Genomic DNA, 72,089 nt, shown 5'->3' on the forward strand with positions numbered 1-72,089 from the left:
TGAAGTATCAACCTGAATTATATTTATTTTTAATGATGTTAGTTATTATAATGAACTTCCATCGAGTAAAACTTATCTTAATATTTTTAGAGTAGTTTGGGCTCTTTACTGTTTTTCATTTGATACAGTATTTGACATTTTGCCATAATAATAAATTCTCATAATATGTACATTTAAAAGTTTTATTTTCTTATTGTTTCCTTTTTGGATTTGCAGACAAAGAATGTATTTCAATCATCCGCATTCCCCCTTATGCATCTGGACTCTAGAATTGTTCAATTCGATATGAAAGAGAATATGCTTCTTGTCTCAACTCTGACGAGATGCTTCATCTGCGATACTATCAGAGAACAATACAGGCAGATTGGACAGAAGCTTCGTGATGGGCTATTTGGTGGATGCTTCTTTTACACGTGCAAGGAGGATATCCCAACTATGGAAATACCAGATAACACTCAAAGGAAAAAGAAAGCTTTTGATGCGGTTGAAGAGGGAGTTGCCATCGAAAACTGCGATAATCTCAATCATATCAAGGTTTTTTCTTCTCGCCCTGGGTCTAGATTTTGGGAGGTTCAAATCGACGGAACTGTTATTTGTACGCATCAGTTTAAGCAACTATTAGCTACTGCGCCTTCTAGTATCGTCACAAACAATGATTACGACGCCCAGAGCTTTGATTCATCAGTGGAAACAGATAATATGTATCCTGCGCAATCTCTCAATTTCACTAAAGTATTCATGTTGTTAAACAAGTTTATTTTTACAAATACAAAAGATGGCGTCTATATTTTTGATCCTAAGCATCCATCAGTGGTTCTGTGGAGTGACAAATATTCTGACATTGTAGATTGTAAGATCGTCGATGGATTAATTTATCTCTGGTTGGGAAATGGCAATATGGTGGCTTTATGTTTTAGTTCTGTTGAAAAGTTTTTACTAAAATGCTTCGTTAATCAGAAGTATAAACTTTGCGCTCAAGTGTGTTCGCTACATCTCTCTTCTCTGATGAGTACTATTGGGAAGTATAATAAGATCTACATGCTCGCCGGACTTGGAGAGAAATTAAACGATATGTCGGAACGCGATTTGACTGATAAAATAAGCCCATTTTTAGAGGAAATCAGTAAAATAAAGAAAAGTAGTGGACAGAAATTAAAGTCTGGTATTTTTGTCGTAGATAATAGTTATATGGCAAAAACAGCATCGCAAGATGAAGATGTTTTTGATGAATCTGATTCCCACAGCAAAACTAGCTCTGATGATACAGATTCTATGCTGTTTCAAATATCTCCCGATGCGCTTCAAGCTATCAAAGGATTTGGAAATTCCTTTTCTGACAAACTTAGTTTGGGAACAAAAAGTCTTAAAAAAACTTGGGATCACTTAGAAGATAAAATGAAGAAATTCGGTGCAGAAAATAATATTAACGAACCACTCGACGTTAGATCAAACAGACACGAGGAACCAGATATAACTTTAGAAAATCCAAGAAACGCTCTCTATGAATCGGAGGAAATAGTTCTCAAAAAGCACTCACACTCGAATAATACTTCTAATTCCTTCGAAAAAGAATCTTCACCTAAAGTGGATAAAATAACTCAAAGCATCTATCACCACGTGAAACTGAGCGAAATTAACAAAATAGATTTCAGTGAAACTATCTATTCTCTGCTATCCAATGAAACCTGTGATATTAAATATATTTATGATATTGTAAAAGATGTGGAAGAATTAATGATTATGTCCGGGGACTCTTTGGAATACTCAGCCTACCACTGTGGAAAGGTTTTCCTGCAGTACGTTAGCAAAACGCCCAACTTAGACGAAACAATAAACTTGGTGATTAAGAATGAAGTGGTTTGTTCATATTTTCTACAGGCTTTTATAAATATTAACTCGAATATGGATCGCTACCCAAGCTGTGAGTGTGGGTACCCCATCCCCAACTCTCACTCTAGTCAAACTCCGCTATTTTCCAAACTGATTGACATTTTTATAGAGAAACGCTGGAACTCGTCCCAATCTGATCAATGCTATGATATTTGTAAAAAAGTGCCTTACATGTGGAGAAAGATAATTTTCTTACGTAAGAATGAAGACTTGTTGAATATTTTACTTTTGATTCTGCAGATACTAGATGAAGATTTAATATATTCCTACTTACCCAAGTTCACCGTAGAGACTTGGGAAAAAGCGATTAAGCTCCTCAGCACACTGAGAAATAATGAGTGTCTCAACTGTGGAAGGAAATTTCAGTGCGCTGATCACACACTGCATGAAAGCAATCTCTTAAGTTGGGACGCCATTGGCTCTCTAATAATCAAATCCGTCGGATGTCAAAATGCACCACAAATATTGCAGTCCTGCGCGAACTTGATACCTATAGGCGAATTGACAATTAAATTCTACCACACTTGCATATTTGTAAAGCTTTTTGAAAAGTATGACAGCACAATAGTAACTAAACTTGTGGATACAATATATGAGGCTTACAACTTTGAAGATGCTGTTACAGAGGTATGTATAAGAAATTCTAATCTAGTCGTACACACAGTTTTGTTTAAGCTAATTTTACATTTTAGTGAGATGTTACACAGCCATAAGTTATACATTTTCACAGATTTGTATTCTGAGAACTTTAGAATTCAGAATAAAATCGACGCTGGAAAGGCAAGGCACTTTAAGCGACATTTTGCAAACTTTAAACGAGAGCCATTTAAAAATTTAAAAATCATTTTTTTTAAATATACCTCCATTCAGAACATTGTCTATAGACGGGGTAAATTGGGGTAAATGTGTATTCGCCTATTTATTGAAAATATTTTACAAGTCCTGTGTCTGTCTGTCGTTATTAAAACTGCGATTTCGCTTAAAGTAAATAGCCTTTCCAGCATTGATATAACCCTTCTCATGAAAATATACGCATTATGTACTACTAATGACTTTTTAAAATAATGTTTTTTGAACCCATCTTTCAAATAAAAAATCGTTTAAAAAAATGATTTATTCATTTTCATTTAGTGTACATTTTCAAACATTTTGCAGATTTTTTTGACACATTTAATGCGTTCTACATATTTATATTGTAAATTTACAATATATATAAAGGTGTTTCAGAATGTTTTTCGTTTTTGATACTTAAAAAAAAAAACAGAATTGGCTCAACCGCAGTTTTATTTACTGTTGAATTAAAGAGCCATTTTTTATTTTTTATTCATGAAAAACAACCGATTTTAAAAATGCACCATCCACTTCTTCACAATCATTTAGCCTGGCACTAAAATTTTAAATCACTCGCTGGAGCACCGCTCTTAGAATAGCGTTGATTTCTTCTTTGATTCTTTGCTTTAACACATTTCAGTTGGATGGTAGCGGGTTGAATACTTTACTTTTTAAGTAGCCCTATAGGAAAAATCAGCAGGCGTTCGTTAAATCTGGACTCCTTGGTGGCCAGTTGATGTCTCCTCGGCGACTTATTACTCTTCCAGGAAATAAATCGTGAAGAGCAACTATCGAGTCATTTGTGACGTGGGAAGTGGCTCCATCTTACTGTAAAAATGTTTGGCGATTGTAGCCAATATGGGTTTACATTTCTGGAGTCAGAAAATTCCAAATCATATGGCAATATCGATCGAAATTAACGGTCTGAGAGCGACCACGGCCATCCTCAAAGTACTGGCCGATAATTCCTTGACTTGACATGGCAACCCAAACGACAACCCCAACTAATGTAATTGTTTCTGATGCATTTCAAGCGGATTCTCGGAACCCCAATACCTGCAATTTTGTTTATTCACATGTCCATTTATGTGAAAATTGAATTCATCAGAGAACTATATGTTGATTCCACTCCATTGACACTCCTAAAACGATTTTTCATTGTCCTGCAGAATTTGACTCGTTTAGCTGGATCATCGGGCAATAACAATTTTGTATGGGTGAAAATGTAAATCTTTCTGAGTGAACTGTGGATTTATTCAAATTCAGAAATGCTGCGCATAATCGTAGTGACTGTTGTGGATCACCCATAACTGACTCGCGAACGCGGTTCTCTTGATGTCCTTTTGCGCTCAGTTGATTTGTCCGCCATTGTATTTCCAGTCTATTCAAACTTGCGCACCCAATGCTTGATTAAATTCGCACTTGGCACATTTCTCATGGACGTTAAATTAAAATGACTCCTCTAAAGACGACGGGCAACAGTGTAAGAATCGTCGTTTCTATAAAATGTACACACGCAAAATGCGCACTGCAATCCTGTGTAACGATCCATGACTGCTAAACTAAACAAGCCCGCCGAGCGTCTTGCGTCACTCCCCTCGCCCCGCTCCCTATGTTTTGCACGTAACAATCAAAACAAAAACAAAAAACATTCTGGACACCCTTTATTTTTTACTGTGCGTTTAAATGTTTGATAATCCTATGTTAATGTGTTAGTGCAAAACATACAAATTTCGTTTGTTTTAGTAGGCACACTAGAATTATTTATATGAAAACTTATTATGATGTTAAAAATTTGAATGGACTGTACTCAAATCCTATTTATTACGTTTTGTTTTTAATAAGAACATTAGTTATATACATATGTATGTATTTATTTTCAGCTTACAAAGCATCTCAAGAACTGCCTTCAAAATGAGTTAGTTCATACGGCTTTACCCCTTGTTGTTGCTTCGAAATCACCTAACTGGGGCCTTAAAATGACCCCGATTGCGCCTATAGATTCCGACATTGACATAAGTATCGGAAGCGAGATATTTAACCAGCCTGATTTACTCCGAAATCTCCTAGTCCCTAGTACCTCCACCCAAGCGAGGAAAGTCTCCAAGTATGAAATTGGAATGAACTTGGAACAGACGTTAGATTTTCTTGGTGACCTTTGCCCCAATAAGAACTGTCATCACTGTTGCTTGCCGTTGGAATCAAGAGTTCTGATTGCAGATGGCGGTCTATGGGTATTTTCCTGCGGACACACCTTCCACGGTGTATGTTTGACGGTACTGAAAATAAAATTATGTCCGCTTTGCTACAAAGGCAGGTAAACTGTAAAATTATAATTTTCTGGACTGGATCCGGAAAAAATAATAGATATTCCCACTGGTGAATTATACTAATAATTTATTTCGGAAAGTCTGTTTTGCCTGATTGGCTGGCTCAAAACTTTTCATTATTGTTTGCAGCCCATTATCTCATTTTAAACTTAATAGTGTATGTTTTTTTTTTCTTAAAAAAAATATTGGAAATTTAGAAATATTTTAGGTTTATGTTTAAAAAAGTAGTCTTTGGTACTGAAGCCTTCTGTGTCTTTATTTGCATCTTAGTAATTGTTGGTATCACCTTGCAAACTTGCAACCAGTGTAGGTGCTATTTTTATAGTCTGATTAACTTGAATCTAACTTTATGAATTCGACTCGGCTTTAGAAAATGAATGTCTTGAAACAGTAATATTGCATGCATGTATTAATAGACATAAATATGTAGTACATAATATTATAAGGTATTTACTACAACTAGGTAACTTCAAAATCACATTTTTTAAAATTAACCACTAAAACACATGTATCCTCCATGAATACAACAAATCAACAAGTTATGCATTCAAATCATCACAATATTATTTTAATGCATCATGACTTGTCTGTTTGCAGCATTCGTGGAGGAAAATAAAAAGACGTCTTTTAGCGGTTAACTCAAAAATCCTAATTTTGAAGTTATGCTGTTGTAGTAATTACCATATGATATGAGATCACAGGAAAAATGTATTGCCTTCTACACTCGTAGCATTGCTGTTTGTAATTTAAAAAAGAAATATCCAGCAAATAACATTCAATAAATCTGCTATTTAAAACACTTTAATTATTTTGAGAAATTAAACTTTATCCCTAAATTATGAAGTAACCCTTTTGGCAATTCTGTCAAATCTTTAATTGATTACAATTACCTTTGTTGAATACAAGATATTGTGTTTCAGGTATTTGTTTTCAGCATTTTTGCACCCTCCAAAACTTGTAAATAACTTAAGTTTACATTTAACTGCAATATTTTATTTGTGCAATAATTATTCAATTATGTATTTGTAGCAATAGTTTGGCAGTCCAAGTAAGTACAAAAAAAATGGTTATTTAATCTTGTATCTGATTGTGGTGTGCTTTGATATGTGCGAAACTTATCTATTACAGAAGGCGATTGATTATGAAGCATATTGTACTTCTAAGCGTTGATTTAATCAATTCACGCATCAAATTTTAATATAAGTAATTAGTCTACATAATTTGCTTTGCACATTTGAGTTTAGTTCCATTACTTTCTAGTATTTTATGCACAAAATATACAGAATGCTTAAATATACATAAATAAAATTAACAATTTATTAACATCCCACCGATTTAATGGCTATTTAAAAGTTATTTAGTAATTTTAAAATTGAATTTTCATTTATCCATTTATAATCCAATACATTGTATTTATTGTTTTGTATCTGCCTACTCATCGAAATATATTTTTCCAATGAGTTTATATTACTAAAAGTATGATTATTTCAAATACTGTACTCATTTTTTATCTAATTTTATTAGAACTTATAATTAGAAATCAAACACTGATTTGAGTCTACTGAACACTTTATTTTATTTTTACAAATATAAACATATAAAAATAAAAACTTCGTAGCAATTGTTTCGCCTTATTAGGGCATTTTCAAACGAATGGCCACGAAGTTTTTATATTTGTAAAAATAAAATAAAGTGTTCAGTAGACTCAAATCAGTGTTTGATTTCTAATTATAAGTTTAAATATGGAGTTCTACAAAATAAACACCAAATCAATCAATAATTTTATTAGGTTTATGTTAAATTACCTGAATCTTTCATAGTTGTAACTTTCTTATAAGATTGGTTTTGTTTGAATGACTTTTTATAAATACATTTATTTATCTCAGCTAGATATTCAAAGCACATAAAGCCATGTAAATGAGTCAGAAAATGGTACAAGATTTTGACCCAATTAATATTGTGTTGTGTAATACACAAATCGGGTGAAATCTGTGGTCAACAAATGCAGAAAAATTAGAACATGATCCGGTGCGCATAAAAAATGTGTGCACACATCCCCCGCCTGTGATACTGTTAACTGTCAACGCGTATTTGTTGTCGCTTGTGTTACTTTGTTTTTCCTCAGTTTTATTTATTTCACTTCACACCTGTCTTTTCTGGAAATACTGATCCCGATCTACACAACCCCTTTTTTTTTAGAAACCTGATATTGATTGTTGATCGCAGAATATAATTATTACGTGTCAGTAGTCCTGTTGTCGCAAAATTGATCGATTAGTCAACTCCGAAACTGCCCGTTACCTCTAATGGTGCCAAAAACATCTATGCGCTGCGTTTACTTACGCACAATATTTAATCCCAGAAACTGCTCCGTGTAAAACAACAAATAAAATGGCCCAAGATTTAGCACAAGAATTATTGTTTAAGGAACTGCACAAGATCTTATACCATTTTGTGTCCCATGTAATAGGAGCTTTAATGATATTATATATTTTTTAATGTCCATTAAACCTATAAAAGAACATTTAACACGGGGTATTAATAAACAAATATGTGTAAAATTAATCTGTTTTATAAATTATTGAATATTGCTTTTAATTCACTGTATTGCTCTAACGTAGTGTCCTATGTAGCATTAGGGCTGTAAAACTGTTTGGTATTTGTTATAAGTAATTTTAAATATCTATATTACAATAAGTGATATCCATGATATTATGTATCAAACTGATCATCTTGCCTTCATGTATATTAAAAGAGATAGCTGATACACTGAATTATAATGATTAGTTATTCTGATATATTTTTTTATTCTCTTTTTATGATTATTAATTATTATTCATATACAGTTTCTAACTATCTGTGAAGCAGCCGGGTATTTAGGGAGTTTTTTTTATACGTATATATTTATTTCTTCCATACTACTCCAGATAAGAATCTGCAGTGCGTATTTTCAACTGAAATTTGTTTAGAAGAAATGTGAAAACTATAACTTGAAAAAAATCCGTTTTAAATTGTTCAAGTGTCAATTATATTGACAACCAACATGTTCGTAGTTGTTATTTATTAGGTATATCAATGCCAGTTGGCATCACATCTCAAAATAATTCAAGTAGCGACTTCTGCTTTGTGGGAATGTGAAGAGGAAAATGAAATTACAGATCACATTTTCTTTAACTGTAGATTATTATTATTATATACACTAGCAGCTGTTGCATGTACCTCTGATGAACTGTGTTTTAAACATCGAAAATGTGAATAGAAGACATTTTAAATCTATGTCTTCATCCAGGCAGTTTTTGAACTCATTAACCGAGTGTGCACCATCCACTTTCTCGGGAAGACTATTCCATTGCTCCTCAACTCGGTTTGTCAGGAAGTTCTTCCTGAGGTTGGATTTTAATTTTTGTACATTATATTGCTCTGTTAAGGCTTTAGATGTTTCAATCAAGGCACCACACCGCCTTTAGCTCTTACAGTGAACTCAAACCAAAGCTCCCTTAAGCGCTCGTCATATTCCTTAGAAAGACCATCATTTTAGTTGCCCTTCTCTGGACTTTCTCCAGCAACTGTCATGTCATGTATGTCTTTCTTAAAATAGGAACTACGGATTAAGTAGGCATACTCCAGTAGTTATTACCAAATGACGACTTTTTATTGGATATTCTGTCTTTTCCACTTAGTGTTCAACATCTTCTTTTCTTGAACTATCCAAAGTTTAACAAATATGTCGACACGAAGTACATTTTAAGTTAGAATCAAAGTAAATTAAAGAATTAAAATTATTCGTTTTCAAAGAAATATATTTATTATTATTTTATTGTTCAACCCTGCTTCTGTGATTTGAAATCTGCTCGTTAAATATAATCAACATAGTTTAGTTTTTTTGTAAATAATTTGTGTAACAATAACATTGGTTTATTCTACGACATGTATCACTCGAATTCGGCTACTTTGCTGCCAAAAGAAAAAATATGTACATATTGACAGCAGAAAGGCAAAAATTCCTAAGCGACATGTAGCCAAATTTACAGAAGAGCCAATTAAAGTTTTTTTTTTGTTAATAAAAAATCTCAAATTTATTCTTTTTTTTAATTATGTAGGAATCATGCCAAAAAAATAAGTATATATGTGATTTTATTCGTAACATATATTTTTATAAAAAAACTTTGATTGGCTGTTCTGTAAAATTGCTACATGTCGCTTTAGAATTTTCACCTTTCATTTGTCGATAGGTATACATAATTTACATGTAATTAAGAGTAAGTACTTATTTATGATAAAAAAAATTTTTTTTAATTTATTTACTATTCAATTTGTATCACAATAGTTGTAATACAGTTTTTTTTGTAATTTTATTGAATTGTGTTATTCATTCTGCCAATAAATAGTATTTATACAATATAGATCTCTCGTATACCAAAAAAATATTAGCTCTCAACTATTTTATAATTATTGCTTTAGTTTTTAAACATTCTTTTTTATATCATTAAAGTTTAATTTATTATTATTTTTGGTGTTTAACGCCTTTGAAAAATACAGTGGAACCTCTATATTCTTCAATCATCTCTTCTTGGGAGTCCAGAGAATATAGAATATGAAGAATATATTTACATTTTTTCCCATGAAATTTGATGAATCTGTTTACAACTCCTAAAAATGGTACAAAAAAGAGTGAGTTAAAGTTTAAAGTCATTGTACTAAATATATATATATATATAGCGAAAGAAGTGAAAGAGGAGGAAGGTTAATGTTAAGAACAAAAGTGGCTATCAATTAAAACAAAACAGCCAATGGTAATTCCAGTTCTGATTATGGGGTCGCAGCGCCAGTGGCAGTGTTGGGAGTGACAACAAATATGTAAAATATCAACGAACATGAGGGAATAAAATTGTTGTCAAAATGTGACAATTTTAGAATATTAGGAATATGGGAATAGACAATATAGAGGTTCCACAGTACACATTTATTTTATCGTGCACTGTTTAAGCCAAACCATCATTAACGATCTATATTACATTTGAAAAATGTCCAGATTTGTTGTTACGTTTTTGTCCTATTTTTTATGGCTTTAGAAGCGGATTAGACAATTGTTAGTCTGAACTTTTTTATTATGGTATTCAGAACAATGATTTATCCAGTATTTTTCTAAATAGCGTCTTTACTTCCTATGTATTTTTCAGTAGCATACCGATTTACAAAATAATATTTTTGTCATTGGAAAATTAAAATAATAATATGTTATATACCTTATCACAAAGTAATTGTAAATTTCTCCTCTATATAGATTTTCTTTATATCAATTTGGTCCCGTATTACAAGACATGAGATTTACCAACATTCAACTATTTTTTTGTAAAGGAAACCGACAAAGGCAGCTTTAAGTTTATTTTAAATATTACAATGTAAAATTTAAGCTGACTAAATTGAAACAAATTTTTATTTGTAAAATCTCTAAAATAATAACCATATTAAATATAAAAATAATGCCCCCTTATTAAAAATGTTTAAGGGAGGGGGGAAAGCAAAAGAGAGAGAAAGAAAAACCCCCTTTTCCTCCCTTTATTTCATTTTCCATAATGAAAATGTCCTTTAATCCAATACTTGCCTCTTATTCCTTTTCCTAGACTCTGTCATATGGATGTGACGCCTTGACAATGAGCAGTCGTGTTCTCAACCTAGGGGGTATATTAATTTAATTATTTTACATCAAGTAAATACATAATTGAAACATTTAGCATGGAAGATCATAAAATTAATGCTTCAAATATCAATTTTATAATAAAAGAATTTAATTCATGTCTATTTTAATAGTGGGCCCAAATTGTTCATAACAAGCAAAAATAACATAACCACACAATCATTATAATGCATACAGTTAATATATTTAAAAGCTTATTGTTGAACAAATATAATTAATTATAATATAAATAATTACACTTAACAATGTACAAAGAGTTTTTAATTGTTTTGTTATTGTGTTGTTTTAGGTGTGTTTTATTTTTAATCTGTAACAAAGTATCTTATATGACTTTTTTAGCTTTTACTTAACAAGCACCAAATACTGTTATGTTGTAATAAATATTAGAAACATATATTATTTTTGTTTGTAGAAATGTAACTGAAATATCAGGGTATATATTCGTAAAGTCTTTTTTTACGTAACTTTGATATTTTAGAACTATGTATTAACAATGTAGCTATATTATTGAAAATATATTTTTTCAGTTTGTATCATGTTGTTTTATTTAACTTGTTTACTTCTTTTATCAATCTAAATTATACTACCAGTTCAACAAAATTCCTAGCAAAAAGAGACAGGTAATAAAAAACAATAGATAAGGTTAATAACAATAATTTCATTCAAAATAACATGACAAATAAAATAAAATGATTAAGGCGGTAAATTGGAACAACATATCTAGCCAGGAACCCTTGAGCAATGGCCTGATATTATGACGGCACAATACTCTCCTATAGCAAGAGTAATTGCCTCATAAACACAGATTTATTGATGTGAAAGATGTCAATCTCCAATGTGATCATGTTCAGCTGCCCGACTGCTCCTGCTGTTGGTGTGGTCAGAGGCAGGTTGGTTCTGGAAGCCGGGAGATAAAAGAGTATATGCTGACGCTGTCGGAGATATCCATCCGAAACATAAAAATTTATAGGTACACTCCAAAATGGCCGAGTTCTGAAATATATCACCATTCCTTTTAAGTTATAAACTGTTGGTCCCCAGTATGGCCAAGAGGAATGCAGTGGTGTAGAGCTATAGATTACAACAAATACTCTATGAGGTAATATCTCACCTCTTGTGAACTCCATATATCCAAAGGACTCTCAAGCCTGCTGTGGACTGCTACTGCTCTCAATTCAATAGCTGTGTATAATGTTCTAAATTTAATTATCCTTTTTGTAATCTTCGTATGTGTAGGTATTTTTTTATATCAACACCTAGAACAATAATAACCTTAATTTTCAACGTGATTCCATTCAATATGTTTTTTTTTGGGTCATACCGTGTGTGTTGGATTTGTTCCGACATTTCGGCTACCATTGCAGGAGCCATCTTCAGGGTAAACTGACTCAGTTAACCCAAAAAAGAGACATATTGTTCACATATTATATTTGTTGAAATTTATTGCAACAGGAAAGGATGTCGAGTCATTTACAGGGTTTATGACTTGTTATTGGCTGATTTTAATGGCCACATTACACACTGTGTAACATCCACCATTCTGCCGTGGAAATAAAATTGGAGGAAATCCAACACACACGGTATCCAAAAAAGAAACATATTGATAACATTGACCGTGAAAACCTTCGCACCTATTTGATTCCATTTGCTCACATTTAGGGTTATTCTAATTATTTACTGTCTTCCGCCAAAACATTATACATAGTTCAAATAAAAAAAACATTTTAGATACTTTTTGTGGATGTAGCGTAGCCATTTCATGGACCCATATGCACGTTCTGGAGTATCAAATATATTTTATTATTATACAATTACCACGTAATTTAAAAAGGAAATAATAAAAATGAAAGATTGTTTTATTATTATATAAGAAAATAGACAAGAGATACGAAGACTTTCTTTATGCATACGAGGGTTGTCCGTTTACTTTTTAGTTTTGCGCACAGGGACTAGAGGGCGCCATTAATCAAATGTCACTATTAAAAAGAAACTGAGCTTGAAAAACAATTAATTGTAGCGCCATTGCGATTAGGCGGTACCGCGTATCTAACATAACTATCTTACAGTTACAGTACAGTTATTCCAAATGTCTCATATGTATATAATTAATGTATTTTTTCTGTAATAGACAATTTATTAAAATAATGCACATCCAGAAGTGCTCATCAAAGATCAGCTGTCAGTTGATTAAATTTCCAATCTTCATTTTTCTCCAATGGTTAAAACTCTAAGAAAATCAAAGACAATATTTTTTACTGTCATGAACAGAAGTGCCCACGTACCTAAGTTGACCCTTACTTTCATAAAAAAAATGCATCTTCTTCAAGCTGTAATATAAGCATAAATTTAGTAACTAAATAACAAAGTAAAATTTAGCTTTACATAACCCAAGTAAAAAATATTTATTTGCATTGAAGGGAAACTTACGAGTTAGTGTTAGCAAACAAACTGTCAGGCTCAAAACACATCAAAAGGCAGACAACCATTATTAATACATTTTAGGGGTTTGTAACTTATATGCTACAGGAATTGTACAGAAATCTAATGGGGAAAAAATGCGTTCATTTTTAGAAAAAAATATTTTAAAGTGAACATAAGTTCTTATGTTTATTTATGTTTGACCCATAGAATTAAGAATAGTCCAGAAGGAGCGTAGACTCATATTTGAATACATCGAACTGTGTCCAATAATTCCCCCACTATGCCTCACTTTCGCCGCGCGCATTCGCGAAGTCACCGCGTAATGTTGCGCGATGGGAAAAAATATAATTATAACACAAATGTCAGGTAAAAAATAAGCAATCTGTTAATTTCTCTTAAATTTTATTGTGCACGCGGAAATATTGATTGACACAACAGAGTAGATAAATAAAGGGTCATATAATAAGAGTAATTAAATTAATGAACTTTAAACTTACAATATTAAAAAAAATATATTTTACATAAAACTGACATGTTTATATCATATATAATGTCGGTCAAATGTCCACGATAGAGTTGTTTAATCCGAGATTCAATTTTCATTAGTTCTCTCATTAGATGAGAAAAGTAGGGTAAAAAAAAGACTACCCTGGCAACACTAACGAAACGTTCATTTTGTTTCTTCGACAATCTGAAAGATGGAAAAATAATTAAATTTTTAAGTAATGCATTTGTTACATACACATTCATTTGCTAATTACACATGAAATGTGATTGCATCCCGTTTCTTTAAGATCCTAGCAGAATTTCTACACTTTAAAAGTCGGGTTGTGGTCCCGTGGCTAGTGTCTCGGACTCACAGACCAAAGGTCCGTGGTTCGAATCCCACTCTACCCCAACTTGATTCCATTTTCTAATAGTGAGTTATTTAGAACTCGTTGAGAATGGCCCTCAAAATTAAATATTTGGGTAAATTATAAGAACGCAAATATTTCTTTAAAAAAAAAAAAAAAGGACACAGCACGGCATAGTTGAATCAGGAGTTGCGTACTGAGCGACGTCTACAAAGAAACTAATGGGCAAAACGTAAACCTACTTATTTATGAGTAGTTGAGTCGCCTTCTGTTTATGTGCGTATGCGGTTTCTGGACTATTCTTAATTCTATGGTTTAACCATTAAATTTAGAGTGTACAATTACTACCCAATAGCACTCATCCTATATGAAGTGTAACAAAAATGAATGAACACCACTTCAGTGCCCTACGCACCTGGAAGCGAATGGGGAAACAATGATGATTATGAAATCTAGTAATGCCATTACTTGTAATGAAAGCCTTATTTTTTATTTCGAAAAACGTTTGTAAATAACTCTCAGTAAAGATGTCAGGTGTCAGTCATGCTAGTGGAGAGAGATAAATTGATTCTTATCACATCAACACCATTGCTTCACACTTTAACCTTACAATCGATAAATTATAATTCCTTTTCAATAATGTTTTATATAAAAAAACTAGACAAAGATGTTACCTATTCAAATTTTTCGTGTCAAGTTTAGTAAGCAGTTTTTTTTACTTTATCGACCTATTGCGTATTTTTATAACTAGACAACATTTTCTTATGATTATTTCGATCAAAATGGACCGATACGTATCTCAAGAGATATAATGAATTATTAAGGAATGTGGAAATCTAGACTTTAAAAGGGCTTACCGTATAAAAGACACAGTATTCCTTTACTAGCATAGGGCTGCCATAATAAACTGAAAACGCGTCAATAAACTATTTTAAACAATCTACAATACCTCGAATATGCGACCAATATAACAATATATTTACCGTGGTTGATATTTTTTGTGACAATGTATGTAAATTTAGGTCAAAATTTATAGAAATAAATTTTGAGAGAAGCAGATATTTAACTTTATTGTTATTATTATTTTATACATATTTTTTCATTTCGTTTCTTTTACATTTATTATATTGAACATAATTTAAATTATTGTATTCAGTGTAAACAATTTTTTTGGTGTGTGCATGAGTTTCTTACTCTAATATACAAAGAAATTGGCAATATATGTGTACATATTGTTTGTTTACCTAATAAAATAAATAAATGAATAAATAAATAATGTGTACAGGTGTTTCCTCATATGCACTGCATAACCGACATCTAAAAGTTTTGGAAAGGTTCATTCTAGCAAGGTGTTGTTTGTTCAATCTGCAGTGCCCTGTAGGAGCTTTATTGACAACTCTCACTTGATTTCATGTCAAATAATATTTTATGTTTTCAAGATAATGTCGGTCAAATGTCCACCACAGAGTTGTTTAATCCGAGATCCAATTTTCATTAATTCTCTCATTAGATGAGCAAAGTAGGATAAAAAAAAATACTACCCTGGCAACACTAACGAAATTTCCATTTTGTTTCTTCGACAATCTGACAGATGGAAAAATAATTAAATTTTTAAGTAATGCATTTGTTACATACACATTCATTTGCTGATTACACATGAAATGTGATTGCATCCTGTTTCTTTGATCCTAGCAGAATTTCTACACTTTAAAAGGACACAACACGGCATAGTTGAATTCAAATCAGGAGTTGCGTACTGAGCGACGTCTACAAAGAAACTAATGGGTCAAAACGTAAACCTACTTATTTATGAGTAGTTTAGTCGCCTTCTGTTTGATGTGCGTATGCGGTTTCTGGTCTATTCTTAATTCTATGGTCCCGGTGTACCGGGGCGTATGGTAGATCTATAACTAGCTCCATCTAAAAAATATAACAAATATAGCGTTGACCTCAAAAATTTGAAAAATGTCATAGAAATCAGAAATTTATACAGAGTTGAAAGTATGCATATTTTGAATTACCTACCTGAAACGAAACGAAACGTTTTGTGCCCTCCGAGACAAACGGCATGCATTACGTTACCGCGTAATACATACTTGTATGCAATGTTTGTTCGCAGCCGGCAGGCATAACATGACTTCCAAGTGACGAGACGCCAACCGCGAGCCTTTTTGTATGTACTCGTTCTTAAACCCGAAAATTATGAATGAAAACTTGTTTTATACGTTGATAATCGTACGTAAATATACGTAATTAGAATCGTAAAAATCTGCTCTTAACATTTAATATATTTTCAGCGTTATTCTCGATTTATAAAAATTCCCTATTCCCTATTAGGGAAAATTAGAAATCTATCGAGGTCGATCGAGAGATCGATATTATTTTTTTGAACTTGAGTTTTGACAGCTGTCATTGTCAGTTCGTTCGCTGTTTAGTTCCAGTAATTTTGTCATATTAGTGCGTTTTTGTGATTGTTTTCAAAGTTTATTTAGTTTTTTAATGGTTGCTGGTAAAGGAGTACTTCTCAGATAAGCCAAATCTATCTTTATTTTATTATGTTGGTCTTAATTTAAGGTTTTAAATTTCATACTACTAAAATTTTCAGTTTTAGTAGTAAATTGCAACAATAATATTGTTGCTTTTTTCTTTGTTTGATTTTTTAGTTTCGTAATATTTAATTTTCTGAAGAGAATCAAAATGCGTCGCAAGGGACCTCCTGACATCCCCTCTACATCTTCATCAAAGACTTTAATATACTCTTCTCCAATTTTACCAAATAAAGTAAGAAAACTTTGCAAAAATGATTATGTGAAAGATGCTTCAAATAATACTTTAAACATCTTAATCCCTATTTCTCAGTTACCTCCAACATCAAACTAACCTTCATCCTCAGATTTATTAGATATTATCATTAATAAATATACAGAGAGAGACGATGAACCTTTCTGTGTTTTTGTCCAAAAAATGTTCTTCCTAAGTCATTTTTCTCTTTAAATGTCATTGAACTTATATCGTTCCTCGTGCGGGAATAAAATCCATTTACCAAAACCGTGTGTTGGTACAATTCGTCGACTATTTAGCGACAATAATTCAAGTTATGATGTTGCGCCTTGAATCCGCAGCCTATATTATGCAGGTGATGTGCAGTTCTGTATGTAGGCACATAATAAATGAACACCGTATGGTCAACTATAGTTGTATTATTTATTGTAATGTGCAACTGTGTGACCAATATTCATTTACATTTCTAGTAATATTATAAGTTTTGTATGATTAGTTATTTTATGTTATGTATAATTTTTATGTGACAACATTTACAATAACAATATTATGTGGAAGCCTCTAATTGGACTTTATGATATGTATTTATGGTATAATTGATTCTTATAAATGTATAAATGTCTGTTGGCTTTCCAATGAAATAAAATAAAATAAAATAAAAAATAAAACAAACGCCTTCATATAATAATATATGAAAATCGTTTGGTGACACATGGGTATAAAGTTACAATATTTTGAGTTTGTCCAAATGTTTGTAGATAAAACACTGGATTTCACCCCCTAGGGAGTCATTGAGATTAACAAATTACAACAGGGATAGATAGCATTTTAGAGAAGGTAACAATTTGGACAGCATTTTGGCGTCCATTATTTTGTCAAGTACAACATGACAACTCGATGTATATTTTTTATTGAAATCTTTATCTAAAAAAGTTTTTATCTAAAAATCTTCCTGGAATTACATTCGCCCATGCGCTTTGTAGCCGCAAGACGTTTGTAAATCTAGCATCCGTGTGTAGACATCAATCTATCAAAAAAATATTTTATGTTTAAATTTCGTCAATTGGGTCTAGAATTACAACCGTCCATGATCTCTGTAGTCGCATGAAATTTTCATAATTAAAAACGAGTAACTAGAATCCCAACCGTCCATGCGCTAAGTAGCTGCAAGACGTGTTGGGATTCTTATTGGACAGTGCCTTTGAGGTGATATTCACAGAAATGGCGCTGTATATTGTAAATTATTCATTATGATATCACAATTCAATTCCAAGGTGGTTTATGAAATGCTTTGTTTTCGCTTTGGACATTTGACTCATGCACAAAAGGTTCCGGATTCGATTCCGGGTGAGAACACATGTTTTTTCTTTCTTTTCCTCACGCCTGGGTGTTTTATGGTGTAATTTACCACTGCTATTGGGTATCCTGGCCTGTGGTGAAGAAAAAAAACCTTCCAAGGCTAAATAAAACGATTTCTTTTACCCTTCGTAGACGTACTTAGGTACCCCATATTAACCCTTCCCGGGCCTAAGAGGGGTATCTAGGGTCTCCCAGACAGCATTTAAAATAAAAACTTTTGTTAATCATCAATTTATTTTTTTAAAAATTATAATCCAACCCATAATATTAAAAAGGTATCGAAATTATTAAAATATTTTTCAGACAATTTTTTTCAATAACAATTCACATTCGTTTTTGCTCTCCCCCGTGCAAACGTATAAAACGTCACAATTCATCGCTCTACAGTTTAATATTTATTGACATATTAGTCAGTTTTCCCTTGTGTTTTTTGTTATTTGGCGGCTTTTTACCAGCTATAACCACAAAAATCAGATTTTGTGCTTTACATTTTACTTACATTCCCCCTCCCAACTCCCCGCTGTGCCGCCTCGTTAACGCATAGCGAAAATTTAAATCAGCGCTGTTCGACTTGTCACAGAGAGAGCAGCGCGATAACATACGAGTATAGCATCCTCTCGCAACAGTATTTAATGATAAAATGTATGAATTTCGCAGAAAACTCAAAATGTTGCGAAACAGTTTTATAAACACTACCAGTCATATTTATAGCATTTTAGCTAGGGTTTTCCTGGTACCCCCTCAGTAACTCACGGATTTTTTCACGTTCAGGCTCGGAAAGGTTATATTATCTCTTGGAATAATGTAACAGAAGCAAAGTAATTTTAAAAGTCAAGGATGTATTAAAACGGATAGCAAAATGCATGTAATTATTATGTATTCACTTGTAATTCTTCTAGACTCGATTCCAACTCCCTAAGGGTAACCGTGATTTCCAATATTTAATATAATATGTCTTCATTATCTACTATCGATACATAAAATATGTTTATTGACTGTCCGAGCGATGACGTATCGATTGATAATCACAAACAATTAATATCTGCATATGACGATCAAGGATATATTCTGAATGTAAAGGATGATCAGTAGTGATGCGAAAAATCGATTTTATTTATTAACTGAAACGTAACATTTATATAACGAAATTTCGTACAACCAGTGTTTTTAAATTTACAAAACGAATAAAAAAAATATGACGTCGAAAAAGTAAAAAATATAAAAATAATCATCAATAAATAAAAATATTATCATAAAATAAATCAAAACGCCTTTGTTTTTAATAACTTTTTTTCTATCGACCGGTTTCAAAGCTATATAAGATTCTTTATCAAAGTTTACTTAACTAATGGATTCGCAAACCACATGGCAGAAAATAATCGTAATTTCAATAAAGACACTGGATTAAATGTTCTTCATGTTAAAAATAAAATATTAAAATTAGACGACTTGGAAATCTTATAAATTAAAAAAGCAATCCACAACAAAAAATAACTAAACAATGTTTCCTTTAGCCCCTTCCTGTCTAGTTTTAAAGATCGTATCCATCTCACTTTACCCTTCACAAAAAATATATATACAAACATGTAAATAGTTGAATGCTAACATAAAAATTTTACAATGTAAAGCCTTGTTACATGAATTCTTTTTTTCTTAAATGTTTTGTCTACATTTTCTTTTAAGCTCTGCTTAGGAATCTTATTAAAAATTTTAGAAATATCACGTACTACAAAAACACACAAAAATATATGAAATGGATTTAGAAAAATTAATTGTATTTTCAAAATCAATATGGATACGTGGAGAAATGTTTTCATAGATAAGTGTAAAAAAAATGTAATAAAAATGCGTTGCTAGAAAAAGGCGACGTGTTTGGCCTTGGTTGTTGTGACGTCAAGATTCGTGCTAATGTTCTAAACAAATTTCAATGGCCAGGAACAAATAAACACGAATCGTGACATATTAGGGGCGAGGCCAATGGAATGACAGTTTTTTCCGGAATTCATAATTACAAATTAAAAAAAAAAAATTCATGCCACTAATAATTAACAATTTTTTTTTTCTACTGAACAGTATTTTGTTAAAAAATGTAATAAAAAAAAGACATATTTCCCTATTGTATAATGAAGTGTTCTTTGGCCATACTTGTTTAAAAACAAGCCTTCACGTTGTGCTAGCTTTGTATTATGTATATGTATTTTTATTTTTTTTATAAACTTATTGCATAAAATAAGTACCTATACATATTTAATAACAGGGAATCTATATAAAACTAGTGAATAAAAAATGAAAACTGAGTGTTCTCTGTTTAGGATAATCTCTATCTAACATGGCTCAGCCTGTTCTAAGGTGGAGATTTTTTATCTTTTTAAGTATAAGTAGTTCTATACTAATAGAACAATAACAAAAAAACTAAAACTGCTTAGTTATAAATGCCTAGCTAATCAAATGTAAGAAATTAATAATCGTTATTATACAAATATAATGTGTATATATGTGCCAAGAATACATGTTACTTAAACATATATAATATATTTCATTTAAATTATTTATGTTTACTAGAGATGGAAATATGGACAAGGATATTGAAAGGAGGGTTAGTGCCGGTAACAGAGTTAATGGTGCCTTAAAGTCTGTCGTAGCAAATAAGTGTCTATCGCAAGAGGCTAAATTAGCAGTTCATAATGGAGTTCTGGTACCAACCCTAATGTATGGAAGCGAAGCATGGAGTTGGAAAAAAAGGGACGAAAGTAGACTGAATGCTGTTGAAATGCGATCCCTCAGGCGAATGTGCGGAAAAACAATGTATGATAGGTGCCCTAATATCGAAATTAGAGCAGAATGCAAGGCTGAGTTAAGCATTATCGACAAAATTAAGAAAGGTCTTTTGCGATGGTTCGGTCATGTGGAGCGAATGAATGATGAAAGAACGGCTAAAAAGATTTATGATGCGAATGTGTCTGGTTGTAGAAGTCGAGGAAGGCCGAGAAAGACATGGCATGATCAAGTACAACAAATTCTTGAAAGTGGTCATGTGAAAAGTCGGAATAATCGACGTGCGTGCATGAGAAGATGTATGAATGTGAAGGAAGCAAAGGAAGTGTGCCAGGACAGAGTGGTGTGGCGTTCTATCCTCTCTGCCTACCCCTCTGGGGAAATGGCGTGATGGTTAGTTAGTTAGTTAGTAAATTATTTATTGAAAATTCTTGATCGAATTCCATTGTAATGATGTAATAACTTATATTTACATATAAGTTATTAATTGGTCCAAAATAAATAAATAAGTGGAAGTGTACCAAGTATTTTTAAAATTAATAACTTATCAAAATCAATATATAATATAGTAAAATATATAATAAAAAAACTAATATAGTAAGTAATTTAAAACATAAAAATATAAATAATATGTGTACCAATTATATAAAGTACTACGTGTTTTGATTTACATATATTTTTCAAAAAAATCTCTCGCTACACTATTTATATGTGCAGTAATTTTTATTTTAAAATTTGTTTTACATTTTGAGTCTTTTGCATTAAATCATTAAATATTTTTGGAGCAATTACATTATATTTCTTTTTACTAAAGGCGGTTGATACAAATGGGACAGCACAGTTAATTTGTGTTGCTAAACGATATACCTTTGTTTGTAGGTACTGTCAAACCGATACCTATTTTGAAACAATTTTGAGACATAAAATAGCATTTGCGGACGACCTTTTAAAAAGTTAAGGCATCTTTTCCTTATTAATTCTAGCTGATCTGTTGATTATTTTTATAGCGGAGTTTTGTGTAAATTGATTTTTTAAATATTGGTTTTACAAGAAAGCCCCCAACTGGTAATACTATACCTAATAATTGATTCCGCTAATGATTGGTAAATAAGTCACAATGTTTTCATAGTAACAAAATTTTCTATTCTGATTTACAAAGAACATCCACCAAGAATTTTCACTAACTAACTTGAATGAACTTGATTCGGCTCTGTAAATCACCATTCCAGTCCATACAATGTTTATTTATGCAGATCCGTTAGTGAATAAGCTTTGCGGTATAATATTTATGAATAATCTAAATAAATCATGTGAATATACGAAAACCATTAAAGAAATAATGGGAAAAACCCAAATATTATGAAATATTTATTTCTTCTGCATGAATGAATTATTTATGGAAATTTTATACATTTTTAATTCTTTTTAGTCCATTTTTATTAACTCACATAAACAAGCAAGCATATATCATCACGAAAAAATAAGAAATAAAAATATGTATCTATGAAATGCGTATTTGCCAATACTACAATGCAAATTGATATAATAGTAAAAAATAAAAAACAAGTATAAGGTAATAAAAATAAACAAGTAAGTATTTTTTCAATTTATGGAATGTATATTACTAACATCATATTATGTACCTTCTATGTAGGTACAAATATATTTACAATATTTGAGTTTGTCCAAATGTTCATAGACAAAAGACTGGATTTCACCCCCTCGGGGGTCATTAAGATTAGATAAGATTAAAGGTTTCAGCTCTTTGACTTCACTAAAATCAACAGATGGAAGAATTGAAGAAATATGGATGTTCAAACATAGACAAAATGGTGAATGTTACACAGTGTGTAAAGTGGCCACTTAAACCAGCCAATGACAGGTCATAAGCCCTGTAAATGCCTTGACTTCCATATTCCCTTATTTAAGGTATTCTCCATCCCTGTTGTAATTTGTTGACAAATATATTTATTTATGCTTTATTAAGTTAGTTCATTACATCTTAAGAACTAATATAAACTTTTAATATTATTACAATTTTTTTATCAGAATTTCTCAATAACATATTTTTTTAAATTAATTTTAAATATTTAATTTTTTTCTATTTCCTTTATTTCTTCAGGTAACTCATTGTACAGCTTCAATCCCTTGTACAATGAGTTTTGAGATTCTGTTTTTTCCTCATTGGTAATCTTATCTTTTTTTTACTCCTTGATTATTTTATGTTTAAAAATTGCCACATTATATTTAATTTGTTGCTTTACTGTGAGCAAGCCAATTTCTTTGTGCATTCTGCAAATTCTACAAATACATGATATTTTTTTATAGCTTACCTGTAAATAAAATCACAATTCGCCGCTGATAGACGAAATCTAGTGACCATTTACATTACATTTACATTGAAAGTTGACGTATTAATTTTTAAAAAATCGTATACAAAAAAGAGTTAAATTACAAATGTCCTGCGGCTACAGAGTGCATGGACGCTTGGCATTTTAGACTATTTACGAAACTCAATTAAGAAATAATTTGATACTTGATGACATTTACACACGGAAGCAATATTAACTAACGTCTTGCGTGGATAAAGTGCATGGACGAATGGAATTCTATCAACTTGAAAATGGTTTCAATAAAAAATATGCATTGAGCAGAGTTGTAAGTTTATTAGGGCCGCGATTACAAATGCTATCTTCATCGGTACATATCGAGACGGTATGAACTAACATCGATATTTATGAACGAAAATGTGTACTTTTGTATGAAAATTCACAGTATCTTCATCGGTAACCTGTTATTGAGCATGTTTAGGAAAACAAATGTAAACATATTCTTGAAAACGAAATTTTACTTAGTAGATAAAATTTGAAATAAATTTTAACTTCCCATTGAAATACGGACCCAGGTTTTCTCGATAAAAAGTAAACAATAAACAAATATATAAATAAAGCAATGTTTAAAACATTTTTATTTTTCACTACTATTATTATTTATTTCGAGCTTTTAACTTTTACACACCTTAATTGATTCCCGAAAGAAAAGAAATAAAAGAAAAGGAAATAAAATATTTTTATTTTTACAAATTATTTATGGTTATTTTTTTGTAAAAAATGCCTCTTAAACTGATAATAAATCATGTTAGTAAATATCAGTATTTAACCACTTACCGACTTTTTATGTCTACCGGGTTCGAGCGTACCCGTCTCTTCGTCAGGACGCTCATTACACCATTATGCGAATACTAAAATACACTTTCTAATTCCCACCACACGCAGCATATCGCTGAATATTATTGACATACTTAAAGTGCATTTTCGGACATGGTGGTGTTTGCATCCCCTTTCGTAAATACGATGTATTCTACGGTGGTGGTAAAGGTGAAAGTGTATTGTAGTATTTGCATGTATGTGTGGTGAGTGTCCCGACAAAGAGACGGGTACCTCTTGAAACCGGTAGATATAAAAAGTCGAAAAGTGATTAATTACTAATACATATTTACTTACATTAATTAAAATGCTTGACTACGAGGTTAATGTTTTGACCATAAATAATATGATAATAAATCATTGAAGTTCGTATAACATATGTTATATGTTAACTGACAATATTGTGTTTATTCAATCAAGTTATATTTAATTTATTATTAAAAATTTCATCTTAATTTATGTACCTATCTAGGAAAAAATATCCTCTTACAAAAATATTCACACTTTTAAATTCAGTTTTTTTTAAAGTGAAATTAGAAATATTTGAGTTCTTATTATTTATTCAAATATTTATATTTTTAGACCATTTCCTAAATTTCGTAAATAACTTGTGCTGGAAAAATGGAAATCGAGTTGTGGTAGAGTGGAATTTGAACCTCGGACCTTTGGTCCGTGAGTCCACAATACTACCACGGTACCACAACCCGGTTTTAAATCAAAATATTCCGTGTTTAGCCAAATCATGTTTATATTTACACTCGTATTTATTTATTTATTCATTCAAATTACACTAGTTTAAATATTAATGAACTTATTAAGGCTTTTTAGGATATGCCCGTGTCAAGCCACAATAAATAACAATAAAAATACATAGTAAAATTAATTAGATTAAATTATAATGACATGTGATGCAATAGAATAACAATCTAGAAAAAAGGGTATAAGTAATAAATAATAAAATTCCAAAGAATACAATGCAAAAAAGATAATCAGAAATAATTTTTAAAATATATATTTTACAAATTAAGAATAACACATAATCAAATATACAAAATGATGGTATCATTAAAATCAACCAAATAACAGTAAAATATAGTAGTATTAAAAAAAACAAAATAAGAGTATCATTGAAATCAACAGAAAAATAATATATATAAAAACATAATTGAAATGATAATTGAGATGTGTTTTCTAGAAACTTACTCAATACTATACTATACAATAATAGTACGTACTAAATTAAATAATACAAAAATACATAATGTAAAAACATAAAAATACCAAGATATTTGAAATATTTAGTTAATCAATATATATATTATGTATATATTTAATCAAAACTTGCGTGTTGGTATTTTGAAAACCTATGAGAATAATTCAGAAGCGATTAAAATATAGCACTGATTACCAAACATCGAGTACAATAATATTATAAAGATTATGTTCTTAACAAAAGATAATTACAAATACGTGTCAACAAAACTTTCCCGTTCAATATCTCATATTGTAAGGAAGATATCCAATTAACCCTTTTCACCTGGCGGTAATTTTACTTAGGTACCATTAACATTATTTAGGCATGTATCTTACAGCGATGTCAATTATATGACGGTACTTGTAAAACAACGAACGTAATAATAGACACATCGATTTCTTTTGACTTCCAATAAATATTTTTTTGTTGTGGCAACACCGCGGCGGGAAAAATGAAAAAATGACGATTGCACACACCGTTGCCAACTCTATCAATTTTTCGGTAGGTCTACCGATTTTGGGAGCAATCTACCGAATTCGATGGTAATTCTACCGATTAAAAAAAATCTTGAACAATACGCTATTATGACATAGTAGTAGCCACCTCCTTCCCCCGCCACAACCCTTTTGAACTGTTTCTGATATGCAAAACTGTTTCGTAAAAAAACACATTTTTAGAGAAGCGCGGTACAATGTTAGCTACCCTCCCGAAAACAAACAACGAGAAACTGTTTCCTGAAATAAAACAACAACAAAAAAATAAAACAGTTTTTAGAGAAGCGCTGCATAACCGTAGTCACCCCCTATAAAAATGAAAAAATGTGAAACTGTTTTTTTTAATATCACTTAATGGCAGCGTAGCTTGTCACTAGTAACAGTTTTTCTTAATTTATGTGAATTTAACCTTACAGGAATATTTAAAAGGCTTTAAGGTAAAAGACGTCAATTGTTCAAGGAATAAAGAAAAAAAATATTTTTTTTTCTGGATGAACTTATCAATTATGTAACGTCTTTTTGAGAAGATCCAGTGTAGATTGGATTCGTTTCGGGGTTTCTGCTGCAGTTGCAGAAGCCATCTTCAGGGTAAAACTATTTGTTGCGTAAAAAAAACATAAAAAAATACTTAAGTACATAACGGACAAGCTTAATTTATGCCCGTCGTCTCTGGTTTCCGTTACTACTAAAACCGTCCCATTCATAAGCACTCTCCCCTACTTATTGAAAGCTCCCTTGACTCACCTGGATCCGTTCTAGAAGTCTTGTGGCCTCTTTAAAGATCTGATCACTGCCAAAACAAATTTTAAGCTTAAATAAACAAGTCGCTACTTAAAAAATGTTCATAGTTTATAAAAGATTCGCGTTATTAAGAATTTACATTTACTGCTTTCAATACCCGTATCACCGTGAATACACCTCAGCCTATATTGTCAATTTGTCCGTCACTATCAATCTAATTTTCCCCATTTTTTTACAATGATAGGGTACCTATATATGTTTATTTACTTCTTAGTAGAATGATCGGGCAAACCACAGCCGTCACAACCCTTCCACCGGCCATTTTATAAAAGTTCATACAGAGTAACATTTTCCCCACATTTTGCAATTCTAGACTCTCTTATTCAGACATCTATTAAAATTTGAAACCTATCGAGCCCAAGAGAAAACCGTATTCCATGGTGTAAAATGGCTAAAAAGTGCAGTGCTTAATTAATCCATTGTATTTCCAGAATCACCCTGTTCAAGAGAGAAACTTTCATCAACCTATTTGACACCAAGCATTATTCTAGTCGTGATCTATAAACCAACTTATCAACTTAATTTATTATTGTTATATTCTGTGGAAGAACGATAAGTTAACTGAATACAATAACAACAACAACAGCAACAACAACAAACCACAACGCCGTTTCCCCGTAGGGGTAGGAAGAGAGGAAAGAACATAAAACGCCACATAACTCAATCTTTGCATACAGATCTCGCTTCCTCTACATTCAAACATCTTATCATGCACGCGCGCTGATTATTCCAACTTGACATGCCTATCTTCAAGTATTTGTTAGATTTGGTCATGCCATGTTTTTCTCGGTCTTCCTCTATTTCTGCATCAATCAACATGCGCATTGTAAATACATTAGCATTTCTTTCGCTGTCCATTCGCTCTACGTGTCTAAACCAATGCAGAGCTCTTTTCTTGATTTTGTCGATAATGCCTATCTCAGCCTTACATAATGTACGGATCTTGATATTTGTGCATCTACCGTACATAGTTTCACCACAGATTTCCCCGAGAGATCGCATTTCGACAACATTCAGCCTACAGCCTAAAATAATATATTTGCATCCCTGCTTTTCCAAGTCCAAACTTCGCTCCTATACATCACGGTTGGAACCAGCACTCCATTGTGAACTACCAATTTAGTTTCTTGCGACATTCATTTGCCAGGGTTGATTTCCGTGCACCGGTTACTCTGTCTCAGTCATTCCATCCATAGGAAACAAACTTCCCAAATAACAAAAATTCCTCTACTTGTTTTACACAATTTTTTTTGTTTTGCAACAAATTCCTCTACATGTTTTACCTGAATGCAACTTCAAAACAAATATGTTCGATAAAACCTTGCATATAACAAAAACAAGGTACAAATTAATAACATGCGACTATAAAAATTAACTAATATATAAAACGACTAGAAAGAATGGGGTTGTTTTCACACTAGAATATTTCATAGTCCCTGGACTGGTACCTGAAGCGTAAGACTGATCATTTTACCTTCAAGTAACAAATATGATCAAGATACGCTGCGATTGGTGTACCAATGCAGTGCCCTATTCACCATTAGGTGCGGAAAGGGAATGATGATGAAGATGATAAAAAATAAAATAAAAAACAGTTAACCACAAAATACAAAGAAAAATAATTGAAATAAAGGTACTGCTTTAGAAGAAACGCGGTTTGACTTTTCTTCATACAACCGTATTCCTGTATTTTCTTCCTGAATTATGGCACTAAAACAGTATTTTTTTACACACTATAAATATTTACCATTGGCGTGTCTCTGTGGTTTTTTTGTTTTGTTGATAAATTGTTTTTTATGGGAGCTAGGGCCATCCAAAAACCCGTAAAAAGTGCTCAGTTTTATCCGCCGTCTTCGAATGCACGGTATACAAACATGATTTAAAATTTTGAAAAACAGAAAAGGTACTTAAACAAAAAAATGCATTCTGATACTTTTTCCATAAAAAAAACATAATCGATTTAACATATTACAACAGGGATGAAGAACATTTGAGAGAAGGTAATATAGAAGTCTAGGCATCTACAGATTTGGACAAACTCAAAATATTGTTGATGAATCCACCTGGTCCATGAAGAAGCATAGAAATTGAAAGAAAATCATTTTCCAGGCGTAGCCTAGTATGTAGGTGAAATAATTCAATTAGATGAATCTCACCAGCATAAATTAAGGTTTGAGCTCTTTCACTTCAAACATCAACACAGAGGAATATAGATGTTCAAATATGGGCAGAATGGTGAATGTTACACAGTGTGTAAAGTGGCCACTTAAACCAGCCAATGACAGGTCATCAGCCCTGTAGGTGCCTAGACTTCTATATTACCTTCTCTAAAATATTTTTCATCCCTGTTGTAATATGTTAATATTTACAGCTCCTCGGGAGTTGAATCCAGTCGTTATCTACGAAAATTTGGACAAACTCAAAAATATTGTTCTTAATACTAGTTAGTTTTTCGTTTTATCTCCTCACGTGATTGGCTGAGAGACTTCGTTGTGCTTTAATTAAAATCATGCAAAAATCATTATTCTAGTGCCATATCCATAGAGAAAATACGGGAATACGTGTTAATGAAGAAAAATTTGACCGCGTTTTACCCTGAGCCTTATAAAATTAAGACACTCATGCCCTACATGAATTAGTCATTGTTTAACCGCCAACCGGGTTTTGACGTGGCCTTGACATTTGATTCGAAACCAAAAAAAAAGAAAGAACTAATATAGCCCAGATCTTGTCTTTGGGTAGTTATTTTTTTTATCCTAGCCTTAATTTTATTTAGACTTATTGTATTTCATTTGTACCTGTATTTTTTTTAAATAATATGTTAATATTAACAGCTCCCCGGGGAGTTGAATCCAGTTCTTGTCTACAGAAAATTTAGACAATCTCAAAATATTGTTGCAAAATCGATTAATTTTTGGGGTGCGGAAAACGTGACAGCGAAACGTCGATTTTCTCGATTATATTTAGGCATAATCAGTCCGGGGTGTTGTTGTCTTTTTCGTACAGCATGGGGAAGGCATCTGCGAGAGAGTCACAGAAAAACAATGTTCGAATACCTATTCATCATAACTGTCTGGCATCGCAAGTTCTTTTCTACTACTACTACTACCATTACGCCATTTCCCCGTAGGGGTAGGCAGAGAGAATGTACCGCCACACACGTCTATCCTGGCATATATTCCTAGCTTCTACCACATTCATACATCTTGTCATACATGCCCTTCGGTTCTGTTTACCTTTGACATTACCAGACTTAAGATTTTTGTTTATCTGATCATGCCACGTCTTCATTGGTCGTCCTCGTCTCACGTTACCGTTCATTTTCGCAATATATACTTGTTTTACTTTTTTTTCGTCGTCCATTTGTTCTACATGACCAAACCATCTCAGAGACCCTTTCTTAATCTTATCAGTTAAACTTGACTCAGATTTACACTCTGGCCTGATTTCATCATTCATAACCCTGCCATTTATTGATTTCCCACACATTCGTCGAAGAGATAGCATTTCAACCACGTTCCCTCGGCTTTCGTCCTTCCTCTACCAGTTCCATGTTTCGCTTCCATACATAAGTGTTGGGACTAAATTTCCGTTTTGCACTGCCAGTTCAGCTTCGATTGACATATTTTTATTAGCAACTATTATGCTTAGTACGCCGTTCATTTTGTTGCCCGCATTCACTCTCCTTTCAACATATTTTTTTTTACTCTTCCATATCTTGAAAACATGCTTCCCCGATAAACAAATTTTTCTGCTTGTTCAAGACATTCGTTGTTTACATTTATTATTCAGTCAGTAACCTCACTCCCCTTTCAAATACCATAACTTTTGACTTACTTTCGTTCATCGCCAATTCGCTCTCCACGCATACATCATACATTCTAGAGACTATTTTTTGCAAATCCTATTTGCTGCTTGCTAACAGAACTGCATCATCTTTTGACTAAAACCATTAACAATGAAGTGCAAAAACTATTAGAATGGACAAACAAAAACTTCTTAACACTAAATGCCAAGAAATGCAATATAATACATTTCGAAACACAAAAGAAGAACCATAACATGAACATAAAAATAAACAACGAAACTCTTAAAGAACTAGAACATGTGACTTACCTAGGACTCACAATAGACAGACAATTAAAATGGACAAAACACATAGACGGACTCACTAAAGTAATGGCATCACTACATAGCCTCTTCTACAAAATTAAAGATTTCACACCAAGAAAGGAAAAAGTTATGATGTACAAAGCCTATGTCAAAAGTAAATTGAGTTACATGATCGCCTTCTGGGGAACTGGTAACAAGTCAAACATTACAAGAATACAAAGACAACAAAATAAAATTCTCAAACTAACATACAACCTACCCTACGTGACCTCTACGACTGAACTGTACAAAAAAACACACCAGTTTGACATAAACTACTTTACTAAAATTGAGACCTTAAAAATTGTGCACAAAATAACACTGGGAAACATACAAGAAGACGACATAATATTAGTCAAAAATGCTGACATACACAAATATAACACCAGACAACAACAACACTATCATATTGAAAAAGCAAAGACAAACACAGGACAGTCAAAAATACTACATAATGGACTTAAACACTACAACGACTTACCTTACTACTTGAAAACTTTTACTGGAGACAAATTTAAAATAAATCTGAAAAAGCACATGATGACTGAACTAACTAGACTAGACGAGACATAAAATGACTAGACAATATTAAATTTCTAATGTAACCCTAACGGGTTTTTAAAAATTGTAAATAAAAAAAAAAATATATTAAAAAAATTCCTCTTAAGGCTGTTAAATTTAATAATTAGTGGTAAGAAAGGGTTAAAGATCTGTACTTAGTATGATTATACATACATACACCAGCAAGATTGAAAACCTTTATTGCAAAATATAATTTCGAAATACCAACTTAAAGAATACGATGATGATATTATTTATGTAATGACTGGGCATCCAAACTATAAACTTATAAGATATAATTTGATTGACTTTTCATCTGAGTACAGGTGACCTTTAAACATTTACATAGAATGTGAATACTTACATAGATATAAATATACGTATTTTTGAAAGTAGGACGCGCTGCATTGTGGTTGAATATTGTATTTATCTTAATAAGAATGCATGTAGGATTTATGCATTTGATAATTAATTTGTAATGCTTCGATCAAAGTTTTGATAATACACGCAAGACCTCAAAGTAATAATGCGCCAAGCTATAGAGGATACAAACGTAGAAAAACCATTCTTTGACTATTAGGTATTAAGTTAGCTACAGTTCGCAGCAAAACAATGGGCCGTACTCAGGTCGAGAATTACCAAATGGATATTAATTTGCATTGTAAATACTTGTACCTGTGTATTTATTATTGCAGGGTTATTTCAATTAATTTTTCCATACATATTTTTTTTTAAATTTCTTATAAATAAATTTCATAAAAGGTAAATGTTTTAAAAAAAATTCTATACATATCTATTTGTACACATCTAGTAAATTTTATCACTGTAACTCTCCAAAAAAGAGACTAACTCTTGTGCTTGGAGAGTGACTTACACTGTTGTACTTGTTTATTTATTAGAGTTTATATAATTTTAAATACGAGTACATGAGAAAAAAAAAAGGATATAAAAAGTAAAAAGAACATAAAACAATAATACATTCATACTAATTAAAATTTAATGTAGTTTTTACACGTGGTCAAAAAATTTCTTTAGATTTACTTTAAATTTTGATATATTATTTTTAATAGTTTTTAGTTCATTGGGAAGATTATTATAATTTTTTACACCTTTGAAAACCAAGCTTTTTTGACCATGACTTGTGTGGAATATAGACATTTTAATATTATGTTGGTATCTGAGTGACTTATTCATCTCAAATTCTTTAATTTTTTCTTTTTTATAAATTTGTATAATATAATTTATTTTATCAAGCGTGTTATGAACGCCTATATTTATTTTATAAAACTGAAAATACATGTCTGTGTTTATTTTTTTATTCATTTATTCATTTTATTCACAATATACTTATGTTACATTTATTGAAACATAAATCCCAGCTCCGTGGAACCTAAGTCCGGTGTTGAGTTTTTTTTTTTATTCAAAAAATAAATATTTGCGTTCTTATGATTTACCCAAAAATTTCATTTTGAGGGCCATTTTCAACGAGTTGTAAATAACTCACTATTAGAAAATGGAATCAAATTGGGGTAGAGTGGGATTCGAACCACGTACCTTTGGTTTGTGAGTCCGAGACACTAGCCACGGGACCACAACCCGATTTCGAAGAGAAATAAACGTATTTGTTTATCAATTACCTTAAATCAAAACTATTACTCAATGGAAAAAAAGAAAAAAGAGGAAAAAGGAAAGGAGGAAAGATTAAAGAAGCGAAAGGAGATGTTTCTTCAGACGTGATTTAAACAGAGATAATGTAGTAACATCTTTGATGGTGGATGGGAAATGATTCCGCAGTCGAGCCGCATGGACACTATACGAATTAAAGAAGAAAGAAGAATTGTGTATGGGTTGAAATTTTTCACGCAGGTCTATAGGAGCGTTAGGACTATAAAGTACATTGAACAGAAGTGAGAGGCAGTGATAGTCTCTCCGCTGTCTAATTTCGAGCTATTTCAGTTGCCTACGATAATCAGAAATGTGGTGAAAAAAAATTATGAGTAATATGGACATATGACGAACGAACGAACGAACTTACGAAAAGAAATTGTCACAGAAAAAGCCTCCAGATACAGAATAAAAATGTACAAAATACAAACCTATGTTAATTATTATTAATTATCATATAAAATGTCATCTCATGTTACAGTCAGGCAGCTGATCATCTTTTACATCAGTGATTGCTATTGGAGAGTATTATGCCTTCATTATATCGAGTCATTGCTCAAAGGGTCCGGAGCCGCGATTATGAACGGCTATTTTCATCTGTATATACTAAAACGGTATAAACTAATATCGATATTTATGTACGAAGGTGTGTATATTTGTATGAAAATTTAAGATGTATTCGTCGGTAACGAATAATTAAACATGTATAGAAAAAAAAATTGTAAACATATTATATTTTTCATACAGAAAACTTAATTTTACTTTGTAAATAAAATTGAAGATAAATTGTAACTTCCCATCCGAATACGTACCCTGGCCTGATATTTTGTCCCAATTTAACGCCTGAAATATTTTGTTTTATTTGTTGTGTTATTTGGTCCAATAAAAAATAATTTGAATACTTTTCACACATAACTGGTGTAGGTACACGTTTTCTTATGGCATAGTAAAGACCCTGGAAATTTATATCAATTATATTTTATTCAATTCATGAACTCTAAATGTATAAGGCATAAAAAACATTTTCATTGTTAAATAATACGGTCAATGGCAAGTGGGTATATTAAACAGTCACGTCAACAAACCATATATCATAATTCTAAAATATTTAATTATTACTTTCTGATTTGTAATAACAACTTAATAAATTGTTAAAAACCAGTAGGATGCGGGCGTGAAGATTAATTTTAATTGATTTATTTTAGCTATTTTTTAAACAAAGATGAAGGACAATTATATTTTGGCCTGTCTAGATACCCTTGATAACTCTCTAGGGCAGTGTTTCCTAGCCTTCTTTATGCCATGCCCCCCCACCTTAGTCTTTTCAAAAGTCAGATGCCCCACCGGCATCTTTTTTAATTAAACAGCAGGTAAATTTTCAAATCATCTTGTAGTATGTTTGTAAACATATGAACCCCTAATGAAATTAAATGAAACCTATTCTAATGCATATATTATATTTGAAATTATTACAAAACATAAATTGAAAATGTAATTAAGTAGAATAAAATAAATAAGTGTTTGGTGTCATTTATAGACACGCCTTCCGCGCATTGACATACTTGTAACAATGTACTATCAAAATATCTCAATACAATTATACAGCTTGGGCCCGGTATCAAAACAACATCTACAGCTACATCCTGCACAGTTTCTGTGTTTTTAGATATTTATTGAAATTGTAACGGATTTCATTCTATTTTAAGTACAGCTTGGCGTATATTTCAATTTCGTACATCTCAGGCAATTTTTCGAACGACCGATAAGTATTCTTCTTTATATGTGGAATGCCGACGTGTCTCGTCTCTGAAGCGTGGTGCCCCACCTCTGAGGCGTTATGCCCCACCGCAACGGTGGGGCGTACGCCCCACCGTGGGAAACACTGCTCTAGGGGGTGAGATGCAGTTTTAAATTGAGAAAGGAGTATGGCATTTGCAGGGCATATGATATGGCGCTGGCTGGTTTAAGTGGCTATTTAACACGCTGTGTAAAATTCACAGTTCTGCCTATGTTTGAACATTTATATTTTTTCAATTGATTTAGAATTAAAGAGCTGAAACCTTCATTTACGCTGGTAAGATTTATCTGACTGAATTATTTCACCTAGATACTAGGCTAAGTTTACAAATATTTGGAAAGACTAAAAATATTGTTTATTAAAGCAACTGGTCCAAGCACAATATTTTTTTAATTTAGGCGTTGCGTAGTGTGTTGTGGGAGAAATTATTAAGTACTATGAATCTCACCAGCATGAATGAATCTTTTAAACGTTTTAAACAACAACAGATTTATTAATTTTAAAAAAATATATGGATGTTCAAACACCGGCAGAATGGTGAATATTGCAAATTGTGTGAAGTGGCCACAAGATAGTCAATAACATGTCATAAACAATGTGAAATGGATAGTTGTTTTCTATAGGTAGTGTGTTGAAAAGATGAAACTTCATGTACCAGTCCAGGAACTATGAAACATTCTGATGTGAAAACATCCTTTTAATTAAATATTTCGTATCGACCAAGTCGGGAATCGAACCCGAGACCTCTTGCTTGGTAGGCAAACGCGCTGACCATTACACCACGAGGCTGACATTTTAAAAATATTATGAACGCTATCTTCTTCAGTTCATATCGAGACTGTATTTTATTATTATTGATTTTTTTGCACCACAACAGGCCAGGAGGCCCAATTACAGTGGCGAATTACATCACAGAACACCCGGGCTTGAGAAAAGTCACATTTAATTCTTGTGTTCTCACCATCTTATAATTGTGTATAAAATTATAAGATTCAGTCTAATTCCTTAGAAAATGTCTATGTACTTGTAATTTTCTCAAACTGAACGGTTTGGGTAGGTAGGAAGAAATTGCCTTAAGGAAAAATGCCTGTCCTTACATGTATATATTTAAATTTTTACAAATTTAAAAAAAATATATATTTAACAAATATAATTTTACATTTTAACAGTTTTTAAATTTCAAAAATTATATTTTTACTAAAACTAAAATCCCACCAAGCCACTTTCTGTAGCTTGTTGGTGGAGATTATATTTATGCTAACTTATGTTATAGTATCTTCATTTATAAAGACCATGAACAACAGATATTATTAACAGCCGGAAAGATCAGAATATACATGTTCTCGTATATAGAAATAATAATAATAATATTTTGAGTTTGTCCAAATTTTTGTAGACAAGGACTGGATTACACAGTGTGTAAAGTGGCCACTTAAACCAGCCATTGACAGGTCATAAGCCCTGTAGATGTATATACTTCTATATAACCTTCTCTTAAATGTTCTTCATCTCTGTTGTAATATGTTTATATAAGCAGCTCCCCAGGGAGTTGAATCCAGTCCTTGTCTACAAAAATTTGGACAAACTCAAAATATTGTTGATAATTTACCTGGTCCATGAAGAAGTATAGAAATTGAAAAAATAATATTTTCAGGCGTTGCCTAGTATGTAGGTGAAATAATTCAATTAGATGAATCTCACCCGCATAAATAAAGGTTTTAGCTCTTTAACTTCACAAACATCAACAGATGAAAGAATTGAAGGAATATAGATGTTCCAATATAGGCAGAATGGTGAATGTTACACAGTGTGTAAAGTGGCCACTTAAACCAGCCATTGACAGGTCATAAGCCCTGTAGATGTCTATACTTCTATATTACCTTCTCTTAAATGTTCTTCATCTCTGTTGTAATATGTTTATATAAGCAGCTCCCCAGGGAGTTGAATCCAGTCCTTGTCTACAAAAATTTGGGCAAACTCAAAATATTGTTGATAATTTACCTGGTCCATGAAGAAGTATAGAAATTGAAAAAATAATATTTTCAGGCGTTGCCTAGTATGTAGGTGAAATAATTCAATTAGATGAATCTCACCCGCATAAATAAAGGTTTTAGCTCTTTAACTTCACAAACATCAACAGATGAAAGAATTGAAGGAATATAGATGTTCCAATATAGGCAGAATGGTGAATGTTACACAGTGTGTAAAGTGGCCACTTAAACCAGCCATTGACAGGTCATAAGCCCTGTAGATGGCTATACTTCTATATTACCTTCTCTTAAATGTTCTTCATCTCTGTTGTAATATGTTAATAATAATAATATTTATTTTTTTAAATACATGAAAATGCATGATAAATTAAAATTTTTACACATTAGCTACTATTCATCTATAAACTTTTGATCAAGTAGCCACTCTCTTATTTTGCTTTTTTTACATTGTGAGTTAAATTTAAGTTCTTTCGGCAATAAATTAAAAATGCTAGGTACTAAATATTACCATACTTATTACAAAATTTTTGTACTACCAAACCATCATTATACGTGAAGCGTGTATCATGGTTATGTTTGAGAGGATTTTTGAATGTATTACTATTAAATTGTTCTAAAATGATGCAAAGCCACAGTAATCCTCGAATAGGTAGAGTTTTAAGTGTTTTGTACAGGAGAACATTATCTTTTCTTTGCTCGTAAATCTCTTCGTAAAGTTCGTATATATAAAGTGTTAAAATAAATAAATATTTAAACCATCAAAGTTTGGTGGTTAACCATAAACACTATTTTGAATGTAAAATTCCATTTTTTATAGCCAAAACCTTCAGTTGAACATTTGAACGGATTATACTCTTGAATGCTGAAGATTAATATGAAATAAATTTCTTAAAAGGCGTCGAACAAATGTCAAATTTTTAATTTAAATTACTTTTCGGTCAAATGTATTATAAGACTCGACCATTCCAAATGATAAATTGCTATTTCATGTCCTTTGACAGAAAAATATTACTAATTTATTTTCAACCGTAAGATTAGATTTCACAATATCAAAATTTATCGCTGTTTTGTCCGAACTGAGCTGTGGTCCCGTGGATAGTGTCGCGGACTCGCGAATCAGAGGTTCGAAGCACGCGCGACCCAACATGATTTCTATTTTCCAATTAGGTCTTTACACCTTTTATTCATTTTTTTTTAAACAAACAAAAAATTACGTACCATTCACCATTGAATCGAGAATTATTAATAGGAATCATTCTTAGTTCCGTAAGACGTCGAATAAATTGTCTACAATCAATGGTTTGAACTTCTTTTTTTTTCTTCTTTTCCACATCCGCTCCTAAGTGGAGCATGTGGACATTACCAGTTGCTTCCAGGAAAACCCATCGCCAGCCAGTACTTTCGCCTCCTTCCACGTCAATCCAGCGCCCGTTAATTCCGCCGAATAAAGTCGAAAGATCGTCATCGACTGCTTTCCAGGACAGCGTGAGCCCGCAGGTTTAAAGAAGAAGCAACTTGGGTTTAGGTTCTCCTGGGGTATGCGCAGCACTTGTCCAAGCCAGGTCTACCATCGCATCCTTAAGATACTCGTTATAGGAGGCTGCTGCGTCCGTTATCGGACTCGAATGTTAGTTATAAAATCGAACCACCTTATAACTGATTTTTTCCTCGGGCACTTTCAAAACTTAGAAGTTTGGCTCAGAAAAGGGCTGCAGAAAATAGAAACCAATGGAGGACGAGATACAGGACTTTCCGGCAAACCAACCCCCAAGATTGAGACTACGAAAAAGACCCGAGAGTAGCTATTAAGTCAAAAACACTCGTTCACGGTTCTGATTTTATTTCACACAGAATAGTATTATTAATCCACCCGGACACCGAACAAACTCATCTAACATAGCTAAAATATGAACTGGCAATACCAAGTAAATCTTTTGATACGGTATTAAATAAGTGAATTATATAATATAATATTTTATTGTTAGAAGGGGCCATCTTTGAAATCTTTGTAAAATACAATAATTATTGTTCACATAATTTAAATTCAATCTTTGAATTGTTATTTTACAACATACACGTAACCAAATGATCTATTGTCAATTACAAACAATAAATATTTTATTATTTGTTTGCCCTTTAAGACCTGAATGTATACCTGTGAATTTAAAATATTATATGTTCTGTGTCGACGTACAATAATCAAATAGAAGCCAATGAATATAAATATTTCTGCCACAACATTTTACTCTCCAGAAATAAGAAGACCGTTGAGCTTCAGAGGAGAATCGGTTTGGGTGGGCAGCATATGGAAATCTGAAGAAGTTCTTCGACAGCAACATTCGCAAAAGTCTGAAACGCAGAATGAATGACCAATGTGTACGAGTATTTCCAGTATTGAAATATGGAGCAGAAACATTTACACTCACCAAATTGACTATAAGGAAGCTCCAAGCAGCACAGAGAAATCATGAAAGAGTCATGCTACATATAAAACTCTCTAAATGCCATGGAAATGCCATGGAAATGCCATGCTTGCATCGTCATTTCCGGGACATGTTGCCAGATCAAAAGACCAAAGATGGACTAAAGGGGAAGTTGAGTGGAGACCCCCTCACGATAGTCAGATGATACAAAGAGAATTGCTGGTGATTGGATGCAGAAAGCGCGAGACAGGGACATATGGGGGAGTATGGAAGAGGCTTATGTTCAACAGTGGACAGGGATGACTGTGTGATGATGATGATGTACGTATAGGAGAAAGGTTTACAAAATGACAGATTTTTTAAAACCTAAAAGTAAGGTTCAATAAAAAGTACATGAAAAAAATAAGGTTTGTTAATATTAATATATATTAATATTATTATTATTGTGTCTCTTAATATTTTAATGTTGTGGTATAAATGAAAAACTATTAACTTCCGTTAGAAAAATATTCAAATTATTATTCTACAGAAGAATATATCGTATGTCATTTTATTTACCCGGAGAGGCAAATTTTTTTTCAATGTTTTTATTCTTATATACAGAAATTTATGAGTATTTACCTATTCCAAAAGTGCTTACATGTTGAGAAATAGTGTAAATTTAGAACAATAGATTTTTTTAATAATAGATTTTTTTAACAATAGATCATAACATAGGTAAAATCTTATCAAAAAATAAGGATGATAAATTGAGTCATCCGGGAATTTATAAATTAAATTGTGTAAATTACCTAAATTCCAAACTTCACGTTAATTCAGATTTCAATCAAAGAACATAAAAAATGTCTCAACAATAATAACTTCTAAGGATTCCCATGTCATCTTATATCCGAAAACCGATAATTTTAATCAAGAAACTGGTGTTGAAATTTTACATATTATAAAACTGTCCTTTGTTCAGACAATCTAGAAAGATTATAAATAAATAAAGCCATTAACCTAAAACTCCCCATCTTAAATAATCAATTAAATTTAACTTCGAGTCCTCTTTTAAAAATATTCCCGTTGTGATTCTATTATCCTCTTTCTCTCTCCTTTCATTCTTCTGTTTCTTTCGTATAATATTTCATAATGTAAATAACAACCTGAATAATTTGAAGTTAGTTAAGTCCTGAAGATAAAGAAGTAACATCAAAATCGAAACCGAAAAAACGATAAAAAAAAAATTGGAATTATTTTTTTATTTAAACTAGGACATTCTGCATGAGCGCAGTTTTCACACTTCGTATATTTCAACCAGGTTTTTTCTGGCCTAGATCTCGCATACAACTCATTACAATAAATGCATAAGCAGAAAAGTTGAGTTCATTGATTAACTTAAAACTAAAGTAAAGTGAGTTTTTCAAGCAACATTTATTGGTGAAACTACATTTTAATTACAATCAATTTTATTCTGGAATTCTTCTTCATCGATTGAAATAAAACATGTTAATAAATGTAGATTGAAACAATAAGGTTAATTATATGAAATCAGTAAAGGTAATTTTAAAATGATACATTTTACATCATGCACACATGTCGCACTATTACTGAGAATCAATAAATAATTAATTTTATCACCTTGAAAATAAGTCTGATCTTTACGATATGGCAAAAATAACGTCATTGTGAAGTAACATTCTAACCTAAAAATCTATACGCGATTCACTTATTTTTAAAAATGTTGTAAAATATGTCACTTTGTGTGAATTTCTCACCTTATCATATATAATACTTGTATCTTACGTTAAGATATATTAGAGGATAAAACACGGGAGTCCACATTTTGCCGTTTTGAAGTTAAAAATGCGGAAATTATGAGATAAGCTATTTTATGTGTGAATAAAACACCGAAGTCAACTTACGTCATACAAATGATTTTTTTAGTTGAAAAAAAACTGATATCCACATTGTTTTAACATAAAAAAAACAGGTGTCCTAGATACGCTATTTTAATATGTACTTTTACTTTAAAAAAAATTATTATTCTACACTAAAGTTCTTTATAGATTTAATTTATCTCATTTGGTGTTTTGGCCATCGCACAATCACATTTCTGAACATTTCGTTCAATGTGAATCCCCTGGTTTATCTTTTAAGGTACGAATATATTAGAGGCATGCAGTACTTTATATAATTGGTACGCATATTATTTATATTTTTATGTATTTATTTATTTATTTATTTATTCATATTTCATTGCTTTATATTTGTTTTATTATATATTATACTATATTATTTATGTTTAAGTAACATATATTTTGGCACATATATATACTTTATATATTTATAATAACGATTTTTAATTTCTTACATTTGATTAACTAGGCATTTCTAATTAAGTAATTTTAGTTTTTCTTTTTTATGTTATTGTTTTATTAGTATAGGACTACTTATGCTCTAAAGATAGAAAATCTTCATATTAGAACAGGCTGTGTCATGTTAGATGGAGACTATCATAAACAGAGAAGACTCAGTTTTCATTTTACATTAATTGGTTTTATAAAGATTCCCTGTTATTAAGTATGTATATTATTTTTTTGCAATAAATTTATAAACAAATAAATAAAAAATACTAGGAAAGGGTTGAAAATATCAATTTATAAATATCAATTTCAAAGAGGGCTCGAAACTTGCGTATCGGCATGATAAAATGTAGTCGTGGACAGAAAATACTATATTTTTTTTTGCATCGCATCATTTGTAGCGACAAAGAGCTAAAATGATGCGATGCAAAAAATAAAAATTAAAAGACGAAAAAATTAGAAATGTTATTTTTTCGCTCGTATATTCAATACTTTTTAAAAGTTTTAATAGCATCTAAGTCATCTTTATTATCATCCCATGTCCGCTCTCTAGTTGAAGCATATAGTGTCCACAAAGAGCTTCTAGGCATCTCTGTCCGGTTCGCGTCCCGTGGTTCTGGCATAAATTGCCGACGAACTGTCAGCGGTGGACGTCCGAGACGTCGAGAACCTGATGCTTTGTAAAGTGGATAAGCGTGATTAAGGCTCTCAGGAGGCATCCGCAGTATATGACCCAGCCAACCGTATCGCCTCCGCTTAATGACAATTGTTGATGGAGTTTGCTGCGTCCGTTTTCTTATTACTTAATTCCTTACAAACTCAAACCACCGCACGCCCAAGACTGTTCTTTAACATATTTTATTAAAACTCAGTATTTTGCTGTTATGGGCCCTAGCGAGGTGCCGCGATTCGCATCCGTAGAGGAGGAAAGGTGATACGCAGGCGTTATATAGGCGACATTTTATTTTCACTGAGTAAATATCAGATCTCCAGACAGCCTTCATACTGTTGAATGTGGCTCCCGCTATTTCTAGCTGCACTCCCTTTTCTTTTTTGAAGCTGCCATTTTATATCGAAATACTTCATTTTAGTTGCCTGATGATAGAAGAAATATATTTGAAGACATCTTGAATACATGCAATAATTAGAATGGACGATAAAAACCCCGTAAAAATAAAATTTAAATCTCTCTGTACCACAAGGATGACGAAGACGAGAAAGGCCCAAAATGTGATGGGTGGACTGCATCACTGCAGATGCGACAACGTTGGAAGTGAGGAACTGGAGACGAGGGGCAGCAGACCGGCAAGAGTGAAGGAGACTCCCGGATTCAGCCAAGGCCCCCCGAGCTGTCGAGCTTATGTCGATGATGAGTATATGAAAAAAAAATGTGTCAAACTGTATTTGTTGCCGTTCAAATTTTGCAGTTTGTCCATTTAATTTTTCTTTAAATGGAATGACTTATAACTTACATGGAGGTGGCAGCGATTCGAGTTCCACCCACGCCCTACCGAATTAATGTACTTTATTAAATATTATTTAAGTAAGGACGTTGTATTGAAATCATATTTATTATCGAATTTCGGCATCATTGATCTCGATAAAAAAAGTTGCTGTAATAAACCATCTCTATTCTTCCTCTTACTTTTTTTACAGACTCTTTGACAAGTTTGACGAATCTTTCGACAGCTCTCATATTGATGTACGGTTGTGAGATATGGTGCTTTACCAAAGGAGATTAAAAAAAAAAGACTAGAAGCCTTTGAGATTTGATGCTACAGAAAAATATTAGGAATTTCTTGGAGAGACCACATCACTAATGACGAGGTTCTCAGCAGAATCGTAAAAGAGAGGCACCTATCAAAACTGTCTCAGAGAGGCGAGCCCAATAGATCGGCCACATTATACACCATGACGGTCTCCTGCATGACATAATAGAGGGAATGGCTGAGGGGACAAATAACAGAGGGCGCCCCTGACGTAAGTATTTGGAGCAAGTTTGCGAGGATTTAAACTGCGCCTCATATGCCGAGGCTGCAGAGAATAGAGACCAATGAAGGACGAGATGCAGGACTTTGCTGCAAACCAATCCCAAGGATTGAAACTGCGAAGAAAAAGAAGAGTATGGCACAGGAAATTAAAAAAAAATATTGATAGAGTTTCATCTTAAAAATCTAATAAAACAGCTTATATTTTGTCCAATCCATCAGTTCCCGTAATACAAAACATGCACTATCCTGGATTCAAACTAAAGATATGAACTCTTTTTTTCTATTATTTATTTTGTTGCCCTTTAATTTTTGTGTTTTTTTAAAATATTTTTTATTTCCTTTTTTAATTACTGTAAAAAAATACCATATTATCTTTTTAGAATAATTAATTTTTTCTTTCTTATGTTACATAAAAATATTATAACTGTCCATTATTTATTATAGGAGAAAAAATTTATTAAAATTTTCTTGTATACCCACAAACTGGCTATGTAATTATGCTTTATTTTTTAATAATCTGTTTTATCACTTATGTTTATTGTAAAAAAACAAAAAATTAGAAAAAAATATTTTTTTTTTAAATACGTGGCAATTTATTGGGGGAATTGTAAAAGTTCTAACCGACTTCCCCTTTCAGATTTTAAGATCTAGCCTCAAGTACTACTAATACTATCAGTTAAGTGGCCACTAAAACTAGCCAATGACAGATCATAAGCCCTGTAAATGACTTCCATATTCCATTCTCATTTTTTCCCTCTCTCTCTCGCATTAAATTTCAAACTTAATAACTCCCTACGGAGTGAAATCCAGTCTTGTCTAAAAGTATTTGGACATACTCAAGGTATATAGTAGCAAGAAAAAAATACCTGTCATTTCATTGACTAGTTTAAGTGATCACTTAACACTGTGCATTCACCATTTGGCCTATATTTATACATCAATATGTCATCAATTCTCTTTTTTATATTTTGCGTTGTAATAAATCTGAAATCTTCATTTACGTGGGTGAAAATTTATCGTAACGGAGACGAAAAATATTTTTGTGAAGGGATATGGAAGTCTAGGTATGTACAGAGCTTATGACCTATCATTGGCTGGTTTAAGTATCCACTTTACACACTGTAACATTTACCATTCTGCCTATGTTTAAACATCTACATTTCCTCAACTTTTTCATCTGTCAACCTTTATTTATAAAATTACTAAAATGGAGAAAGGCTCTTGTGATGCAAGTAAATACAGTTTTTGATGAATGATAATATTTGACAAAGGCTCTCCATATAATTTTGCTAAACTCATAGTGAAAAGGGAAGCGAAAGAAGCAGAGTTAAAATCGCGATACATAAAACTGAACATTTTAAAAGAGTCATTCGTTTTTTGACGTAAAAACATTGCTTTTTTGTATGAGTGAAGCCGATAGAAAAACCCACGGTCTTTAACACGGTTTCGGATATGTGGAGGAATGTACTTTCACTGTTAAAATCTTCAATGTATTTTTGACTCTGTATTTACGTGCATTTATTATTCAATTTTTCAATCGAGATGCGCAATATTTGACAGGTAAGTTTTTTCGTTCAATTAGAATCTATTTGTTTGCTACAAAACACGCTTCTCCAAAAATTTAGTTGGTCAAGAGCATTGGTGCTGTCCGAAACTTGCATTATGTAATGTTTATTCTCACTTAGAAATTCTCGCATAAGTGGGTAGCAAATTAATTGCCTACTTTTACCCAACCAAGGTTGGTAGGATAAAAGGAAATATTGGATAATGTACTGTTAATAATTGAATAGGTCGAGTCAAAACATGCAATCGAGAGAAAAATGGAAGAATGAGTTTTATAATGTTACCGTTTCGCAATTAAAAGGCTTGAATAAAAATCTGATCTCTCCAAGGATGTTTAAATGAACGGTATGTAGTACTGATTAATTATTCGAATAAAAATAAAACTTAGTTATTAGTGTATGTATTTAAGAAAAATGTTTGCAATTGGTTGCTGCACATCGATAGGGACGAAGTTGTCAATCTTTTTTTAATTCTAGATTAGCGGAATTTGACTAATCTGCATTCCTTCCATACTTTTACTTTTATTTGCTTTTTATATATCTTGATATTTTTTCATTATGTATTTTTATGTTATTAAATTTAGTACTTACTGTTATTTGGCATATTTTTTAATACTTTCATTTCTTACTATAGTATAGAGTGAGTTTCTTAAAACCATATCTCAATTACCATTCCAATTCTGTTTTTTTTATTAATTTCAATCACACTGTTTTTTTATATATTTGATTATGTATGAATCTACATTTGTATTTTTTAGATTAGATAAGGTTTATTTATTTATGACAAAATACATCGTTTTTAACTTTACATATCACATTACATAACATATTTTATTTGTACGAAATATTCCCAACCAGCAAAAGTGCTGGTATGAAGGGATATAATATATTATGGCACTTATATTTTAATATCTTATTATTATTATTATTGTCTTTTTTGAAATTGTATTATTTATTATTTATACTTTGTTTTTCTAGAGTGTTATTCTTTTGCATCACATGTCATTATAATTTAATTTAATTAATTTGACTTTTTTTATTTATTGTTAATTATTATGGCTTGACACGGGCACAGCCTAAAAAGCTTTAATAAGTTCATTAATATTTAAACGAGTGCAATTTTGAATAAATGAATCAAGTATTACACGATTTTATTCTTTCACAAGAATATTTAGCACATAAAACATAAAAATAGATTGATTGCAACAGTGGTAGGACATCACTTATAGCATTAAATATTCCTAAAAAGCATCCAACAAAAAAGACCTAACTCCGTTTTACGTTTCTCTTGTAAAGACAGATTAGGAGAGTTATCTCTTTCAATAAAACAATAATTACCGTATTTTGCGTACGATTAATCGGACCATACCCCAAAATGTATCCAATCAATTTTTACAGTAAAAAAGTACGTCTTATGGTCCGAAAAATACGGTACCCCTTTGCAATCAGAGTAACCATGCCATTTTTCTTAGAAAACGATCTTGGACAGACTCCATATAGTCAATATGTCATTATTCTAGATGGGAATGAACTAGTGAGATGTTAATTTTATTATGTTTAATATTTTTTTCGTTTACATGCTAGCGAAAATAGCATAACTTATTTGATTCTATTGCTAAATGAAAAATAGTGTTTCAAAAGTTTTGCCGCATCCGAAATTTAGTAAACGATTAAAAAACAGAATTTTAAACGACAGATCTTGTACTGAACACAATACATTTTTTTGCAATGAGCAATACGTAATTAATAGGTACACGCACAGTATTTAATATGTCATTAAAAAAAATGATTTCTTGCAACCATTTTTCCGATTTTTACAAAATGTCCTTATGCTCGCGCATAAACATACATCCATTATGGTTCACATGAGTCCCCACATTCTAGTAAGTTGTGGTCCTGTGGCTAGTGTCTCGGACTCACGGACCGAAGGTCCGTGGTTCGAATCCCACTCTACCCCAACTCGATTCCATTTTCTAATAGTGAGCTATTTACAACTCGTTGAAAATGGCCCTCAAAATTAAATATTTGGGTAAATCATAAGAACGCAAATATTTCTTTTTAAAAAAAAAAAAAAAACGACGCGCGACGAATCCAACCACTTTTTATGCGAATTTATATGAAGTCAAAAATGTTGTTTGGTTTTTGTTCGAAATCCAAATCTTCTAGTTTTGAATATCTTCTATCTTGATGTTAGGTAGGTACAATAAGGATGGGTCAAGGGAAGGATGGGAAAGAAAGGTAATCGGCCAGGAATAGTATCGATAAATGCTGTTATTTACTTAACAGAGTTTAGATATTTTCTCATCTGCACTGCAGAACCTACATACATCTAGAAGTTTTGGAAAGGTTCACTCTAGCAAGGTATTTGTTCAACCTGCAGTGCCCTGGGCGGGCTCCAGTAATAACCCTCACTTGATTTCGGCTGAGCTTTATTAGGTCGAAGGCAAACCTTTGCAAGGACGTACCCCAGATAGCAGTGAAACTTGGTACAAACTTGATTTAAGATTGATGGAAGGTTGAAAAGGAAAATTTGACGCGACAAGTTTTTTTAAAAGTTGCTGGAATATTGTTATGACAAATTTGAAGAGACAAGTTTTTACAAAACTTGCTGGAATCTTGTTATGTCAAGAATGGTATTTCAGAATCCGAAAGTCATATGGTGATGATCAACACATTGCCATATACATAAAAATATGGAGATAATCCATTTTTTATTATTTTTTTATTCAAACTGTTATATATTATCCCAGGACTTTTCTGCAAGACCGGTTTTTTTTCGGCACCACAACAGGCCGTGAGGCCCAATTACAGTGGTGAATTACAGCACAGTACGCCCAGCCTTAAGAAAATCACATTTAATTTTTGAGTTCTCACCAGGAATCGAACCCAGAACCTTCCATGTGTGAGCCAAATATCTTAACTACTACACCACGGAGGCCGCCAAATTAAATTAGTGCATGACAAATATCTAAAAAAATGGTTAATTCCAAACAATATTCAGATTGGCAATACTATCAAAGTCATAGAAAAATGATATATTTCACCGTTTTTGTCCGTGGGTTTCATGTCATTTTTAATTACGCATTTATCATTGGACGTTTTTAAAACTTTTAACATTGTCGAAGTGTTAATACTCAGTTTAAAGGATAAACTTTTGATATGCCACTGAGGAAAAAAACATTACAAATGTGTTTTTGTTGCACTGTCACTCGACAAAACCGTCTTGTCAAAAGCTCTTTAAAAGTAAGTATGATATGAATATCTCATCCACTGCACAATGCTTACAATAGTTTAAACTGATTAATTATTAAATATCACAAACATTAAACTATTATTGAATTGAATTGATTGAATTATGTTTTATTTACAGAAAAAAAAGGCTGTTGATAATATATCGATATAATAAACCAATACTTTAACCCCCGAGGCTCTCATACTTCACAAAAGTCAACAAATGGAAGAGTTGAGGAAATGAAGATGTTTAAACATAGGCAGAACGCTTAATGTTACTCAGTTTGTAAAGTGGCCACTTCAACCAGCCAATGACAGTACATAAGCCCAGTAAATACCTAGACTTCCATATGTCCTTCCCAAAATGTTTTCCCTTTGCTGCAATAAATTTTGATTTGAATATCGGATACTTTTTACCATGAGAAATCCCGCTAGTCAAAAAGCTAGTAAGTCATAAAACAGTTTTATTTATTTGTTTCAGAGTTGAGGGATAAAAGAATGCACCGGACTCTGATATCCAGTCAATTGACATGAATTATTTGTCATCACATCATCTGACATCACATCATCTGACATCACATCGTCTGACTTTCTTGGCAAAAATAAACCGTAATTTTTATTATTTATTCAAAATAAATATCCTGAGTAATAAAAACAAGATATTTTATTTAATATTAATATTTTTAAGAAACTTCGTGTTTTTTGTTTTTTTTGGTTTGTGTTTTTTTTTGTTTCGTTTTTTTTGTTTTTATCCTTTTTTTGTTTTTTTTCTCTATTTTTTTGTTTTTTTTTGTATTTTTTGTTTTTGTTTTTTTCTGCTAAATAAATCCAAACATCATGCGAGTTTGTTGGATGATAACTAGGAAGTTTGCTTTAAACTTGCCTCAAGTTTACAGAGTTGCAATCTCAAACTTGGGTCAAACTTGAACTCTTGATACTTCAAACTTGATACAAGCTTGAGGCAAGTTTAAATTGCTATCTGGGATGGTACACAGATATGATTAATATTTTTAAAAAACGCAAAAGGTACCGATACAGAAAATTTCATTCTGATAACCTTCAACAAAAAAACAAAATCAATCCAGTTTTGAGGTAAGGAAATCGGGAATGCGAGACGTCAATTTTATCGATTTTAGTAAGGCATAATCAGTCAGACGTGCAGTTGTTTTGTTTGTGTTTTTCGCATAGTATCGGGAAGGCACCTGTGAGAGAGTTATGACGAACTGAAACTCGCCATAATAACCCATAAAAGGTACTTGCGTTTTTTAATATGGTCATGTTTTGTTTTTTGCATTTGAGGGTAGCAGTATGCTGACGCATTCGTTCAATTAGTTAAAATGAGGATATAAAAACAAGGATACTGTTACAAAAATAAATATTAGTTTGAATGACAGAGGAAGGATATTTCAATCAATAATAAATCTATTAACTTTTCATCTTTATTAAGGAAGCGTCACGAATTGGCATTTATTAGCACCTAGATTTTGATTGACATCATTACTTGCATTAATAAATATCATCATTATTATGAAATATTTTACAGTTTGAATTGGAGAGTCGAAACAACCTACAGTTCAATGGCTGTGTAATAGGGTGGAGCATTTTTATATGGAAATATTTAAGTATAGATTGGGGAAAAAGTAATTTCGTATTTCACGCCCTTTTTTTTCAACTATGTATATCTCGTTTATTATTGATTATATTGGATCATACAATACGGCTTTGTAAAGTTGTAAGTGTTTACTACAAACTTTTTATTTAAAGTATTCCGCTTGGTCCGTTCAGTCATGAACTATCGTGCGTCAAGTATGGAGGTCTCAAAGGAAGAAATTCACCATATTTTACATTTTTAACCATCTGAAAGGGGAAAACGCGTCGAAAGCGACCATTTTTTTTTTCGATGTATACGGGGCCAATATTATTTCGGTTCGTGCTGCACAACAGTGGTTTGAGCGATTCCGTTCTGGTGTAGTGGAGTTGAATGATGCACCACGCTCTGGCAGGCCTGTGGTCGAAAATGTCGATAAAATCATGGAAAATATCGAGATAGACCGTTATGTTAGCAGTTGTAGCATCGTCTAGGAGCTGAATATTGATTGTAAAACCATTTTGAACCATTTTCAGAAGGCTGGATAAAAAAAAGCTCGATGTTAGGGTGTCACACGAGCTGACGCAAAAAAACCTAATGGACCGAATTTTCATCTGCGAATCGCTGCTGAATCGCAACAAAATCGACTCTTTTCTGAAACGGATGGTGACTGGTAATGAAAAGTGGGTAACTTGCGACAATGTCAAGTGACAGAGATCGTGGTCGAAAGCCAACGAAGCGGCCCAGACCATGGCCAAGCCAGGACTGACGGCCAAGAAGGTGTTGCTGTGTGTTTAGTGGGATTTTAAAAAAATAAAAAAATAAATTATTTTTTTATTAAATTGAAAACATATTATACATAATTTTATATAATATTCCCAAGGAGTTTAAAAAAAAAAACTCATTTAGGGACATACAGATAACAATATTTATTTAAAGGCGTTTTTATATTTTAAACTATAACATTATTTACAAAAGCAGAATAAAAATTATGATATACTACAAATTAAAAAGGGTATGAAAAAGATTTAAAAATAACAAAATAAACATTATACAATCTGGGAAAGAAAAATTGAAAAATATAAAAAGTTTAAAAATTACATGTATGTTTATACAAACTGAACTAGTACAAAATAAAAAAAAAATAATAAATTAACAAAATATACGCACACCCAATACAGGTTAAAAAATATCAAAAACGTATTAAAATTACGTATACAAGCTAAAAAAGAATAAAAAAACACAAATAACATTTCAATAGTATTAAAAATTACATATACGAGCAAAAACGGTAAAATATTAAAAGTTATATGTTCAAGATGCGCATTCCCTGGATAAAATAATTATTATTCAAGGTATTTATTCAAAGTACTTCTGGAAAAAACCATTCTTCAATTCGCACATCCTGTTTCTATATTTTGAAATTGGTACTTTAAATATTTGTGGCAATTTATAAAATTCCTTGAAACCTATGTATTGTAAAGATCTAGTACCAAACTTCGTAGACTTCACAGATCCAATCCAAAAATCGGGTTGTGGTCCTGTGGCTAGTGTCTCGGACACACGGACCAAAGGTCCGTGGTTCGAATCCCACTCTACCCCAACTCGATTCCATTTTCTAATAGTGAGTTATTTACAACTCGTTGAAAATGGCCCTCAAAATTAAATATTTGGGTAAATCATAAGAACGCAAATATTTCTTTTTAAAAAAAAAAAAAAAATATAAATATTATTTTTTGATCGAGTACTGTACTGATGGATGTCTCTAATGAAAGTGGGCTTTATGTTACTGTGCATGAAATACTCTACTGTAAGCTGCTTTCCTATGACCAAACGCTCAATTCTGCCCTCTACTGTGAACAGCTAAACCGTTGGCCAGCATTGGTGAATAGGAGAGGAGTCGTGTTTCATCGGGACAACGCCAGGCCGCACACATTTTTGATGACGCGCCAGAAGCTCAGGGAGCTTGAATGGGAAGTTCTTATACATCCACCCTACAGTCCGGACTTAGCACCAAGTTACTTACATGTTCCTGTCTATGGCCAACGCGCTTGGGGGTACAAATTTGGCCTCAATTGAAGCCTGTGAAAATTAGTTTTTCGAAATTTTTGCCGATTGGGACAAGGGCTTCTACGAAAGGGGCGTTATGAAGTTGAATTCTCGTTAGCAACAAGTTATCAAACATAACGAAGGATATTTGACTTAAATCGGATGATTGTAACAGTTTTTATAAAGCATTGAAATAAAGAGAAAAATACGAAATTACTTTTCCCCTACCAATATACTAATTCTAAAAATAGTTGGTACGTTGTTCGGATTGAGAAAATGACACTATTCCCGTGTTAATGTAGTGTATTGTGCACGTCAAAAAAAATAGAACGAAGATTTCAAAAATTCAATTTCATTCAATTCAATTTATCCAATACGTTTATGTATGTACGGCTTGCCTACCACATACCGCATCTGAGGACTTGAGTCTCCTTGGCGGTGCCCACATGCAAGGAAAAATTGCTCGTTGCCAAACGAGAAAAGCTATCCAAAGGAGCTCTCTGTAATCTGGTAGCCTTCTCATCTTTGTGCTGAAAAAATAATAATCCATTGATTGATAAAAAGAGGGAAGTGAATTCTTCACTGACTGGGATTAAATTGACTAGACATGACAAAACTTTTTAAAAGCCTTGAAACTCTTCTTGGAAGCGATCTGTATATCCGACAGCTCGGCCATGGACAGTGGCAAGAAGCTTTATTTGTAATCATAGAGAGGGGGAAAGGGACAAGATCACATGATGTGTTCAAAAGATTGATTAAGATGTCCGCAGCAGCACAAAAGAGAATCAATTAAAAACAAATATTTTTTCACCAATACAATAACCATAAGAGAGTATCACCTTAACTCATACGGTCCCCAAATTATTGAGCCATTCTTAAGTGTATTCCTTCTGAGTAATAACTTCGTTTACGAGTACTGTGTAATGCTCGCCATTCTACTAATCATTTATTTTCCTTTATACTAAACGAAATTGTGACCTTTTCACAATTTCGTTTGATAAAAACTAATACAACAATTGTGATTCATCAGACCGATAAACATTAGATACTAAATACCTCCTAATCGCACAAAAAATAACCCAGAGGTCATGGCATTGACATTAACAATTTTCTGCTCGTTATTTTGTACTAAGACTCAAACAACATTTATTAAATAAGCGTTGGTAAATTTACATACATAAACATGATGCTGAGTTTATTCATATAAATTTCTCAATTATTCACGCAAATCTCTTCAATCATTGTAATATAATTAGATACCCATATATCAAATCGGCAATTAACTTTCTAAGTTTATTTATATACATATTTGAAATGATATATTTAGGTCTTTTTGAACAGCCCGAATATTTCAGTTTTAAGGGCGCAAATAGGCAAACAAGCTCTTCTCCGGGCGTATCTAATGGCATATAGTAAAGTACTTAATCAATTATTCGAAAATGTGTATGTATGATTAAAAGGAAATTAGCAACACAATGCAAGCATTATCATTGTAGTTGAATAATGATAGGTAAACACAATGCTATTTTTTCATTTTTATTTTTAATTTATTATCTTTTTGTTTTGTTTTTTTTAACGATGCAACATTAAACGGAATTCGGAATGTTTTTGGGAAGTAGGGTGGTTGGATGAGTAATCAATAACGACATCCGTGTAAGCTGGTTTTTGGAAAATGTTAAAATCTATTTGATTATTGATGTTCCTTAATGTCAAATCTAGAACATTTAATTTATTGTCTTTTCGGACTTCTAAGATGAATTCAATTCTGTCATTGAAAATCTTAGATTACAATAATCATTTATTAATCATTAAAATAAATCCCAATTTGGACCTAATTTTTCAATCAGTTTTAAAAAAAAAACAATATTTTTATTATATCATCATCATTCCCTGGCCGACGATGCATAGGGCACTGCATTGTATATGCATTAACATTTCACCGCTTAAATTCATATTTATGGTTGTTTTCTTTTGTGTATGAAAAAAACAATAGATCAAAAAACTGTACTACAGTGGTGAATTATACATGCACAGAACTTCCCGGTTAAAAAAGTCACATTTTATTATTTCGAACGCACTGGAAATTAAACTCGGAACATCAAGCCGCCTAATATTGAAATTAAACACAATATGCGCTTACAGATTGATGTGCTGATAATATGTCTTAATAACGTGTTTATTTTGTAATATAATTGTAAATTTGATTTATATATTTCAACGCGGATCTAGAAACAACATAATGATTGGACGAAACATTAAAAAATGACGGCCTTGTAAAAAAACGCATTAATATTATTTATAAAAATATGCATATTTTCAAAAAACGTCTTCACGGAAATTAATAAAAACGGTAATTTGAAGAATTCTCAATATTTTTTTGTCAATCTAATACATTACGAATGCCAGAATGCAAGTCAGATTGAGGTAGTTAGGTGCTTTTTTTAAATATTTTTTTATTTGTTATCAAACTATGCCAAAATTAAAAAAATATATATTTATGTTTTTCGTTTTATCAGCGTTATGCCAAAATTAAAAAATATATATTTGTGTTTTTCGTTTTATCAGCGTTATGAGTCGGCCTCGTGGTGTAATAGTCAGCATGTTTGCTTACCATGCGAGAGGTCTCTGGTTCCATTCCCGACATGTTTGAAATAAAATATTTATTTAAAAGGGTGTTTTCACACTAGAATATTTCATAGTCCCTGGACTGGTACCTGAAGCGTAAGACTGATAACCTTTTTTTAAAAATAAATAATTGCGTTCTTATGATTTACCCAAATATTTCAATTCAAGGGCCATTTTTAACGAGTTGTAAATAACTCACAATTAGAAAATCGAATCAATTTGGGGTGAAGTGGGATTCGAACCACGGAACTTTGGTCCGTGAGTCCGAGATACTAGCCACAGGACCACAACCCGATTTACCTTACCTTCATGTGACAAAATTGATCGAGATATGCTGCGATTGGTGTACCAATCTAGTGCCCTATGCACTATTAGGTGTGGAAAGGGAATAATAATGATGATGAAGATGATTTTCGAAAGTTTTGTGATTTTTTAAATTACTTCCAGCGTGACGTTACAAGTTCTCGTCGGAGAGTTCTGCTGATTAGAGAATTGGCTTCCTGAAAACCGGAAATCCATCACAACACACAATTATCGGTTTATCCAAGTGATCTTGTAACGAAGATCAAAGTAGTTCGTTTTTATTAAAATAATTTTTGGTATTGTTTTTACATTTACGATAAAGTTTACCGTACAATTTTTATTTTTACCGCGTGAATGAAAATAGTTTTTTGACTTATTTCCAGTAGCACTGAACTTCCTTATTCAACAAAAAAAAAAAATTAAAAAAATTATATATATATGGTAGTGAAGAAATTCAGTGGTTTTATTATTTGTTAATAGACCATCAAACTTCGACAAAAAAATGTTTTTGTTTTTATCTCTCTCCGATGGCGCTACAGCCCATATCAAGCTTTGGCCTCCTGCAACTTTCGTCTCCAACTCTGCGCTCACCCACCGTCTTCCAATTTGCCACCTGGAGAAATTGCGCTGCATCCTTTCTCACTTCATCCTTTCATGTCCTGGGTCTTCTCATGGATCTCCTTCCACCCGGGTGTCCGCTCATTCACCTTTTAGGGAAACGTGGATTAGGCATTCGCTGTACATGTCCGACCCATCATAATCTTACCAAATTCATATGTGTCGAGATGCTTGGGGCCTGGTATATATTATACAGTTCTTCGTTTTTTATTTTCCCTCACTGGTCCACAGATTCTTCGGAGTACTTTTCGTTCAAGTGTCCAGCATTTCAGCCATCTTCAATGTCAGTGTTAGCACTTCTCACCCATATGCCAATACAGTACGTATAATTGTTTTGTATACGGTAATTTTGGTTTTTCTGTGGACGTTACGTGATTTGAACACTAGCAGCAAAGAAAAGTATGTTTTGTTGGATGCTGTGATTTTCTTTCTGATTTCTGCTGGATCCCCATTGTTCTCTGTTTTACTGGAGTCCAGGTTAGTGAATTGCTTGACCACTTCGAAGGAGTAATTATCTTTGTATTGGTTTTTTGTTTTTATGTATCGTATTATTTAACAGAACTACGATCTTTTTATTTACTCTGCCCGTGACTTCACAAGTTCTCGTCAGAGAGTTCTGCTAATTAGTGAGTTGGTATCCGGGAAACCGAAATTCCATCACAACACTATCATTGGTTGATTCGAAAGAACTTGTGGAGTAATTTAAAGTAGTTTTTTTTTCATCTAGAAATACTGCCATATTTTATTTTTACCGCGTATAAGAAAATTTTTTCGACACATCCTACGTACAACTATGTAACTGAAAAAAGCAAATTTTACAGGAGAGCGTTTTAAAGATTAAAAAAAAAATCAACTCTTGATATTTCGCTGTTCTTACGTAGTAAAGCCGTGAAATTTGGCATAAAGCTCTTAATTGAGCTATTTAATAAGATAAAAAATAAATGTTTTTTCTGAGATCACTAGTTTTTGTTTTCTCACACATACACACTTATACTTTGCTATGTAACCTGTCATCAATACTGTAAGTTGCTGAAACAGGCTTATTCAATGGTATTAATTGAGATGTTTCACAAGTATCTGCCTAGTTACATAGTTTTACTCTGTACTTCATTTGATATTTTTCCCTTAAATGTTCACTTACACAGCTTTTACCAAAAATCGTAATTAAATACGGTCTTGTATTTACAATATTTGAGTTTGTCCAAATGTCTGTAGACAAAAGACTTGATTTCACCCCCTCGGGAGTCATTAAGATTAACAAATCACAACAGGTATGAAGAATACCCTCACATTACATACATTAATATTGTTAATTTTAATCAAATTTTTCTACTGAAATTTGTATTACTGCGAAAATCGCTTTACTGAAATTTTATCGGCTACCTTTGGTTTAAAATCTTCTCCTTATATTGTTTTTTCAAATTTTAAATATTACTTGCCATACCTGTTATTCTTTCTTTTTTCTCTGCTGCATTGACATGTTTTTATACTTTTAAACTACTTTTAATTACTACTTATATTGTATATGTATATGAAATCAATATATTGCTGCTTTTACTATGTGTCATTAATTTTAAAGATGTTTTTTAAATTGACATAAATTTATTTTCTTATTTAAAGATTCTTCTCATCGTTTCTTTGAATCCCTTAAAATATTTATGTGTATATTTATGTTTTCCCTTTTTAAAACATGTTATTATTTTATTTTATTTTTACATCTAAGCATGTTTTTCATTCTTCATTTTAATTCTTTACTTTTAATGACTTTTACAAATTTTCTTCATTTTTTTACTTTGATTTAAATTTTTAAACAACTTCTATTTATGTTAATTTTCCTTTTCTTTTTTGTACTTTAATTAATAACCTTACATATAATTACTTTATAATATGGAAACTTCACTGGTCCAATAGATTTAAGTCTAACTGTGTAAAATATAAAACTATGTACCTCCACTGTATGTTTCCTAAATAAAAGAAAATAAAAATGAAAATTCCTTAAATAAGAGAATATGGAAGTCTAGGCATTTACAGGGCTTATGAACTGCCATTGGCTGGTTTAATTTTGGTTAATTATTTTGGTCTTATATTTGTTTATGTATCGCTGTCACAACATTAATATTAGATCATTTTCATTATTTTGATAAGTATATCCGCGTTTTTAAATTTTTTCAAATTTTTGACGGAGCCTGTTTGCATTCTCTAGCTGTCCGAGGTAGAACTGAGCGACGGAGACGGGCAGATCTCCGTCGCCCGCACCGCTCTGCATTACCCCCTCGTAATAGTCTGTAGCTGGCACTTACTTAGTTATTCCTCGGATTTTATTTTAGATATATGCAGTTAAACATTTATACGTTTTAAAAAAAACATGTTCCAACGATTTTTTTTATTTTTTTTAATATGTGATATTAAGTTTCAAAGGTGTAGATTTCAAAAATGCAACCGTCGTATAACCGTGTATGAGGCAGTTACACAGTTGTACGTTGGATGTGTCGTTTTGTATCCAATTTCCTATAGAACTACGCTTTTTTATTAACTTGCTTAGAGCATTCGATTCACATTTATAAGATACACGACTTAATATTTTGTACGTTAACAAATCAAATAAAATAACCTTAAAATATAAATGAAATCATAGATTACAAGTCAAAACTAAATTTAGTATGAATGACCTTATAGCTTTTTGACATTACACTGAAAAAACATCGAACTGAAGTTCAAATCCTTTACAAATAAATAATAATAAATCCTGCAGTTGAAAAAGCTATAAAAATGCATTATGACCGGTCAGATTTTATGCTGAATAAATCAATAAAAACGCACACAAGAACGACATTATTATACTCGAATAAAATCAAGGATTTGAATTAAAGCCCAAAAAGATTAATGGCGTTATAAAGATTTTATTTTGCTAAATATTTTAGGTGTTCGGATATGGATTTTTATTCAGTGTTTCATTGTTATAAATATACATTTTATGAATTATTGTTTGTATGGATATGTTACTTCTATAATAAGAAATATTGGAGGTACCTATCAAAAATACTCACTCATATTTAATAATTTGTATCCGTTTGAAAATGATTTAAAAATGATTTTGACTCACACTGTCATATTTGGTTGGGTAGATTTTATGTAAATCTTTTTTTTTGCATAAATAACTTACTGACTTTTCAGTTTTATAAGAGAGGTGTCATAAAATAATTTGAAATAGGTATAAAACGATTTGTTATAACATTCGTGACCAAATATTTTGTACCAATTCAGAGCCATGATAAGGAAAATCTCTTAAGGGTCAGATGGTTATTTATTCGTGGTATTTATTCATGGTTATTTACAATTATAGTCCTTAAAATATAGGTTGATTAAAATGACAGCTGCCAAATTAATGTCAATAGTGATGGGAAATTACTGATCACTGATCATGTACCGATCAAATCGATTTTATCAGTTTTTTCATGCAAATATGAATCTCTGTTTCCGAAAATTGATATAAAAACGCAAAAAGAAGCCTATTATAGTGTGTTTAAGTTTAATTATTTACCAAAAAATAAGACATTTACACTTTTTTCATGAACAACATCAAATAAATTATTTTTTTATTCAATCAATTTACACTGATCAATTTGTCCCCTCTCTAACGTTTTTGCAAAATTATGTAACCTTGTAAGAACGTCGTTAATAATTAGGTTTATTTTAGTTTTTAAGCTGATTTTATGTAACTATGACTGAATGTAAGATTGTAGTAAATGGAGATAGCTTGAAACAGGTCGAAGAATTTGTATATCTGGGTAGTATGTTTACTAGAGATGGAAATATGGACAAGGATATTGAAAGGAGGGTTAGTGCCGGTAACAGAGTTAATGGTGCCTTAAAGTCTGTCGTAGCAAATAAGTGTCTATCGCAAGAGGCTAAATTAGCAGTTCATAATGGAGTTCTGGTACCAACCCTAATGTATGGAAGCGAAGCATGGAGTTGGAAAAAAAGGGACGAAAGTAGACTGAATGCTGTTGAAATGCGATCCCTCAGGCGAATGTGCGGAAAAACAATGTATGATAGGTGCCCTAATGTCGAAATTAGAGCAGAATGCAAGGCTGAGTTAAAAATTATTATCGACAAAATTAAGAAAGGTCTTTTGCGATGGTTCGGTCATGTGGAGCGAATGAATGATGAAAGAACGGCTAAAAAGATTTATGATGCGAATGTGTCTGGTTGTAGAAGTCGAGGAAGGCCGAGAAAGACAAGGCATGATCAAGTACAACAAATTCTTGAAAGTGGTCATGTGAAAAGTCGGAATAATCGACGTGCGTGCATGAGAAGATGTATGAATGTGAAGGAAGCAAAGGAAGTGTGCCAGGACAGAGTGGTGTGGCGTTCTATCCTCTCTGCCTACCCCTCCGGAGAAATGGTGTGATGGTTAGTTAGTTAGTTAGTTAAGCTGATTTTATATATTTATGTTGATTTATATGTCAAGCATTGTACTGAAAAAATAAATTAACATGCCAGATACGAATGATTTTTCGTGTCTCAATATAAATCACTCCTTAGACGTTGCTGCAAAGTTATGTCGTCACTTTTCCTGACAACTGTCATTCTAATCAAGCTATATTTTAAGGACTATAGTTAAAATGAATAAAATAATACTGGATGTGTTGGAAATGTGGTATTTGAGACGAATGTATTGATTATTATTATGTATTGATTATACCAAATAAATTAAAAAAACATAATTAAATGAAAATCAATAAAACCTTTGTTATTTTATCGCGCCATGTTGATTTTAATGATCTTATGAAATGAGCCAATAATAAAAAATAGTTTAAAGGGTCGGGGTTTGGCATAGGACACCTTAGTTGAGGATTTTATTTGCAGGAGATCGCTTTATAGTATGTACTTGAATTACAGTAAAAAAAAAATATTGAAAAAAGGTTTAGTCGTCAATTTATTTAATACTTCATCAGAATACGTAATATAATTGAATTAAAAATGTATTCCTCAATAAAATTTTAGTTTAGTTTAACTTACATTAAATAGTTTTAGTATAAACTTTTACATGTACAACGTGTACAACAAATAATATATTTTGAATTCACATGTATTCATGTAAATCTCTAAAATAAAAAATTCTCTAAAATTCTCTAAAATTCTCTAAAATCTAAAATTCTCTGTAATGAGGAACTTCAACCCTACGGGAAATTCAACACAATAAATGTTTTCTTGCGCGCGGTAAAAATTGGATCATTAAATTATAACGCAAAGTTTCCTGAAAATGTACCAAAAAAACAATAAAAAATATTTAAATAAAAACGAATTACTTTGAACGACGTCACTAGTTCATATGAATCAACCGATGATAAGAGACTTATGAAAGAATTCCGGTTTGCTTACCGTCAATCGACCAATAGGGAGAACTGAGAACCTCTGATGTCACACGTGGAGTTATTTCAGAAATACAAAACATTAAAAATCGTAGCTCTGATAATACGATATGTATAAATGAAAAAAAAAATGGCTTGGTTTAATAGTCTATTAACAAGTATTTATTTTTTTTAAAACCACTGAACTTCTTCATTGCATCTATAAATATTTTTAGTTAGTCCAATTTTTTGTCGATTATTACTGGATTTAATGCTCTAGGCGGTTAAATCTTGTCCTTGCTATAAATTAAAAATAGGGACAAACTGAAAGTACTGTTCATTAAACTAACTGGTCCAAAAAGCATGGTAAAAAAAATTTAGACGTTGCCTAGTTTGTAGATTAAATGATTCAGTAAGCTTAATTTCACCCGCATTAATTAAGGTCTAAACTTTTTGACTTCACAAAAATCAACTTTTGGAAAATGGAAGAAATATGGGTGTTCAAACATAGGCAAAATTGCCAATGTCAGGTCATGACTCATGGATCTGGTAAATGCCTGGACTTCGGTGTTTCTTTCCAGAAATATTATCTATCCATGTATGTTGTGATATGTTGATTTTTAAGTCTATTTTGTGAGACTTCAATTTGTTTAGAAATAAGTTAATCTTTAGTAAATTGAAATGATTACATTTGTTTTTAGTTAAAACGATAAAATATTTTAAAATTATAAAAAAGTCTTACGTAAAGCTATAAAAGCTACCTTGACTTCCATATTCCCTACTCTAAAATCTTCTCCACATCTGTAATTAAATGTTGATAATAGTTTTTGAAACGTAGGTAGCTTCTTTAATTTATAATAACATACATTTATTAAATATCAATTGAATTCATCCCGGAAGAAAAATATTCATGTGAATCGTATTGTTTTATTTTATTCAGATACGATTGAAATATTTCATACGCTAGAAAAAAATAATTGTTCGCGGTTATTCGTTGAAAAATAATAACCAGCATCTTTTCAATGAAATTTATAACTAGTAATTAAATAAATATCAGGTCATCTACCTAACAATATGATTCGTGAGAAAAAATAAACTAGAAAAGGATTTGAATTTTACTTTTAAAAATGCGTATTAGACTGATTTTTGTACCTTAAAATAAACTATAATAATATGTTTGATGATAGTCGGTCTTAGTTCAAGGATTGTTTTAAATCATACTATTTATTTCAGTGTTTTAAAATAGCATTTAAAAAGGTTTAAATTTTGGCTCTAAAAATATGATTGGCTAATGAGGAAGTTAAGGGTTTTTTTCAATTTTTATAATATCGTATTATCAGCGCTACGATTTTTCAAAGTTTTGTATTTCTGAAATAACTCCTCGTGTGACATCAGAGTTTCTCTTGGGTTTATTATCGATCAGTTCTGTCCATTGGTCCATTCGCGGCAGGCAAATCGGAAATCTTCCACAACTCTTTCATTATTGGTTGATTCATGTGACGTCAGTCAAAGTTTTTTTTTCTTTTATTTTCAAGAAACTTTGCCATGCTCCAATTTTTACCGCGCGCGAGAAAACATTTATTGTATCCAATTTCCCGTAAGGCTGAAGTATTTCATTTTTTGGTGGAATTTATTTTAGCAGCCCTATCTAAGGCTCGGTTAGCATCCTAAATGATATAAGTTTTGATGACGAATCTTGGTATTATATAATTCACGATAGACCATACTAATGATGCAGCCTTGACTTTTACCAATGTATTGATTGAAGTGCTAATTAATCAAGAACATGGTAAAAACGAATCAGGATCTCTTGAAATGAGGTTTTTGTGTACATGTACAATTTTTGCTTTGTAAAGATATGTCTGAACTTGGGGTCACGAAAATAATATTCTGATAAAACGATAAAACTACATCTGACATAGTTTAAGATTTATTTTAATCTCGTTATAGCACAAACATTTTCTTACTTAACTTAAAAACGAAAATTTAAGCATATATCAAAGTGAAGCACATAAAAAAATATTATTTAAATCATTTTGATAACTTTTCTAAATACTATGTTTTGATGTTTAGGATGTGTTTTGTTACTATATTCTTCCTAGTCGGTCCCTGACGACTGAGGATTGTGACCACAATGCCGTCATCTCGAAACTGCAGTCTTCTACTTGTCTCGGCATCCCGCATTTCTGAGGAATGTCTCGAAGGGAAAGCCTGTTGCAGTTTTTATCAGGCCAGATCAGCGCATGGGATACCTTTTTGCCCTCTTTTTCGCTTTACGCTGCCGACCACAACAAGATTCTGCAGTCAATCTTCTCCTTTCCTAGCCAGGTGACCGAAATATCTGAGAACTCCTCTGAGGCATATGGTTAATAGTCTGTCAGTCAGCATCAGTTCCTGAAGAATGGAGGCGTTGGTGCATCTGGCTGTCCAGGGTATTCTCAGCATACGCCTCCAACTCTGTTGCGTTATTTTTCCCTTATTGTCCATGTTTCTGTCCCATATAAACAAATGAAAAGACTAATATTCTGATTAATCAATTCATGATTTAAAATCTATAACCTACTTCCAGTATCTATTAAAAGAATAGGCAACCAAAAAATGTTCAAAAAGGCTATAAAAAATGTATAGTGGAGCTAGGTAGAAGTAAAATGGATTGTCTCATTCGCCCAAACCAATATTGAATCAACTGCTCCACAAGTGTATAGTTTATGTTAGGTTTTTGTTCTTTCATTGTCCATTTTTTAATATAAATGTACATTAATTATTAAAAACATAAATACGTAGTGTTTTAAACTGTCTGAACATTTTGCTAATTATCTTTGTTTATTAAGTTAGTTTTTTTTGTTTATTCTCATATGTAAAAATATTTTTAAAAAAAAGTATATAGTTAAGTGTTCTCGGTACAGGTAACCCCAGTGAGGTCACATTATTTTTATTATTAATTATGGTTTGTTAGATAAAAAATATGAGTAAATATATAAATGAAATAAATCTCATTTTTCTCGCTTTCAATATCCCTCCGTCCATATGTTTTCCACACTTGCCATTGCAATATTTGCCATCCCAACTTTTTTGATTGATTTCAGACTTACAACTGCCATTGTCCGCTATCCAAGCACCGAGGTAATTAAATTCACGGACATACAATATTATGTTGTGTTTAATTCATTATGTATCCAATCGTTGGTTTCCAGATTTAAAAAGCTGTGTCATATATTCTGCTCACTTAGGAACTTTTTGGACATAGCACATTCAGAACTGTGTATTTTTCTCTTTTCCAGTCAGTGGTTACTTTTGGTATAGCGGGCTGGAAAGGTTGCACGGCGTCTATCATGAACCCTCTAATAAATTAACAAAAATTAATTCGTAGAGGGATGCTTCGATGTCCTCCCACTTTCCCATCTAAGATATTTTTTCAATTTATGAAGATTCTGGACATAAGACAATAAAAAAAGGCATTGACACATTTCTGGTCACGCGGTAACAAGAGGAAATCCCAGCAGAATGCTCGTACGAGATTTTCCTGTTATTTGAATTATTTTCTACAAAAAACACGCACGACTTTTACTCAAAGAAATTTATCTTTTGTGGCCCCAAGAGTGTTCAATGTCCTGAATTAACATATTAGTTATCCAAAAAGAAAGCCATTTTCATGAGAGGTGTACAAGTTTGGATTTTGTTTAAGAGATCATTGCAGAAGACTGCTGCGAAGCATTGTATAGATAAATGTACTATTAAGCGTGGTGTCGAGATGTTTATTATTTTTATTTTTTTAGTATTTTTTAATAATATGCATTCTTCCACTTTCCACTATGGTGTATCCTAACCAACACAAGGCTCTTGGCCTCATAGTTAGAACGTTATTGAATAAAGAAGTTATCACAAAAATAATTATTTTTAAAATTCCGTCACCAATTCGTTTTTTTAACTCCTGGGAAGTATAATATGCAAGAACATATTTTTTAGTTTTTTTTTAATTTTTCCTTTTTTTACAAAAAATATTCATGTCTTTGGGTGGGAGAAAATGTAAAGATTAAGGCATTGACGTATAATTGACGTGGCGAGGTTGCTCGGATTACAAAGGGGTAATTATTCCCATTTTGAAATAGAGCAATCTCTTAATCTGTCTTCATTGGAGAGACGTAGAACTGAGATGGACCTTATATGCATTTTCGAAATACTTAATGCTTTAAGTGATGTCCCATCTCTGTTGCAATCAATTTATTTTCATCTTCCCAACCGTGTCACCAGAATTAAAAATCTGCTAATTATAAAATCTTCTAAGAGCAACTTTGGTTTTTATGGCCCAATGTCCAGAATGTGTAGATTAGTCAATTCATCACAGGACTTGGAATTTTTTGGGATAGTTCTTCCGGCTTTTCGTAGATCTCTTCGCGACTTAACATTGTTGGATGAAGTTGGATTGGCATGGTTTAGCTCAAAGTTTTAGGTCTTTCGTTTTTTTTAATATATTGTATACAATTATTGTTTTGCCCTTGTTTGTCTTTGCTAAATAGTTTTATGTTATTTTTGTTTTAAGTTTCTTGCATTTACGTTTCTTCATGTAACTGTTGTAATTGGCTTAGGCCGTATGTGTAATAAATAAATAAATAAATAGGCACGTTACTCCTTTACTCTGTTTTAGAAAATATTGTGTTGCCCTCAACAATTTGAAAGGGGAAATATTTGTGTGTGAAAGAGATCCAAGGAAGGCAGAAACCTACGAATTGAAATGCTATCATTTATGCGCTTGTTGCGTGTTTATTTAATTATATGTCATTGGATTATAAATAGATCTATCGAGCGAGAGACTTAGATTTTTTTCATAATGTGCAAAGGTCGCAATATCGGTTATTATTTTCAGGGTATGTTTAATTATTTTATAAAAATTGATTCGTGATGAAACAAAAGGAACATATTAATTATAATTATAAGATGATGATAATTATGATTTCATTAATCGTGAACGGAAACAAAACTTTAAGTGTAAGGTTTTAGAGGATAATTATACAACATGTGAGGAGGTTAGTATTCAACGTGACATTGTAAATATTTTCACGTTTACATTGTACGTAATACTTTGCTTTGTTTAAATTTCTTAAAGAGGATATGCGGTACCAATTTTGATGAATTGGTATTTGAACATTGCTTTTCTGTCACTCTCTCGCAAATTCCTCCCTGATACAGAAATTGATAAGGAATTGATCTACACAGAAAAAATAAAAATGATATTTCAGATGAAAAAGAATAAAATAAAGACAAATATTAAATTTAATTTCAACTACAACATACATAAAATAAATACAAGAGCATCAAATAATTTAACTTGCGAATAACCTAGGACCAACAGAAAAAGAAACAGTTTTTTGTTTACAACAATCAATTTTTACAATTCACTTTCTAATGATCTAAAAAATATACAAACATGTACGCACTTAAAAAACACCTAAATAAAACAGTTCTTACAGCCCGTGTGACTAGTGATATGTGATGTTATTTTATCAATTTCTTATTTAAACTATTGTGTTATTATATATAATATTCCCTCATACCAGTACTTTTGCTGCTTGGGAATTTTTTGTACAAATAAAATATGTAATATAATGTAATATGTAAAGTATAATGTAATATAATGTAATATGTAAAAAAACCTTGTACTTTGTCATAAATAAATAAATAATTAAAAAATAAAAAATACTCTACGAAAAAGGCAACTACGTGTCGGACTGATTATGTCTGACTAAAATCAATAAAATTGACGTTTTGTTGTCCCGTTTTCCGCACCTCAAAACTGAACTGATTTCATTACAATATTTTGAGTTTATCCAAATGTTTGTAAGCAAACGACTCTAGGGAGTCATTAAGTTCAACAACAAAGGTGAAGAACATTTTAGAGAAGGGAAAATGAAAGAGCAAGAACAAAAAATAAACATTTGTATTTTTTACTTATTTTGTTAAAAATTTTCTCAATGGATAAAAAATGTTTTTTTTTATAATCAGTAGGTACCCGTTTATTTTATATCGGGGACAATGAAAAAATCGCGTATTTTCTAAATTTTCTATTATTTTTGTTTTGCTGATGCATTGTTAATGTACTTATCTGCACAGTTGACCATGAGAATTTTAGTCTGCGATAATTATTCGCTGCCCTAGTTCTTGTATGTTCATTAGGCTATTTTGCAAATTTTACAAGATATATTTTTTGTTTTTGAAGTCAAATATTCTTATTCTTTGAGGTGGAGGTCAGTGCTATTCAAGCTCTTGACTTCACTGCAACCTGTCAAAATCTATCGTGGCGGATCTCCGTGAATAGTTCTCGCCCTCCAAGCCTAGCTCTATAAAGAGCCCGGCTACCGTGTGGAGGGTGAGAGTTTACATTTGGCTTAATCTCTCCTCCTCCTCCTCCAAGCCCATATCCGTAAAATATCGGGCTAGTAGGTAGGGGGCGAGCTCTTTAATATCCTCAGGTTTAACCAGTAAATCTCCGAGGATGAGGCTACTTTTATGATGTAAAGCATCACATTCACATATAATGTGTATAGGTGTTTCCTCATCTGCACCGTAGAACCTACATCTAGAAGTTTCGGAAAGGTTCATTCTAGCAAGATGTTCGTTTAAGCTGCAGTGTCCTACAAAGGCTCTATTGATAATATGATGAAGTGAAATAAGTTAAATCAGCAATTGGCACTGAAAAAATTCAAAAAATGCTATTTAATAATAAAAAAATTTATTTGTATTAGCTACATGGACGCGTTATAAAATAATAAACATATTGGCATTCACAACTCAAATTTGCTAAAAATGGTCTATTGAACACACAAGGACTAAAGCAGCGTATTATACTCTAATATTCGAGGATCTGATACGACCAGGGATTTTAACACGGCCCTTCTAAGCGAGACTACAGTTACAAACATTATCAAAGTTTTAGGGGAATTGAGGTTTTATGTATTTGATATTTTTGGCCTAAAACAACATTTTCAATTTTTTGCCAGATACTGCCTTCTTGTTTGAAAGGGCAGAATATTCCATCATCGAATTTCAAACCTCTGAAACTCAAATTGACGTCATCTACGTGCAGTCAGCACTTCACCATAAACTTCTTTAACGGCGTTAGTGGCCTTGCTGGCATTCAAACCCCGGTCAAAAAAAGTTACATACATTGCTTGATGTGTCTGTCTTTTGTAAATTTCTGGTTTGGACATTAAATTCAATAATAATATAGATTTTATTGCTTGTAAATAATGCCAAACAATGCTTTGAAGCAAAAAACTGCACTCAAAAGGCAGGTCATAAAATACGAGATTTTTTTATGGTCCCTAAATACAATATACCCATAAGCTAATTTAAGGGGGATTTTGAGATATCTGTTAATCTTTAAAAAAAAGGTTTTAAGATAGATCTTGTTTACAAGGATTTGATTGGAAAAGAGCCTACTGTTGTCTTTACTACGGCTTACATATTAATTGTCTGATAATTATTGGTCGACAACATGATTGTGCATACGTAATAAGTAATTATTATTGTATAAATATGGAAAATGATTAAAATTATAATTTTATTTCATTGACCTACTTATTTAGCTGTCATATATTTGATGAGTACTCATTTTCAAAGGAATTGACAAGGCTCGATACATTGTTATTAATTTCTTAGATTTTATTAGGCAATACCTTTGTCGGCCTCCATGAAAGAGGTCTCGGGTTTGATTTCCGATATGATTAATACGAAATATTTATTTAATAGGGTGTTTTCACACTAGAATATTTCATTGTCCCTAGACTGGTACCTGAAGCGTGAGACTGATTATCCTACCTTCATGAAACAAAACATGATCAAGATACGCTGAAATTGGTATACCAATGCAGTCCCCAATGCACCATTAGGTGCGGAAAGGGAATGATAATGATAATGAAAAAAATATCTTATATTTTTCTTTATTTTTTTTTTTATTGAAAAGTATTTTTACCTTTCCACGTGTTTGTTTAACCGATTAGAGCTTTCAAAGGTTTGATCTGAAGTATAAATGTATTATTAAGAAATAAAAGCGATGATAGTTTACAAGGCACATGAAAATTGGATGCGTTATTATTAAAATTAAAATTTAACGACTGTCGGGTTATTAAAGATTCTTAATAGTTGTATCGTTTTTCTTTATAAATTATTGCAAATCATGAAATTTATTTCACAGTTTACCTTGGAAATGTCTCCTGGTATGGTAGCCGAAACGTTGGAACAAATCCAACTTATACGAAATCACCTAAAAGAGGTACACACCTCTGACGTATAATATCGTAATCCACAAAAAGCGGGTTTACAGGAGAGATTTAGATATATTTTTGTCCAGTATACTCGTACATCAAATTATAGACTGATAAAAAAAATGGCATCCATATTCATTTTTATATAATCTTACAAAAAACTTAATACGTTTTACGGTTTTTGTTAAAATGCACATACGATATTATACTTCGAAAAAGACGTGAAGTAAAATAATGTATGAATGACATACAACATTTGGTATCGGAATTATTTGTAAAAAAATATTGTATGTGTAAAAAACGATAATTATTTCATACTCACAAACGATGTATATAATCGTTAGAAGCATTAACGATAATATGCTTTTTTATTCTAATTAAAACAATTAAATGATATGTTTTATCATGCATTTTGCTGTCTTTTGTGCAAATATGGGCTTTGGTTATTATACAATGAATCTGTTGTGCACGTAGTGTAGATTAAGTTTTCCAATTCTAAATCACAACATTTTTCTCTTGTCAGCTTTATACTTTTTTTTTTTGATAAGCGGGATTCATTTTCGCAATCATTACACAATTGTAACTGATACATACGCCACTTCCGATAATCTTTTTCGTCCCGCGAAAATTATCGCAAGGGTTCAAGTAATAGTATACTTTTTAAAGAATATAATACACGATAATATGCGTCCCAAAAAAAACGATACAAATTGAAAATTTTCTTTCTTTGGAACTAAAGATATAATAATAAATAGACACACACATTAAAAATTTAAAACCAACCAATTGTGGATAACGACATTATACGTACGTAGAAGGGGTTGACTATTTATATTGACTATTTTTAAATTGATTTTAGTATATTAGAGTCCCGACTTGACACGAAATTTTCTAGCAAGCCAGAACACGAAAATTCATAATTGTCTAATAACAAAATTGTGTGTTTTGATATAATATACTCTTAAGTCTTGAGTACCTAGAGGTAGGCAACAAAGAATTTTATAAGATATTTTATTTACTAAGAGAATTGAGAGGTTTTATAAATATACAATATTATCTCATTTAAATGAATAAAAAATATGTGGGAACACTTCATACGCATTAATTAAAAATATGTATACGAGATTGTTAAAAAAAAGCAACTTCAAATATCGTGCGATATTTTGTAATATGATCGTTATTTTTTCAATGTTTTCGCTATTTTGTGCTTCTACCAGCAATAATATTTATTCTGATCGTGACCTGTTACATTTTTTGTAACCTATTCTACTTTTTTTATCAATGGTATTACTTCATTTTCAAAAAACTGTTTGATTTGATAACATCAGAAATAACGTGACTGGATTTTATCGAGTGCTTCGTTATACAGTTTGATAGTGGATGGTATTAGTTTAATTAATTTTTAAAATAACCACTCAACTATTTTTTATTAGCTGTTGATCGATCTGAGGTGTATTATAATGATTTATTGGTTAATCTAATTTAATAATTCGGTAGCAGTGTTACGGTTTACTGTTTATTTTTGCACTACAACAGGCCAGGAGGCCCAATTAACCTGATGAATTACAGCACAGAACACCCAGGCTTAAGAAAAATATTTTAATGTGAAAATTTTGATTCGGGTTGTGGTGCTGTGGCTAGTGTCTCGGACTCACAGATCAAAGGTCCCACTCTACCCCAACTTGATTCCCATTTTCTAATAGTGAGTTATTTACAACTCGTTGAAAATGGCCCTAAAAATTAAATATTTTGGTAAATCATAAGAACGCAAATATTTATTTTATAAAAAACTTAAAAAAACACATTACATTTTTGTGTTCTCACCGGGAATTGAACCCCGAACCTTCCGTGCGTGAGTCTGAGTCAAGTCACTTTAGCCATCACACCACGGAGGCCGAAAACTAAACAAATCAATAATTTTTCATCAGTCAACGTTAATGTAAATTCTAAAATATTTAGCTTTAACATTGTAGTCAAACATTTTACTCAATGTTATTTGATATTTGTAAATAACCACTTACCGACTTTTCTATGTTTACCGGTTTCGAGACGTACTCCTCTCTTCGTCAGGACACCAATTAAACCAACGTTGCAAACCCACTATACACCTTCAGCATAGTGTTTCTCCTCACTTCTTTTAATAAAAATACAGGATTGAAATCTTACATACAAATAATACTTTGTTAAAAGTAAATAATATAGAAATATTTAACATTAGGAAAGCTTTAAAAATAATGTTCCTTTGATCAATAATCAAACAACCTTTCAATATAGCCCGTTATGCGATGTTCCATTGTAATGGTCACCCTAAACCTATTAAAGTCAATCTCCTCCTTTCATCCCCTCTCCTTTTTTTCAACTATTTCTCAAACAACATAAAATATTTTCATAATCAAATCAGTGCATGTTTGTCCTAATCAGTGCATGTGCTTATTAAAATGCATGTCGTGTTGGTTTTATATTTTTGTGAAACAACTATGGTGAAGGTGTATGGTAGGTCTTGCATGTTGGTTTAATTGCTGTCCTGATGAAGAGACGGGTACGTCCAGTAAACCGGTAGACATAGAAAAGTTGGTAAGTGGTTATATACAAATATTTAATAATATTTAGTAAATCCAAACAACAAAACCGCCGTTTCCCCGTAAGGTTAGGCAGAGAGGATAGAACGCCACATCACTCTATCTTTGCATACAGATCTCGCTTCCTCTACATTCACATATCTTCTCATGCACGCGCGCCGATTATTCATACTTTTGACATGTCCATCTTCAAGTATTTGTTGGATTTGGTCATGCCATGTCTTTCTCGGTCTTCCTCTATATCCTTAGAGTAATAATACGCCTCTGGCTAGTAGAATTGCCTATACGGACAAAAACC

The 72,089-nt window shown here is 31.9% G+C and overlaps 1 protein-coding gene and 1 long non-coding RNA gene across 4 annotated transcripts in view; one reads left to right on the forward strand and one right to left on the reverse strand.

Annotated features, from left to right (window-relative positions):
• p (WD40 repeat domain-containing protein pink) overlaps positions 1 to 5,809 on the forward strand; it is a 15,421-nt gene extending 9,612 nt beyond the window's left edge. The window contains exons 4-5 of the mRNA XM_088234938.1: positions 217 to 2,517; positions 4,605 to 5,809. Coding sequence (XP_088091064.1) covers positions 217 to 2,517; positions 4,605 to 5,042 — 2,739 coding nt within the window. The 3' untranslated portion in view covers positions 5,043 to 5,809. The remainder of the gene's footprint in view (positions 1 to 216; positions 2,518 to 4,604) is intronic.
• Positions 5,810 to 11,416: 5,607 nt separating this feature from the next.
• On the reverse strand, positions 11,417 to 52,477 carry LOC148275983 (uncharacterized). 3 transcript variants are annotated; one of them, XR_015823893.1, is made up of 3 exons: positions 52,461 to 52,477; positions 11,861 to 12,005; positions 11,417 to 11,646 (listed from the first exon to the last, which is right to left on the reverse strand). It is a non-coding gene; the product is annotated as an uncharacterized LOC148275983 (long non-coding RNA). The 3 variants fall into 3 exon arrangements; XR_015823891.1 differs by lacking the exon at positions 52,461 to 52,477 and adding an exon at positions 12,677 to 12,916; XR_015823892.1 differs by lacking the exon at positions 52,461 to 52,477 and adding an exon at positions 12,677 to 12,916 and having other exon boundaries at positions 11,861 to 12,021.
• Between the last annotated feature and the right edge of the window lie 19,612 nt (positions 52,478 to 72,089).

This window comes from Micrasema longulum, unplaced genomic scaffold (genome assembly GCF_059751315.1).
Source record: "Micrasema longulum isolate JH-2025_06_02 unplaced genomic scaffold, ASM5975131v1 h1tg001305l, whole genome shotgun sequence".
Taxonomy (NCBI): Eukaryota; Metazoa; Arthropoda; class Insecta; order Trichoptera; family Brachycentridae; genus Micrasema; species Micrasema longulum.